The following is a 72089-nucleotide window of genomic DNA, read 5'->3' as shown; positions in this document are numbered from 1 at the left end:
ACCCTAACACTATCCTAGGGCTGATGCTAACCCTAACCCTAACCCTAACACTATCCTAGAGCTGATGCTAACGCTAACCCTAACCCTAACCCTAACCCTAATACTATCCTAGGGCTGATACTAACCCTAACCCTAACCCTTACACTATCGTAGGGCTGATGCTAACCCTAACCCTAACCCTAACACTATCCTAGAGCTGATGCTAACCCTAAAGCTAACCCTAACCCTAACCCTAACACTATCCTAGGGCTGATGCTAACCCTAACCCTAACGCTAACACTATCCTAGGGCTGATGCTAACCGAAACACTAACCCTAACACTATCCTAGGGCTCATGACAACACTAACCCCAACTCTAACACTATCCTAAGGCTGAGGCTAACCCTAACCCTAACACTATCCTACGGCTGATGCTAACCCTAACCCTAACTCTAACACTATCCTATGGCTGATGCTAACCCTAACACTAACACTATCCTAGGCCTGGTGCTAACCCTAATCCTAACCCTAACACTATTCTAGGGCTGATGCTAACCCTAACCCTAATAATATCCTAGGGCTGATGCTAACCCTAACCCTAACCCTAACACTATCCTAGGGCTGATGCTAACCCTAACCCTAACCGTAACACTATCCTAGGGCTGATGCTAACCCTAACCCTAACCCTAACACTATCCTAGGGCTGATGCTAACCCTAACCCTAACCCTAACATTATCCTAGGGCTGATGCTAACCCTAACACTAACAATATCCTAGGCCTGATGATATCCATAACCCTAAACCTAACACTATCCTAGGGCTGATGCTAACCCTAACCCTAACCCTAACACTATCCTAGGGCTGATTCTAACCGTAACCCTAACGCTATCCGAGGCCTGATGCTAACCCTAACCCTTACACTAACACTATCCTAGGGCTGATGCTAAACCTAACCATAACCCTAACACTATCCTAGGGCTGATGCTAACCCTATCCCTAACCGTAACACTATCCTAGGGCGGATGCTAACCCTAACCCTAACACTATCCTAGGCCTGATGCTAACCCTAACCCTAACCCTAACACTATCCTAGGGCTGATGCTAACCCTAACCCTAACATTGCCCTAGGGCTGATGCTAACCCTAACACTAACCCTAACCCTAACACTATCCTAGGGCTGATGCTAACCCTAACCCTAACACTATCCTAGGGCTGATGCTAACCCTAACCCTAACACTATCCTAGGGCTGATGCTAACCCTAACCCTAACACTATCCTAGGGCTGATGCTAACCCTAACCCTAAACCTAACACTATCCTAGGGCTGATGCTAACCCTAACCCTAACACTATCCTAGGCCTGATGATAACCCTAACCCTAACCCTAACATTATCCTAGGGCTGATGCTAACCCTAACCCTAACACTATCCTAGGGCTGATGCTAACCCTAAACCTAACCCTAACACTATCCTAGGGCTGATGCTAACCCTAACGCTAACCCTAACACTTTCCTTGAACTGATGCTAACCCTAACCCTAACCCTAACACTATCCTAGGCCTGATGATAACCCTAACCCGAACCCTAACACTATCCTAGGGTTTATGTTAACCCTAACCGTAACACTATCCTAGGGCTGATGCTAACCCTAACAATAACAATATCCTAGGGCTGATGCTAACCCTAACCCTAACCCTAAAACTATCCTAGAGCTGATGCTAACCCTAACCCTAACACTATCCTAGGCCTGATGATAACCCTAACCCTAACCTTAACACTATCCTAGGGCTGATGCTAACCCTAACCCCAACCCTAACACTATCCTAGAGCTGATGCTAACCCTAAGCCAAAACTATCCTAAGGCTGATGATAACCCTAACCCTAACACTAACACTATCCTAGGGCTGGTGCTAACCCTAAACCTAACCCTAACACTATCCTAGGGCGGATGCTAACCCTAACCCTAACCCTAACACTATCCTAGGGCTGATGCTAACCCTAACACTAACACTATCCTAGGGCTGATGCTAACCCTAACCCTAACCCTAACACTATTATAGGGCTGATGCTAACCCTAACCCTAACCCTAACACTATCCTAGGTCTGATGCTAACCCTAAACCTAACACTATCCTAGGGCTGATGCTAACCCTAACCCTAACCCTAACACTATCCTAGGGGTGATGTTAACCCTAACCCTAACACTATCCTAGGGCCGATGCTAACCCTAACCCTAACCCTAACACTCTCCTAGGGCTGATGCTAACCCTAACCCTAACACTATCCTAGGCCAGATGCTAACCCTAACCCTAACACTATCCTAGGGCTGATTCTAACCCTAACCCTAACCCTAAAACTATCCTAGGCCTGATGCTAACCCTATCCCTAACCCTAACACTTTCCTAGGGCTCAGGCTAACCCTAACCCTAACACTATCCTAGGGCTGATGCTAACCCTAACCCTAACCCTAACACTATCCTAGGGTTGATGCTAACCTTAACCCTAACACTATCCTAGGGCTGATGCTAACCCTAACCCTAACCCTAACACTATCCTAGGGCTGATGCTAACCCTAATCATAACACTATCCTAGTGCTGATGCTAACCCTAACCCTAACCCTAACACTATCCTAGGGCTGATGCTAACCCTAACCCTAACACTATCCTAGGGCTGATGCTAACCCTAACCCTAACCCTAACACTATCCTAAGTCTGATGCTAACCCTAGCCCTCACACTATCCTAGGCCTGATGATAACCCTAACCCTAACCTTAACACTATCCTAGGGCTGATGCTAACCCTAACTCTAACCCTAACACTATCCTAGAGCTGATGCTAACCCTAACCCTAACACTATCCTAGGCCTGATGATAACCCTAACCCTAACCCTAACACTCTCCTAGGGCTGATGATAACCCTAACCCTAACACTATCCTAGGCCTGATGCTAACCCTAACCCTAACACTATCCTAGGGCTGATGCTAACCCTAACCCTAACCCTAACACTATCCTAGGCCTGATGCTAACCCTATCCCTAACCCTAACAATCTCCTAGGGCTGAGGCTAACCCTAACCCTAACACTATCCTAGGGCTGATGCTAACCCTAAGCCTAACCCTAACACTATCCTAGGGTTGATGCTAACCCTAACCCTAACACTATCCTAGGGCTGATGCTAACCCTAACCCTAACCCTAACACTATCCTAGGGCTGATGCTAACCTTAACCCTAACACTATCCTAGGGCTGATGCTAACCCTAACCCTAAACCTAACACTATCCTAGGGCTGATGCTAACCCTAACCCTAACCCTAACACTATCCTAGGGCTGATGCTAACCCTAACCAAACACTATCCTAGGGCTGATGCTAACCCTAACCCTAACCCTAACACTATCCTAGGGCTGATGCTAACCCTAACCCTAACACTATCCTAGGGCTGATGCTATCCCTAACCCTAACCCTAACACTATCCTAGGGCTGATGCTAACCCTAACCCTAACACTATCCTAGGGCTGATGCTAACCCTAACCCTAACACTATCCTAGGGCTGATGCTAACCCTAACACTAACCCTAACACTATCCTAGGGCTGATGCTAATCCTAACCCTAACACTATCCTAGGGCTGATGCTAACCCTAACCCTAACCCTAACACTATCCTAGGGCTGATGCTAACCCTAACCCTAACCCTAACACTATCCTAGAGCTGATGCTAACGCTAACCCTAACAATAACCCTAACCCTAATACTATCCTAGGGCTGATGCTAACCCTAACCCTAACCCTAACACTATCCTAGGGCTGATGCTAACCCTAACCCTGACACTATCCTAGGGCTGATGCTAACCCTAACCCTAACCCTAACACTATCCTGGGGCTGATGCTAACCCTAACCCTAACACTATCCTAGGCCTGATGCTAACCCTAACCCTAACCCTAACACTATCGTAGGGCTGATGCTAACCCTAACCCTAACCCTAACACTATCCTAGAGCTGATGCTAACCCTAACCCTAACCCTAACCCTAACCCTAACCCTAATACTATCCTAGGGCTGATGCTAACCCTAACCCTAACGCTAACACTATCCTAGGGCTGATGCTAACCCTAACACTAACACTATCCTAGGGCTGCTGCTAACCCTAACCCTAACACTAACACTATCCTAGGGCTGATGCTAACACTAACCCTAACACTATCCTAGGGCTGATGCTAACCCTAACCCTAACCCTAACACTATCCTAGGGCTGATGCTAACCCTAACCCTAACACTATCCTAGGGCTGATGCTATCCCTAACCCTAACCCTAACACTATCCTAGGGCTGATCCTAACCCTAACCCTAACACTATCCTAGGGCTGTTGCTAACCCTAACACTAACCCTAACACTATCCTAGGGCTGATGCTAATCCTAACCCTAACACTATCCTAGGGCTGATGCTAACCCTAACCCTAACCCTAACACTATCCTAGGGCTGATGCTAACCCTAACCCTAACCCTAACACTATCCTAGAGCTGATGCTAACGCTAACCCTAACCCTAACCCTAACCCTAATACTATCCTAGGGCTGATACTAACCCTAACCCTAACCCTAACACTATCGTAGGGCTGATGCTAACCCTAACCCTAACCCTAACACTATCCTAGAGCTGATGCTAACCCTAAAGCTAACCCTAACCCTAACCCTAACACTATCCTAGGGCTGATGCTAACCGAAACACTAACCCTAACACTATCCTAGGGCTCATGACAACACTAACCCCAACTCTAACACTATCCTAAGGCTGAGGCTAACCCTAACCCTAACACTATCCTACGGCTGATGCTAACCCTAACCCTAACTCTAACACTATCCTATGGCTGATGCTAACCCTAACACTAACACTATCCTAGGCCTGGTGCTAACCCTAATCCTAACCCTAACACTATTCTAGGGCTGATGCTAACCCTAACCCTAATAATATCCTAGGGCTGATGCTAACCCTAACCCTAACCCTAACACTATCCTAGGGCTGATGCTAACCCTAACCCTAACCCTAACACTATCCTAGGGCTGATGCTAACCCTAACCCTAACCCTAACATTATCCTAGGGCTGATGCTAACCCTAACACTAACAATATCCTAGGCCTGATGATATCCATAACCCTAAACTTAACACTATCCTAGGGCTGATGCTAACCCTAACCCTAACCCTAACACTATCCTAGGGCTGATTCTAACCGTAAACCTAACGCTATCCGAGGCCTGATGCTAACCCTAACCCTTACACTAACACTATCCTAGGGCTGATGCTAAACCTAACCATAACCCTAACACTATCCTAGGGCTGATGCTAACCCTATCCCTAACCGTAACACTATCCGAGGGCGGATGCTAACCGTAACCCTAACACTATCCTAGGCCTGATGCTAACCCTAACCCTAACCCTAACACTATCCTAGGGATGATGCTAACCCTAACCCTAACACTGCCCTAGGGCTGATGCTAACCCTAACCCTAACCCTAACACTATCCTAAGTCTGATGCTAACCCTAGCCCTCACACTATCCTAGGCCTGATGATAACCCTAACCCTAACCTTAACACTATCCTAGGGCTGATGCTAACCCTAACCCTAACCCTAACACTATCCTAGAGCTGATGCTAACCCTAACCCTAACACTATCCTAGGCCTGATGATAACCCTAACCCTAACCCTAACACTCTCCTAGGGCTGATGATAACCCTAACCCTAACACTATCCTAGGCCTGATGCTAACCCTAACCCTAACACTATCCTAGGGCTGATGCTAACCCTAACCCTAACCCTAACACTATCCTAGGCCTGATGCTAACCCTATCCCTAACCCTAACAATCTCCTAGGGCTGAGGCTAACCCTAACCCTAACACTATCCTAGGGCTGATGCTAACCCTAAGCCTAACCCTAACACTATCCTAGGGTTGATGCTAACCCTAACCCTAACACTATCCTAGGGCTGATGCTAACCCTAACCCTAACCCTAACACTATCCTAGGGCTGATGCTAACCCTAACCCTAACACTATCCTAGGGCTGATGCTAACCCTAACCCTAAACCTAACACTATCCTAGGGCTGATGCTAACCCTAACCCTAACCCTAACACTATCCTAGGGCTGATGCTAACCCTAACCAAACACTATCCTAGGGCTGATGCTAACCCTAACCCTAACCCTAACACTATCCTAGGGCTGATGCTAACCCTAACCCTAACACTATCCTAGGGCTGATGCTATCCCTAACCCTAACCCTAACACTATCCTAGGGCTGATGCTAACCCTAACCCTAACACTATCCTAGGGCTGATGCTAACCCTAACCCTAACACTATCCTAGGGCTGATGCTAACCCTAACACTAACCCTAACACTATCCTAGGGCTGATGCTAATCCTAACCCTAACACTATCCTAGGGCTGATGCTAACCCTAACCCTAACCCTAACACTATCCTAGGGCTGATGCTAACCCTAACCCTAACCCTAACACTATCCTAGAGCTGATGCTAACGCTAACCCTAACCCTAACCCTAACCCTAATACTATCCTAGGGCTGATGCTAACCCTAACCCTAACCCTAACACTATCCTAGGGCTGATGCTAACCCTAACCCTGACACTATCCTAGGGCTGATGCTAACCCTAACCCTAACCCTAACACTATCCTGGGGCTGATGCTAACCCTAACCCTAACACTATCCTAGGCCTGATGCTAACCCTAACCCTAACCCTAACACTATCGTAGGGCTGATGCTAACCCTAACCCTAACCCTAACACTATCCTAGAGCTGATGCTAACCCTAACCCTAACCCTAACCCTAACCCTAACCCTAATACTATCCTAGGGCTGATGCTAACCCTAACCCTAACCCTAACACTATCCTAGGGCTGATGCTAACCCTAACCCTAACACTATCCTAGGGCTGATGCTCTCCCTAACCCTAAGCCTAACACTACCCTAGGGCTGATCCTAACCCTAACCCTAACACTATCCTAGGGCTGTTGCTAACCCTAACACTAACCCTAACACTATCCTAGAGCTGATGCTAACGCTAACCCTAACCCTAACCCTAACCCTAATACTATCCTAGGGCTGATACTAACCCTAACCCTAACCCTAACACTATCGTAGGGCTGATGCTAACCCTAACCCTAACCCTAACACTATCCTAGAGCTGATGCTAACCCTAAAGCTAACCCTAACCCTAACCCTAACACTATCCTAGGGCTGATGCTAACCCTAACCCTAACGCTAACACTATCCTAGGGCTGATGCTAACCGAAACACTAACCCTAACACTATCCTAGGGCTCATGACAACACTAACCCCAACTCTAACACTATCCTAAGGCTGAGGCTAACCCTAACCCTAACACTATCCTACGGCTGATGCTAACCCTAACCCTAACTCTAACACTATCCTATGGCTGATGCTAACCCTAACACTAACACTATCCTAGGCCTGGTGCTAACCCTAATCCTAACCCTAACACTATTCTAGGGCTGATGCTAACCCTAACCCTAATAATATCCTAGGGCTGATGCTAACCCTAACCCTAACCCTAACACTATCCTAGGGCTGATGCTAACCCTAACCCTAACCCTAACACTATCCTAGGGCTGATGCTAACCCTAACCCTAACCCTAACATTATCCTAGGGCTGATGCTAACCCTAACACTAACAATATCCTAGGCCTGATGATATCCATAACCCTAAACTTAACACTATCCTAGGGCTGATGCTAACCCTAACCCTAACCCTAACACTATCCTAGGGCTGATTCTAACCGTAAACCTAACGCTATCCGAGGCCTGATGCTAACCCTAACCCTTACACTAACACTATCCTAGGGCTGATGCTAAACCTAACCATAACCCTAACACTATCCTAGGGCTGATGCTAACCCTATCCCTAACCGTAACACTATCCTAGGGCGGATGCTAACCCTAACCCTAACACTATCCTAGGCCTGATGCTAACCCTAACCCTAACCCTAACACTATCCTAGGGCTGATGCTAACCCTAACCCTAACACTGCCCTAGGGCTGATGCTAACCCTAACCCTAACCCTAACCCTAACACTATCCTAGGGCTGATGCTAACCCTAATCCTAACACTATCCTAGGCCTGATGCTAACCCTAACCCTAACACTATCCTAGGGCTGATGCTAACCCTAACCCTAACACTATCCTAGGGCTGATGCTAACCCTAACCCTAAACCTAACACTATCCTAGGGCTGATGCTAACCCTAACCCTAACACTATCCTAGGCCTGATGATAACCCTAACCCTAACCCTAACATTATCCTAGGGCTGATGCTAACCCTAACCCTAACCCTAACACTATCCTAGGGTTTATGTTAACACTAACCGTAACACTATCCTAGGGCTGATGCTAACCCTAACAATAACAATATCCTAGGGCTGATGCTAACCCTAACCCTAACCCTAAAACTATCCTAGAGCTGATGCTAACCCTAACCCTAACACTATCCTAGGCCTGATGATAACCCTAACCCTAACCTTAACACTATCCTAGGGCTGATGCTAACCCTAACCCCAACCCTAACACTATCCTAGAGCTGATGCTAACCCTAAGCCAAAACTATCCTAAGGCTGATGATAACCCTAACCCTAACACTAACACTATCCTAGGGCTGATGCTAACCCTAACCCTAACTCTATCCTAAGGCTGATGCTAACACTAACCCTAACCCTAACACTATCCTAGGGCTGATGGTAACCCTAACGCTAACCCTAACACTATCCTTGAACTGATGCTAACCCTAACCCTAACCCTAACACTATCCTAGGCCTGATGCTAACCCTAACCCTAACCCTAACACTATCCTAGGGTTTATGTTAACCCTAACCCTAACACTATCCTAGGGCTGATGCTAACCCTAAACCTAACCCTAACACTATCCTAGGGCGGATGCTAACCCTAACCCTAACCCTAACACTATCCTAGGGCTGATGCTAACCCTAACACTAACACTATCCTAGGGCTGATGCTAACCCTAACCCTAACCCTAACACTATTATAGGGCTGATGCTAACCCTAACCCTAACCCTAACACTAACCTAGGTCTGATGCTAACCCTAAACCTAACACTATCCTAGGGCTGATGCTAACCCTAACCCTAACCCTAACACTATCCTAGGGGTGATGTTAACCCTAACCCTAACACTATCCTAGGGCCGATGCTAACCCTAACCCTAACCCTAACACTCTCCTAGGGCTGATGCTAACCCTAACCCTAACACTATCCTAGGCCTGATGCTAACCCTAACCCTAACACTATCCTAGGGCTGATTCTAACCCTAACCCTAACCCTAACACTATCCTAGGCCTGATGCTAACCCTATCCCTAACCCTAACACTTTCCTAGGGCTCAGGCTAAACCTAACCCTAACACTATCCTAGGGCTGATGCTAACCCTAACCCTAACACTATCCTAGGGCTGATGCTAACCCTAACCCTAACCCTAACACTATCCTAGGGCTGATGCTAACCCTAACCCTAACCCTAACACTATCCTAGGGCTGATGCTAACCCTAACCCTAACACTATCCTAGGGCTGATGCTAACCCTAACCCTAAACCTAACACTATCCTAGGGCTGATGCTAACCCTAACCCTAACCCTAACACTATCCTAGGGCTGATGCTAACCCTAACCAAACACTATCCTAGGGCTGATGCTAACCCTAACCCTAACCCTAACACTATCCTAGGGCTGATGCTAACCCTAACCCTAACACTATCCTAGGGCTGATGCTAACCCTAACCCTAACCCTAACACTATCCTAGGGCTGATGCTAACCCTAACCCTGACACTATCCTAGGGCTGATGCTAACCCTAACCCTAACCCTAACACTATCCTAGGGCTCATGCTAACCCTAAACCTAACACTATCCTAGGCCTGATGCTAACCCTAACCCTAACCCTAACACTATCGTAGGGCTGATGCTAACCCTAACCCTAACCCTAACACTATCCTAGAGCTGATGCTAACCCTAACCCTAACCCTAACCCTAACCCTAATACTATCCTAGGGCTGATGCTAACCCTAACCCTAACGCTAACACTATCCTAGGGCTGATGCTAACCCTAACACTAACACTATCCTAGGGCTGCTGCTAACCCAAACCCTAACCCTAACACTATCCTAGGGCTGATGCTAACACTAACCCTAACTCTAACACTATCCTAGGGCTGAGGCTAACCCTAACCCTAACACTATCCTACGGCTGATGCTAAACCTAACCCTAACCGTAACACTATCCTAAGGCTGATGCTAACCCTAACACTAACACTATCCTAGGCCTGGTGCTAAACCTAACCCTAACCCTAACACTATTCTAAGGCTGATGCTAACCCTAACCCTAATAATATCCTAGGGCTGATGCTAACACTAACCCTAAAGCTAACACTATCCTAGGGCTGCTGCTAAACCTAACCCTAACCCTAACACTATCCTAGGGCTGAAGCTAACCCTAACCCTAACCCTAACACTATCCTGGGGCTGATGCTAACCCTAACACTAACAATATCCTAGGCCTGATGATATCCATAACCCTAAACCTAACACTATCCTAGGGCTGATGCTAACCCTAACCCTAACCCTAACACTATCCTAGGGCTGATTCTAACCGTAACCCTAACACTATCCTAGGAATGATGCTAACCATAACCCTTACCCTAACACTATCCGAGGCCTGATGCTAACCCTAACCCTTACACTAACACTATCCTAGGGCTGATGCTAAACCTAACCATAACCCTAACACTATCCTAGGGCTGATGCTAACCCTATCCCTAACCGTAACACTATCCGAGGGCGGATGCTAACCGTAACCCTAACACTATCCTAGGCCTGATGCTAACCCTAACCCTAACCCTAACACTATCCTAGGGATGATGCTAACCCTAACCCTAACACTGCCCTAGGGCTGATGCTAACCCTAACCCTAACCCTAACACTATCCTAAGTCTGATGCTAACCCTAGCCCTCACACTATCCTAGGCCTGATGATAACCCTAACCCTAACCTTAACACTATCCTAGGGCTGATGCTAACCCTAACCCTAACCCTAACACTATCCTAGAGCTGATGCTAACCCTAACCCTAACACTATCCTAGGCCTGATGATAACCCTAACCCTAACCCTAACACTCTCCTAGGGCTGATGATAACCCTAACCCTAACACTATCCTAGGCCTGATGCTAACCCTAACCCTAACACTATCCTAGGGCTGATGCTAACCCTAACCCTAACCCTAACACTATCCTAGGCCTGATGCTAACCCTATCCCTAACCCTAACAATCTCCTAGGGCTGAGGCTAACCCTAACCCTAACACTATCCTAGGGCTGATGCTAACCCTAAGCCTAACCCTAACACTATCCTAGGGTTGATGCTAACCCTAACCCTAACACTATCCTAGGGCTGATGCTAACCCTAACCCTAACCCTAACACTATCCTAGGGCTGATGCTAACCCTAACCCTAACACTATCCTAGGGCTGATGCTAACCCTAACCCTAAACCTAACACTATCCTAGGGCTGATGCTAACCCTAACCCTAACCCTAACACTATCCTAGGGCTGATGCTAACCCTAACCAAACACTATCCTAGGGCTGATGCTAACCCTAACCCTAACCCTAACACTATCCTAGGGCTGATGCTAACCCTAACCCTAACACTATCCTAGGGCTGATGCTATCCCTAACCCTAACCCTAACACTATCCTAGGGCTGATGCTAACCCTAACCCTAACACTATCCTAGGGCTGATGCTAACCCTAACCCTAACACTATCCTAGGGCTGATGCTAACCCTAACACTAACCCTAACACTATCCTAGGGCTGATGCTAATCCTAACCCTAACACTATCCTAGGGCTGATGCTAACCCTAACCCTAACCCTAACACTATCCTAGGGCTGATGCTAACCCTAACCCTAACCCTAACACTATCCTAGAGCTGATGCTAACGCTAACCCTAACCCTAACCCTAACCCTAATACTATCCTAGGGCTGATGCTAACCCTAACCCTAACCCTAACACTATCCTAGGGCTGATGCTAACCCTAACCCTGACACTATCCTAGGGCTGATGCTAACCCTAACCCTAACCCTAACACTATCCTGGGGCTGATGCTAACCCTAACCCTAACACTATCCTAGGCCTGATGCTAACCCTAACCCTAACCCTAACACTATCGTAGGGCTGATGCTAACCCTAACCCTAACCCTAACACTATCCTAGAGCTGATGCTAACCCTAACCCTAACCCTAACCCTAACCCTAACCCTAATACTATCCTAGGGCTGATGCTAACCCTAACCCTAACCCTAACACTATCCTAGGGCTGATGCTAACCCTAACCCTAACACTATCCTAGGGCTGATGCTCTCCCTAACCCTAAGCCTAACACTACCCTAGGGCTGATCCTAACCCTAACCCTAACACTATCCTAGGGCTGTTGCTAACCCTAACACTAACCCTAACACTATCCTAGAGCTGATGCTAACGCTAACCCTAACCCTAACCCTAACCCTAATACTATCCTAGGGCTGATACTAACCCTAACCCTAACCCTAACACTATCGTAGGGCTGATGCTAACCCTAACCCTAACCCTAACACTATCCTAGAGCTGATGCTAACCCTAAAGCTAACCCTAACCCTAACCCTAACACTATCCTAGGGCTGATGCTAACCCTAACCCTAACGCTAACACTATCCTAGGGCTGATGCTAACCGAAACACTAACCCTAACACTATCCTAGGGCTCATGACAACACTAACCCCAACTCTAACACTATCCTAAGGCTGAGGCTAACCCTAACCCTAACACTATCCTACGGCTGATGCTAACCCTAACCCTAACTCTAACACTATCCTATGGCTGATGCTAACCCTAACACTAACACTATCCTAGGCCTGGTGCTAACCCTAATCCTAACCCTAACACTATTCTAGGGCTGATGCTAACCCTAACCCTAATAATATCCTAGGGCTGATGCTAACCCTAACCCTAACCCTAACACTATCCTAGGGCTGATGCTAACCCTAACCCTAACCCTAACACTATCCTAGGGCTGATGCTAACCCTAACCCTAACCCTAACACTATCCTAGGGCTGATGCTAACCCTAACACTAACAATATCCTAGGCCTGATGATATCCATAACCCTAAACTTAACACTATCCTAGGGCTGATGCTAACCCTAACCCTAACCCTAACACTATCCTAGGGCTGATTCTAACCGTAAACCTAACGCTATCCGAGGCCTGATGCTAACCCTAACCCTTACACTAACACTATCCTAGGGCTGATGCTAAACCTAACCATAACCCTAACACTATCCTAGGGCTGATGCTAACCCTATCCCTAACCGTAACACTATCCTAGGGCGGATGCTAACCCTAACCCTAACACTATCCTAGGCCTGATGCTAACCCTAACCCTAACCCTAACACTATCCTAGGGCTGATGCTAACCCTAACCCTAACACTGCCCTAGGGCTGATGCTAACCCTAACCCTAACCCTAACCCTAACACTATCCTAGGGCTGATGCTAACCCTAATCCTAACACTATCCTAGGCCTGATGCTAACCCTAACCCTAACACTATCCTAGGGCTGATGCTAACCCTAACCCTAACACTATCCTAGGGCTGATGCTAACCCTAACCCTAAACCTAACACTATCCTAGGGCTGATGCTAACCCTAACCCTAACACTATCCTAGGCCTGATGATAACCCTAACCCTAACCCTAACATTATCCTAGGGCTGATGCTAACCCTAACCCTAACCCTAACACTATCCTAGGGTTTATGTTAACACTAACCGTAACACTATCCTAGGGCTGATGCTAACCCTAACCCTAACCCTAAAACTATCCTAGAGCTGATGCTAACCCTAACCCTAACACTATCCTAGGCCTGATGATAACCCTAACCCTAACATTAACACTATCCTAGGGCTGATGCTAACCCTAACCCCAACCCTAACACTATCCTAGAGCTGATGCTAACCCTAAGCCAAAACTATCCTAAGGCTGATGATAACCCTAACCCTAACACTAACACTATCCTAGGGCTGATGCTAACCCTAACCCTAACTCTATCCTAGGGCTGATGCTAACACTAACCCTAACCCTAACACTATCCTAGGGCTGATGGTAACCCTAACGCTAACCCTAACACTATCCTTGAACTGATGCTAACCCTAACCCTAACCCTAACACTATCCTAGGCCTGATGCTAACCCTAACCCTAACCCTAACACTATCCTAGGGTTTATGTTAACCCTAACCCTAACACTATCCTAGGGCTGATGCTAACCCTAAACCTAACCCTAACACTATCCTAGGGCGGATGCTAACCCTAACCCTAACCCTAACACTATCCTAGGGCTGATGCTAACCCTAACACTAACACTATCCTAGGGCTGATGCTAACCCTAACCCTAACCCTAACACTATTATAGGGCTGATGCTAACCCTAACCCTAACCCTAACACTAACCTAGGTCTGATGCTAACCCTAAACCTAACACTATCCTAGGGCTGATGCTAACCCTAACCCTAACCCTAACACTATCCTAGGGGTGATGTTAACCCTAACCCTAACACTATCCTAGGGCCGATGCTAACCCTAACCCTAACCCTAACACTCTCCTAGGGCTGATGCTAACCCTAACCCTAACACTATCCTAGGCCTGATGCTAACCCTAACCCTAACACTATCCTAGGGCTGATTCTAACCCTAACCCTAACCCTAACACTATCCTAGGCCTGATGCTAACCCTATCCCTAACCCTAACACTTTCCTAGGGCTCAGGCTAAACCTAACCCTAACACTATCCTAGGGCTGATGCTAACCCTAACCCTAACACTATCCTAGGGCTGATGCTAACCCTAACCCTAACCCTAACACTATCCTAGGGCTGATGCTAACCCTAACCCTAACCCTAACACTATCCTAGGGCTGATGCTAACCCTAACCCTAACACTATCCTAGGGCTGATGCTAACCCTAACCCTAAACCTAACACTATCCTAGGGCTGATGCTAACCCTAACCCTAACCCTAACACTATCCTAGGGCTGATGCTAACCCTAACCAAACACTATCCTAGGGCTGATGCTAACCCTAACCCTAACCCTAACACTATCCTAGGGCTGATGCTAACCCTAACCCTAACACTATCCTAGGGCTGATGCTAACCCTAACCCTAACCCTAACACTATCCTAGGGCTGATGCTAACCCTAACCCTGACACTATCCTAGGGCTGATGCTAACCCTAACCCTAACCCTAACACTATCCGAGGGCTCATGCTAACCCTAAACCTAACACTATCCTAGGCCTGATGCTAACCCTAACCCTAACCCTAACACTATCGTAGGGCTGATGCTAACCCTAACCCTAACCCTAACACTATCCTAGAGCTGATGCTAACCCTAACCCTAACCCTAACCCTAACCCTAATACTATCCTAGGGCTGATGCTAACCCTAACCCTAACGCTAACACTATCCTAGGGCTGATGCTAACCCTAACACTAACACTATCCTAGGGCTGCTGCTAACCCAAACCCTAACCCTAACACTATCCTAGGGCTGATGCTAACACTAACCCTAACTCTAACACTATCCTAGGGCTGAGGCTAACCCTAACCCTAACACTATCCTACGGCTGATGCTAAACCTAACCCTAACCGTAACACTATCCTAAGGCTGATGCTAACCCTAACACTAACACTATCCTAGGCCTGGTGCTAAACCTAACCCTAACCCTAACACTATTCTAAGGCTGATGCTAACCCTAACCCTAATAATATCCTAGGGCTGATGCTAACACTAACCCTAAAGCTAACACTATCCTAGGGCTGATGCTAAACCTAACCCTAACCCTAACACTATCCTAGGGCTGAAGCTAACCCTAACCCTAACCCTAACACTATCCTGGGGCTGATGCTAACCCTAACACTAACAATATCCTAGGCCTGATGATATCCATAACCCTAAACCTAACACTATCCTAGGGCTGATGCTAACCCTAACCCTAACCCTAACACTATCCTAGGGCTGATTCTAACCGTAACCCTAACACTATCCTAGGAATGATGCTAACCATAACCCTTACCCTAACACTATCCTAGGGCTGATGCTAACCCTATACCTAACCATAACCCTATCCTAGGGCTGATGCTAACCCTAACACTAACACTATCCTAGGGCTGATGCTAACCCTAACCCTAGCTCTAACACTATCCTAGGGCTGATGCTAACCCTAACCCTAACACTATCCTAGGCCTGATGATAACCCTAACCCTATCCCTAACACTATCCTAGGGCTGATGCTAACCCTAACCCTAACACGATCCTAGGGCTGATGCTAACCCTAATCCTAACCCTAACACTATTCTATGGCTGATGCTAACCCTATCGCTAACCCTAACACTATCCTTGAACTGATGCTAACCCTAACCCTAACCCTAACATTATCCTAGGCCTGATGATAACCCTAACCCTAACCCTAACACTATCCTAGGGTTTATGTTAACCCTAGCCCTAACACTATCCTAGGGCTGATGCTAACCCTAACCCTAACACTTACACTATCCTAGGGCTGATGCTAACCCTAACCCTAACCCTAACACTATCCTAGGTCTGATGCTAACCCTAAACCTAACACTATCCTAGGGCTGATGGTAACCCTAACCCTAACCCTAACACTATCCTAGGGCTGATGTTAACCCTAACCCTAACACTATCCTAGGGCTGATGCTAACCCTAACCCTAACCCTAACACTCTCCTAGGGCTGATGCTAACCCTAACCCAAACACTATCCTAGGCCTCATGCTAACCCTAACCCTAACACTATCCTAGGGCTCATGCTAACAGTAACCCTAACCCTAACACTATCCTAGGGCTGATGCTAACCCTAACCCTAACCCTAACACTATCCTAGGGTTGATGCTAACCCTAACCCTAACACTATCCTCGGGCTAATGCTAACCCTAACCCTAACCCTAACACTATCCTAGGGCTGATGCTAACCCTAACACTAACACTATCCTAGGGCTGATGCTACCCTAACCCTAACCCTAACACTATCCTAGGGCTGATGCTAACCCTAACCCAAATAATATCCTAGGGCTGATGCTAACCCTAAGCCTAACCCTAACACTATTCTAGGGCTGATGCTAACCCTAACCCTAACCCTAACACTATCCTAGGGCTGATTCTAACCTTAACCCTAACACTATTCTAGGCCTGATGCTAACCCTAACCCTAACCCTAACACTATCCTAGGCCTGATGCTAACCCTATCCCTAACCCTAACACTCTCCTAGGGCTGAGGCTAACCCTAACACTAACACTGTCCTAGGGCTGATGCTAACCCTAACCCTAACACTAACACTATCCTAGGGTTGATGCTAACCCTAACCCTGACACTATCCTAGGGCTCATGCTAACCCTAACCCTAACCCTAACACTATCCTAGGGCTGATGCTAACCCTAACCCTAACACTATCCTAGGCCTGATGCTAACCGTAACCCTAACCCTAACACTATCCTAGGGCTGATGCTAACCCTAACCCTAACCCTAACACTATCCTAAGTCTGATGCTAACCCTAGCCCTCACACTATCCTAGGCCTGATGATAACCCTAACCCTAACCTTAACACTATCCTAGGGCTGATGCTAACCCTAACCCTAACCCTAACACTATCCTAGAGCTGATGCTAACCCTAACCCTAACACTATCCTAGGCCTGATGATAACCCTAACCCTAACCCTAACACTCTCCTAGGGCTGATGATAACCCTAACCCTAACACTATCCTAGGCCTGATGCTAACCCTAACCCTAACACTATCCTAGGGCTGATGCTAACCTTAACCCTAACCCTAACACTATCCTAGGCCTGATGCTAACCCTATCCCTAACCCTAACAATCTCCTAGGGCTGAGGCTAACCCTAACCCTAACACTATCCTAGGGCTGATGCTAACCCTAAGCCTAACCCTAACACTATCCTAGGGTTGATGCTAACCCTAACCCTAACACTATCCTAGGGCTGATGCTAACCCTAACCCTAACCCTAACACTATCCTAGGGCTGATGCTAACCCTAACCCTAACACTATCCTAGGGCTGATGCTAACCCTAACCCTAAACCTAACACTATCCTAGGGCTGATGCTAACCCTAACCCTAACCCTAACACTATCCTAGGGCTGATGCTAACCCTAACCAAACACTATCCTAGGGCTGATGCTAACCCTAACCCTAACCCTAACACTATCCTAGGGCTGATGCTAACCCTAACCCTAACACTATCCTAGGGCTGATGCTAACCCTAACCCTAACACTAACACTATCCTAGGGCTGATGCTAACCCTAACCCTAACACTATCCTAGGGCTGATGCTATCCCTAACCCTAACCCTAACACTATCCTAGGGCTGATGCTAACCCTAAGCCTAACACTATCCTAGGGCTGATGCTAACCCTAACCCTAACACTATCCTAGGGCTGATGCTAACCCTAACACTAACCCTAACACTATCCTAGGGCTGATGCTAATCCTAACCCTAACACTATCCTAGGGCTGATGCTAACCCTAACCCTAACCCTAACACTATCCTAGGGCTGATGCTAACCCTAACCCTAACCCTAACACTATCCTAGAGCTGATGCTAACGCTAACCCTAACCCTAACCCTAACCCTAACACTATCCTAGGGCTGATGCTAACCCTAACCCTAACCCTAACACTATCCTAGGGCTGATGCTAACCCTAACCCTGACACTATCCTAGGGCTGATGCTAACCCTAACCCTAACCCTAACACTATCCTAGGGCTGATGCTAACCCTAAACCTAACACTATCCTAGGCCTGATGCTAACCCTAACCCTAACCCTAACACTATCGTAGGGCTGATGCTGACCCTAACCCTAACCCTAACACTATCCTAGAGCTGATGCTAACCCTAACCCTAACCCTAACCCTAAGCCTAATACTATCCTAGGGCTGATGCTAACCCTAACCCTAAAGCTAACACTATCCTAGGGCTGATGCTAAACCTAACCCTAACCCTAACACTATCCTAGGGCTGAAGCTAACCCTAACCCTAACCCTAACACTATCCTGGGGCTGATGCTAACCCTAACACTAACAATATCCTAGGCCTGATGATATCCATAACCCTAAACCTAACACTATCCTAGGGCTGATGCTAACCCTAACCCTAACCCTAACACTATCCTAGGGCTGATTCTAACCGTAACCCTAACACTATCCTAGGAATGATGCTAACCATAACCCTTACCCTAACACTATCCTAGGGCTGATGCTAACCCTATACCTAACCATAACCCTATCCTAGGGCTGATGCTAACCCTAACACTAACACTATCCTAGGGCTGATGCTAACCCTAACCCTAGCTCTAACACTATCCTAGGGCTGATGCTAACCCTAACCCTAACACTATCCTAGGCCTGATGATAACCCTAACCCTATCCCTAACACTATCCTAGGGCTGATGCTAACCCTAACCCTAACACGATCCTAGGGCTGATGCTAACCCTAATCCTAACCCTAACACTATCCTATGGCTGATGCTAACCCTAACGCTAACCCTAACACTATCCTTGAACTGATGCTAACCCTAACCCTAACCCTAACATTATCCTAGGCCTGATGATAACCCTAACCCTAACCCTAACACTATCCTAGGGTTTATGTTAACCCTAGCCCTAACACTATCCTAGGGCTGATGCTAACCCTAACCCTAACACTATCCTAGGGCTGACGCTAACCCTAACCCTAACCCTAACACTATCCTAAGTCTAATGCTAACCCTCGCCCTCACAGTATCCTAGGCCTGATGATAACCCTAACCCTAACCTTAACACTACCCTAGGGCTGATGCTAACAATAACCCTAACACTATCCTAGGGCTGATGCTAACCCTAACCCTAACAATAACACTGTCCTAGGGCTGATGCTAACCCTAACCCAAACACTATCCTAGGGCTGATGCTAACCCTAACCCTAACCCTAACACTATCCTAGGGCTGATGCTAACCCTAACGCTAACCCTAACACTATCCTTGAACTGATGCTAACCCTAACCCTAACCCTAACACTATCCTAGGCCTGATGATAACCGTAACCCTAATCCTAACACTATCCTAGGGTTTATGTTAACCCTAACCCTAACACTATCCTAGGGCTGATGCTAACCCTAACCCTAACCCTAACACTATCCTAGGGCGGATGCTAACCCTAACCCTAACCCTAACACTATCCTAGGGCTGATGCTAACCCTAACACTAACACTATCCTAGGGCTGATGCTAACCCTAACCCTAACCCTAACACTATCCTAGGGCTGATGCTAACCCTAACCCTAACTCTAACACTATCTTAGGGCTGAGGCTAACCCTAACACAAACACTATCCTACGGCTGATGCTAACCCTAACCCTAACACTTACACTATCCTAGGGCTGATGCTAACCCTAACCCTAACCCTAACACTATCCTAGGTCTGATGCTAACCCTAAACCTAACACTATCCTAGGGCTGATGCTAACCCTAACCCTAACCCTAACACTATCCTAGGGCTGATGTTAACCCTAACCCTAACACTATCCTAGGGCTGATGCTAACCCTAACCCTAACCCTAACACTCTCCTAGGGCTGATGCTAACCCTAACCCTAACACTATCCTAGGCCTGATGCTAACCCTAACCCTAACACTATCCTAGGGCTCATGCTAACCCTAACCCTAACCCTAACACTATCCTAGGGCTGATGCTAACCCTAACCCTAACCCTAACACTATCCTAGGGTTGATGCTAACCCTAACCCTAACACTATCCTCGGGCTAATGCTAACCAAAACCCTAACCCTAACACTATCCTAGGGCTGATGCTAACCCTAACCATAACACTATCCTAGGGCGGATGCTAACCCTAACCCTAACCCTAACACTATCCTAGGGCTGATGCTAACCCTAACCCTAACACTAACACTATCCTAGGGCTGATGCTAACCCTAACCCTAACCCTAACACTATCCTAGGGCTTATGCTAACCCTAACCCTAACTCTAACACTATCTTAGGGCTGAGGCTAACCCTAACCCAAACACTATCCTACGGCTGATGCTACCCCTAAACCTAACCCTAACACTATCCTAAGACTGATGCTAACCAAAACACTAACACTCTCCTAGGCCTGGTGCTAACCCTAACCCTAACCCTAACACTATCCTAGGGCTGATGCTTACCCTAACCCTAACCCTAACACTATCCTAGAGTTGATGCTAACCCTAACCCTAACACTATCCTAGGCCTGAGGATAACCCTAACCCTAACCCTAACACTATCCTAGGGCTGATGCTAACCCTAACCCTAACACTATCCTAGGGCTGATGCTAACCCTAACCCTAGCCCTAACACTATCCTAGGGCTGATGCTAACCCTAATGCTAAGCCTAACACTATCCTTGAGCTGATGCTAACCCTAACCCTAACCCTAACACTATCCTAGGCCTCATGATAACCCTAACCCTAACCCTAACACTATCCTAGGGTTTATGTTAACCCTAACCCTTACTCTATCCTAGGGCGGATGCTAACCCTAACCCTAACCCTAACACTATCCTAGGGCTGATGCTAACCCTAACACTAACACTATCCTAGGGCTGATGCTAACCATAACCCTAACCCTAAAACTATCCTACGGCTGATGCTAACCCTAACCCTAACTCTAACACTATCTTAGGGCTGAGGCTAACCCTAACCCAAACACTATCCTACGGCTGATGCTAACCCTAACCCTAACCCTAACACTATCCTAAGGCTGATGCTAACCCTAACACTAACACTGTACTGGGCCTGGTGCTAACCCTAACCCTAACCCTAACACTATCCTAGGGCTGATGCTAACCCTAACCCTAATACTATTCTAGGGCTGATGCTAACCCTAACCCTAACCTTAACACTATCCTAGGGCTGATGCTAACCCTAAGCCTAACCCTAACACTATCCTAGGGCTGATGCTAACCCTAACCCTAACACTATCCTAGGCCTGATGCTAACCCTAACCCTAACACTTACACTATCCTAGGGCTGATGCTAACCCTAACCCTAACCCTAACACTATCCTAGGTCTGATGCTAACCCTAAAACTAACACTATCCTAGGGCTGATGCTAACCCTAACCCTAACCCTAACACTATCATAGGGCTGATGTTAACCCTAACCCTAACACTCTCTTAGGGCTGATGCTAACCCTAACCCTAACACTGTCCTAGGCCTGATGCTAACCCTAACCCTAACACTATCCTAGGGCTGATGCTAACCCTAACCCTAACACTATCCTAGGCCTGATGCTAACCCTAACCCTAACACTTACACTATCCTAGGGCTGATGCTAACCCTAACCCTAACCTTAACACTATCCTAGGTCTGATGCTAACCCTAAACCTAACACTATCCTAGAGCTGATGCTGACCCTAACCCTAACACTATCCTAGGCCTGATGATAACCCTAACCCTAACCCTAACACTCTCCTAGGGCTGATGATAACCCTAACCCTAACACTATCCTAGGCCTGATGCTAACCCTAACCCTAACACTATCCTAGGGCTGATGCTAACCCTAACCCTAACCCTAACACTATCCTAGGCCTGATGCTAACCCTATCCCTAACCCTAACACTCTCCTAGGGCTGAGGCTAACCCTAACCCCAACACTATCCTAGGGCTGATGCTAACCCTAAGCCTAACACTAACACTATCCTATGGTTGATGCTAACCCTAACCCTAACCCTATCCTAGGGCTGATGCTAACCCTAACCCTAACCCTAACACTATCCTAGGGCTGATGCTAACCCTAACCCTAACACTATCCTAGGGCTGATGCTAACCCTAACCCTAACACTCTCCTAGGGCTGATGCTAACCCTAACCCTAACACTGTCCTAGGCCTGATGCTAACCCTAACCCTAACACTATCCTAGGGCTCATGCTAACCCTAACCCTAACCCTAACACTATCCTAGGGCTGATGCTAACCCTAACCCTAACCCTAACACTATCCTAGGGTTGATGCTAACCCTAACCCTAACACTATCCTCGGGCTAATGCTAACCAAAACCCTAACCCTAACACTATCCTAGGGCTGATGCTAACCCTAACCATAACACTATCCTAGGGCGGATGCTAACCCTAACCCTAACCCTAACACTATCCTAGGGCTGATGCTAACCCTAACCCTAACACTAACACTATCCTAGGGCTGATGCTAACCCTAACCCTAACCCTAACACTATCCTAGGGCTTATGCTAACCCTAACCCTAACTCTAACACTATCTTAGGGCTGAGGCTAACCCTAACCCAAACACTATCCTACGGCTGATGCTAACCCTAACCCTAACCCTAACACTATCCTAAGGCTGATGCTAACCCTAACACTAACACTGTACTGGGCCTGGTGCTAACCCTAACCCTAACCCTAACACTATCCTAGGGCTGATGCTAACCCTAACCCTAATACTATCCTAGGGCTGATGCTAACCCTAACCCTAACCCTAACACTATCCTAGGGCTGATGCTAACCCTAAGCCTAACCCTAACACTATCCTAGGGCTGATGCTAACCCTAACCCTAACACTATCCTAGGCCTGATGCTAACCCTAACCCTAACACTTACACTATCCTAGGGCTGATGCTAACCCTAACCCTAACCCTAACACTATCCTAGGTCTGATGCTAACCCTAAAACTAACACTATCCTAGGGCTGATGCTAACCCTAACCCTAACCCTAACACTATCATAGGGCTGTTGTTAACCCTAACCCTAACACTATCCTAGGGCTGATGCTAACCCTAACCCTAACCCTAACACTCTCCTAGGGCTGATGCTAACCCTAACCCTAACACTGTCCTAGGCCTGATGCTAACCCTAACCCTAACACTATCCTAGGGCTGATGCTAACCCTAACCCTAACACTATCCTAGGCCTGATGCTAACCCTAACCCTAACACTTACACTATCCTAGGGCTGATGCTAACCCTAACCCTAACCTTAACACTATCCTAGGTCTGATGCTAACCCTAAACCTAACACTATCCTAGAGCTGATGCTGACCCTAACCCTAACACTATCCTAGGCCTGATGATAACCCTAACCCTAACCCTAACACTCTCCTAGGGCTGATGATAACCCTAACCCTAACACTATCCTAGGCCTGATGCTAACCCTAACCCTAACACTATCCTAGGGCTGATGCTAACCCTAACCCTAACCCTAACACTATCCTAGGCCTGATGCTAACCCTATCCCTAACCCTAACACTCTCCTAGGGCTGAGGCTAACCCTAACCCCAACACTATCCTAGGGCTGATGCTAACCCTAAGCCTAACCCTAACACTATCCTATGGTTGATGCTAACCCTAACCCTAACCCTATCCTAGGGCTGATGCTAACCCTAACCCTAACCCTAACACTATCCTAGGGCTGATGCTAACCCTAACCCTAACACTATCCTAGGGCTGATGCTAATCCTAACCCTAACACTATCCTAGGGCTGATGCTAACCCTAACCCTAAACCTAACACTATCCTAGGGCTGATGCTAACCCTAACCCTAACACTATCCTAGGGCTGATGCTAACCCTAACCCTAACCCTAACACTATCCTAGGGCTGATGCTAACACTAACCCTAAGACTATCCTAGGGCTGATGCTAACCCTAACCCTAAACCTAACACTATCCTAGGGCTGATGCTAACCCGAACCCTAACACTATCCTAGGGCTGATGCTAACCCTAACCCTAACTCTAACACTATCCTAGGGCTGATGCTAACCCTAACCCTAACACTATCCTAGGGCTGATGTTAACCCTAACCCTAACCCTAACACTATCCTAGGGCTGATCCTAACCCTAACCCTAACCCTAACACTATCCTAGGGCTGATGCTAACCCTAACACTAACACTATCCTAGGGCTGATGCTAACCCTAACCCTAACCCTAACACTATCCTAGGGCTGATGCTAACCCTAACCCTAACTCTAACACTATCCTAGGGCTGAGACTAACCCTAACCCTAACACTATCCTACGGCTGATGCTAAACCTAACCCTAACTCTAACACTATCCTAGGCCTGGTGCTAACCCTAACCCTAACCCTAACACTATCCTAGGGCTGATGCTAACCCTAACCCTAACTCTAACACTATCCTAGGGCTGATGCTAACCCTAACCCTAACACTATCCTAGGGCTGATGTTAACCCTAACCCTAACCCTAACACTATCCTAGGGCTGATCCTAACCCTAACCCTAACCCTAACACTATCCTAGGGCTGATGCTAACCCTAACACTAACACTATCCTAGGGCTGATGCTAACCCTAACCCTAACCCTAACACTATCCTAGGGCTGATGCTAACCCTAACCCTAACTCTAACACTATCCTAGGGCTGAGGCTAACCCTAACCCTAACACTATCCTACGGCTGATGCTAAACCTAACCCTAACTCTAACACTATCCTAGGCCTGGTGCTAACCCTAACCCTAACCCTAACACTATCCTAGGGCTGATGCTAACCCTAACCCAAATAATATTCTAGGGCTGATGCTAACCCTAACCCTAACAATAACACTATTATAGGGCTGATGCTAACCCTAACCCTAACCCTAACACTATCCTAGAGCTGATGCTAACCCTAACCCTAACTCTAACAGTACCCTAGGCCTGATGCTAACCCTAACCCTAACAATATCGTAGGCCTGATGATATCCCTAACCCTAAACCTAACACTATCCTAGGGCTGATGCTAACCCTAACCCTAACCCTAACACTATCCTAGGGCTGATTCTAACCGTAACCCTAACACTATCCTAGGCCTGATGCTAACCCTAACCCTAACCATAACACTATCCTAGGTCTGATGCTAACCCTATCCCTAACCCTAACACTCTCCTAGGGCTGAGGCTAACCCTAACCCTAACACTATCCTAGGGCTGATGCTAACCCTAACCCTAACCCAAACACTATCCTAGGGTTGATGCTAACCCTAACCCTGACACTACCCTAGGGCTGATGCTAACCCTAACCCTAACCCTAACACTATCCTAGGGCTGATGCTAACCCTAACCCTAACACTATCCTAGGCCTGAAGCTAACTCTAACCCTAACCCTAACACTATCGTAGGGCTCATGCTAACCCAAACCCTAACCGTAACACTATCCTAGAGCTGATGCTAACCCTAACCCTAACCCTAACCCTAACCCTAATACTATCCTAGGGCTGATGGTAACCCTAACCCTAACGCTAACACTATCCCAGGGCTGATGCTAACCCTAACACTAACACTATCCTAGGGCTGATGCTAACCCAATACCTAACCCTAACACTATCCTAGGGCTGATGCTAACACTAACCCTAACTCTAACACTATCCTAGGGCTGAGGCTAACCCTAACCCTAACACTATCCTACGGCTGATGCTAACCCTAACCCTAACCCTAACACTATCCTAAGGCTGATGCTAACCCTAACACTAACACTATCCTAGGCCTGGTGCTAACCCTAACCCTAACCCTAACACTATCCTAGGCCTGATGATAACTCTAACCCTATTCCTAACACTATCCTAGGGATGATGCTAACCCTAACCCTAAGACTATCCTAGGGCTGATGCTAACCCTAACCCTAACCCTAACACTATCCTAGGGCTGATGCTCACCCTAACCCTAACACTATCCTAGGGCTGATGCTAACCCTAACCCTAACCCTAACACTATCCTAGGGCTGATGCCAACCCTAACCAAACACTATCCTAGGGCTGATGCTAACCCTAACCCTAACCCTAACACTATCCTAGGGCTGATGCTAACCCTAACCCTAACACTATCCTAGGGCTGATGCTAACCCTAACCCTAACCCTAACACTATCCTAGGGCTGATGCTAACCCTAACCCTAACACTATCCTAGGGCTGATGCTATCCCTAACCCTAACCCTAACACTATCCTAGGGCTGATGCTAACCCTAACACTAACCCTAACACTATCCTAGGGCTGATGCTAATCCTAACCCTAACAATATCCTAGGGCTGATGCTAATCCTAACCCTAACCCTAACCCTAACACTATCCTACGGCTGATGCTAACCCTAACCCTAACCCTAACACTATCCCAGAGCTGATGCTAACGCTAACCCTAACCCTAACCCTAACCCTAATACTATCCTAGGGCTGATGCTAACCCTAACCCTAACCCTAACACTATCCTAGGGCTGATGCTAACCCTAAGACTAACACTATCCTAGGGCTGATGCTAACCCTAACCCTAACCCTAACACTATCCTAGGGCTGATGCTAACCCTAACCCTAACTCTAACACTATCCTAGGGCTGAGGCTAACCCTAACCCTAACACTATCCTACAGCTGATGCTAAACCTAACCCTAACCCTAAAACTATCCTAAGGCTGATGCAAACCCTAACACTAACACTACCCTAGTCCTGGTGCTAACCCTAACTCTAACCCTAACACTATCCTAGGGCTGATGCTAACCCTAACCCAAATAATATCCTAGGGCTGATGCTAACCCTAAGCCTAACCCTAACACTATTCTAGGGCTGATGCTAACCCTAACCCTAACCCTAAAACTATCCTAGGGCTGATGCTAATCCTAACCCTAACTCTAACAGTATAATAGGGCTGATGCTAACCCTAACCCTAACAATATCGTAGGCCTGATGATATCCCTAACCCTAAACCTAACACTATCCTAGGGCTGATGCTATCCCTAACCCTAACCCTAACACTATCCTAGGGCTGATTCTAACCGTAATCCTAACACTATTCTAGGCCTGATGCTAACCCTAACCCTAACCCTAACACTATCCTAGGGCTGATGCTAACCCTATCCCTAACCCTAACACTCTCCTAGGGCTGAGGCTAACCCTAACCCTAACACTATCCTAGGGCTGATGCTAACACTAACCCTAACCCAAACACTATCCTAGGGTTGATGCTAACCCTAACCCTGACACTATCCTAGGGCTGATGCTAACCCTAACCCTAACCCTAACACTATCCTAGGGCTGATGCTAACCCTAACGCTAACACTATCCTAGGCCTGATGCTAACCCTAACCCTAACCCTAACACAATCGTAGGGCTGATGCTAACCCTAACCCTAACCCTAACACTATCCTAGAGCTGATGCTAACCCTAACCCTAACCCTAACCCTAACCGTCATACTATCCTAGGGCTGATGCTAACCCGAACCCTAACGCTAACACTATCCTAGGGCTGATGCTAACCCTAACACTAACACTATTCTAGGGCTGATGCTAATCCAAACCCTAAACCTAACACTATCCTAGGGCTGATGCTAACACTAACCCTAACTCTAACACTATCCTAGGGCTGAGGCTAACCCTAACCCTAACACTATCCTACGGCTGATGCTAAACCTAACCCTAACCCTAACACTATCCTAAGGCTGATGCTAACCCTAACACTAACACTATCCTAGGCCTGGTGCTAACCCTAACCCTAACCCTAACACTATTCTAGGGCTGGTGCTAACCCTAACCCTAAAGCTAACACTATCCTAGGGCTGATGCTAAACCTAACCCTAACCCTAACACTATCCTAGGGCTGATGCTAACCCTACCCCTAACGCTAACACTATCCTAGTGCTGATGCTAACCCTAACACTAACAATATCCTAGGCCTGATGATATCCATAACCCTAAACCTAACACTATCCTAGGGCTGATGCTAACCCTAACCCTAACCCTAACACTATCCTAGGGCTGATTCTAACCGTAACCCTAACACTATCCTAGGAATGATGCTAACCCTAACCCTTACCCTAACACTATCCTAGGGCTGATGCTAAACCTAACCATAACCCTAACACTATCCTAGGGCTGATGCTAACCCTATACCTAACCCTAACCCTATCCTAGGACTGATGCTAACCCTAACAGTAACACTATCCTAGGGCTGATGCTAACCCTAACCCTAGCTCTAACACTATCCTAGGGCTGATGCTAACCCTAACCCTAACACTATCCTAGGCCTGATGATAACCCTAACCCTAACCCTAACACTATCCTACGGCTGATGCTAACTCTAACCCTAACCCTAACACTATCCTAAGGCTGATGCTAACCCTAACACTAACACTATTCTAGGCCTGGTGCTAACCCTAACCCTAACCCTAACACTATCCTAGGCCTGATGATAACCCTAACCCTAACCCTAACACTATCCTAGGGCTGATGCTAACCCTAACCCTAACACTATCCTAGGGCTGATGCTAACCCTAACGATAACCCTAACACTATCCTAGGGCTGATGCTCACCCTAACCCTAACACTATCCTAGGGCTGATGCTAACCCTACCCCTAACCCTAACACTATCCTAGGGCTGATGCTAACCCTAACCAAACACTATCCTAGGGCTGATGCTAACCCTAACCCTAACCCTAACACTATCCTAGGGCTGATGCTAACCCTAACACTAACACTATCCTAGGGCTGATGCTAACCCTAACCCTAACCCTAACACTATCCTAGGGCTGATGCTAACCCTAACCCTAACACTATCCTAGGGCTGATGCTATCCCTAACCCTAAACCTAACACTATCCTAGGGCTGATGCTAACCCTAACCCTAACACTATCCTAGGGCTGATGCTAACCCTAACCCTAACACTATCCTAGGGCTGATGCTAACCCTAACACTAACCCTAACACTATCTTAGGGCTGATGCTAATCGTAACCCTAACACTATCCTAAGGCTGATGCTAACCCTAACCCTAACCCTAACACTATCCTAGGGCTGATGCTAACCCTAACCCTAACCCTAACACTATCCTAGAGCTGATGCTAACGCTAACCCTAACCCTAACCCTAACCCTAATACTATCCTAGGGCTGATGCTAACCCTAACCCTAACCCTAACACTATCCTAGGGCTGATGCTAACCCTAACACTAACACTATCCTAGGGCTGATGCTAACCCTAACCCTAACCCTAACACTATCCTAGGGCTGATGCTAACCCTAACCCTAACTCTAACACTATCCTAGGGCTGAGGCTAACCCTAACCCTAACACTATCCTACGGCTGATGCTAAACCTAACCCTAACCCTAACACTATCCTAAGGCTGATGCTAACCCTAACACTAACACTATCCTAGTCCTGGTGCTAACCCTAACTCTAACCCTAACACTATCCTAGGGCTGATGCTAACCCTAACCCAAATAATATCCTAGGGCTGATGCTAACCCTAAGCCTAACCCTAACACTATTCTAGGGCTGATGCTAACCCTAACCCTAACCCTAACACTATCCTAGGGCTGATGCTAATCCTAACCCTAACTCTAACAGTATAATAGGGCTGATGCTAACCCTAACCCTAACAATATCGTAGGCCTGATGATATCCCTAACCCTAAACCTAACACTATCCTAGGGCTGATGCTAACCCTAACCCTAACCCTAACACTATCCCAGGGCTGATTCTAACCATAACCCTAACACTATTCTAGGCCTGATGCTAACCCTAACCCTAACCCTAACACTATCCTAGGCCTGATGCTAACCCTATCCCTAACCCTAACACTCTCCTAGGGCTGAGGCTAACCCTAACCCTAACACTATCCTAGGGCTGATGCTAACCCTAACCCTAACCCAAACACTATCCTAGGGTTGATGCTAACCCTAACCCTGACACTATCCTAGGGCTGATGCTAACCCTAACCCTAACCCTAACACTATCCTAGGGCTGATGATAACCCTAACCCTAACCCTAACACTATCCTAGAGCTGATGCTAACCCTAACCCTAACCCTAACCCTAACCGTAATACTATCCTAGGGCTGATGCTAACCCTAACCCTAACGCTAACACTATCCTAGGGCTGATGCTAACCCTAACACTAACACTATCCTAGGGCTGATGCTAACACTAACCCTAACTCTAACACTATCCTAGGGCTGAGGCTAACCCTAATCCTAACACTATCCTACGGCTGATGCTAAACCTAACCCTAACCCTAACACTATCCTAAGGCTGATGCTAACCCTAACACTAACACTATCCTAGGCCTGGTGCTAACCCTAACCCTAACCCTAACACTATTCTAGGGCTGATGCTAACCCTAACCCTAATAATATCCTAGGGCTGATGCTAACCCTAACCCTAAAGCTAACACTATCCTAGGGCTGATGCTAAACCTAACCCTAACCCTAACACTATCCTAGGGCGGATGCTAACCCTAACCCTAATACTATCCTAGGGCTCATGCTAACCCTAACCCTAACACTTACACTATCCTAGGGCTGATGATAACCCTAACCCTAACCTTAACACTATCCTAGGTCTGATGCTAACCCTAAACCTAACACTATCCTAGGGTTGATGCTAACCCTAAACCTAACACTATCCTAGGGCTAATGCTAACCCTAACCCTAACCCTAACACTATCCTAGGGCTGATGCTAACCCTAACCCTAACCCTAACACTATCCTAGGGCTTATGCTAACCCTAACCCTAACTCTAACACTATCTTAGGGCTGAGGCTAACCCTAACCCAAACACTATCCTACGGCTGATGCTACCCCTATACCTAACCCTAACACTATCCTAAGGCTGATGCTAACCAAAACACTAACACTATCCTAGGCCTGGTGGTAACCCTAACCCTAACCCTAACACTATCCTAGGGCTGATGCTAACCCTAACCCTAACCCAAACACTATCCTGGAGCTGATGCTAACCCTAACCCTAACACTATCCTAGGCCTGATGATAACCCTAACCCTAACCCTAAAACTATCCTAGGGCTGATGCTAACCCTAACCCTAACACTATCCTAGGGCTGATGCTAACCCTAACCCTAACCCTAACACTATCCTAGGGCTGATGCTAACCCTAACGCTAAGCCTAACACTATCCTTGAACTGATGCTAACCCTAACCCTAACCCTAACACTATCCTAGGCCTCATGATAACCCTAACCCTAACCCTAACACTATCCTAGGGTTTATGTTAACCCTAACCCTAACACTATCCTAGGGCGGATGCTAACCCTAACCCTAACCCTAACACTATCCTAGGGCTGATGCTAACCCTAACACTAACAATATCCTAGGGCTGATGCTAACCCTAACCCTAAACCTAAAACTATCCTAGGGCTGATGCTAACCCTAACCCTAACTCTAACACTATCTTAGGGCTGAGGCTAACCCTAACCCAAACACTATCCTACGGCTGATGCTAACCCTAACCCTAACCCTAACACTATCCTAAGGCTGATGCTAACCCTAACACTAACACTGTCCTGGGCCTGGTGCTAACCCTAACACTAACCCTAACACTATCCTAGGGCTGATTCTAACCCTAACCCTAATACTATCCTAGGGCTGATGCTAACCCTAACCCTAACCCTAACACTATCCTAGGGCTGATGCTAACCCTAACCCTAACCCTAACCCTAACACTATCCTAGGGCTGATGCTAACCCTAACCCTAACACTATCCTAGGCCTGATGCAGACCCTAACCCTAACACTTACACTATCCTAGGGCTGATGCTAACACTAACCCTAACCCTAACACTATCATAGGGCTGATGTTAACCCTAACCCTAACACTATCCTAGGGCTGATGCTAACCCTAAACCTAACCCTAACACTCTCCTAGGGCTGATGCTAACCCTAACCCTAACACTATCCTAGGCCTGATGCTAACCCTAACCCTAACACTATCCTAGGGCTGATGCTAACCCTAACCCTAACACTATCCTAGGGCTGATGCTAACCCTAACCCTAACCTTAACACTATCCTAGGTCTGATGCTAACCCTAAACCTAGCACTATCCTAGGGCTGATGCTAACCCTAACCCTAACCCTAACACTATCATAGGGCTGATGTTAACCCTAACCCTAACACTATCCTAGGGCTGATGCTAACCCTAACACTAACCCTAACACTCTCCTAGGGCTGATGCTAACCCTAACCCTAACACTATCCTAGTTCTGATGCTAACCCTAACCATAACACTATCCTAGCGCTGATGCTAACCCTAACCCTAACCCTAACACTATCCTAGGCCTGATGCTAACCCTAACCCTAACCCTAACACTATCCTAGGGCTGATGCTAACCCTAACCCTAACTCTAACACTATCCTAGGGCTGAGGCTAACCCTAACCCTAACACTATCCTAAGGCTGATGCTAACCCTAACACTAACACTATCCTAGTCCTGGTGCTAACCCTAACTCTAACCCTAACACTATCCTAGGGCTGATGCTAACCCTAACCCAAATAATATTCTAGGGCTGATGCTAACCCTAAGCCTAACCCTAACACTATTCTAGGGCTGATGCTAACCCTAACCCTAACCCTAACACTATCCTAGGGCTGATGCTAATCCTAACCCTAACTCTAACAGTATAATAGGGCTGATGCTAACCCTAACCCTAACAATATCGTAGGCCTGATGATATCCCTAACCCTAAACCTAACACTATCCTAGGGCTGATGCTAACCCTAACCCTAACCCTAACACTATCCCAGGGCTGATTCTAACCGTAACCCTAACACTATTCTAGGCCTGATGCTAACCCTAACCCTAACCCTAACACTATCCTAGGCCTGATGCTAACCCTATCCCTAACCCTAACACTCTCCTAGGGCTGAGGCTAACCCTAACCCTAACACTATCCTAGGGCTGATGCTAACCCTAACCCTAACCCAAACACTATCCTAGGGTTGATGCTAACCCTAACCCTGACACTATCCTAGGGCTGATGCTAACCCTAACCCTAACCCTAACACTATCCTAGGGCTGATGATAACCCTAACCCTAACCCTAACACTATCCTAGAGCTGATGCTAACCCTAACCCTAACCCTAACCCTAACCGTAATACTATCCTAGGGCTGATGCTAACCCTAACCCTAACGCTAACACTATCCTAGGGCTGATGCTAACCCTAACACTAACACTATCCTAGGGCTGATGCTAACACTAACCCTAACTCTAACACTATCCTAGGGCTGAGGCTAACCCTAATCCTAACACTATCCTACGGCTGATGCTAAACCTAACCCTAACCCTAACACTATCCTAAGGCTGATGCTAACCCTAACACTAACACTATCCTAGGCCTGGTGCTAACCCTAACCCTAACCCTAACACTATTCTAGGGCTGATGCTAACCCTAACCCTAATAATATCCTAGGGCTGATGCTAACCCTAACCCTAAAGCTAACACTATCCTAGGGCTGATGCTAAACCTAACCCTAACCCTAACACTATCCTAGGGCGGATGCTAACCCTAACCCTAACACTATCCTAGGGCTCATGCTAACCCTAACCCTAACACTTACACTATCCTAGGGCTGATGCTAACCCTAACCCTAACCTTAACACTATCCTAGGTCTGATGCTAACCCTAAACCTAACACTATCCTAGGGTTGATGCTAACCCTAAACCTAACACTATCCTAGGGCTAATGCTAACCCTAACCCTAACCCTAACACTATCCTAGGGCTGATGCTAACCCTAACCCTAACCCTAACACTATCCTAGGGCTTATGCTAACCCTAACCCTAACTCTAACACTATCTTAGGGCTGAGGCTAACCCTAACCCAAACACTATCCTACGGCTGATGCTACCCCTATACCTAACCCTAACACTATCCTAAGGCTGATGCTAACCAAAACACTAACACTATCCTAGGCCTGGTGCTAACCCTAACCCTAACCCTAACACTATCCTAGGGCTGATGCTAACCCTAACCCTAACCCAAACACTATCCTGGAGCTGATGCTAACCCTAACCCTAACACTATCCTAGGCCTGATGATAACCCTAACCCTAACCCTAAAACTATCCTAGGGCTGATGCTAACCCTAACCCTAACACTATCCTAGGGCTGATGCTAACCCTAACCCTAACCCTAACACTATCCTAGGGCTGATGCTAACCCTAACGCTAAGCCTAACACTATCCTTGAACTGATGCTAACCCTAACCCTAACCCTAACACTATCCTAGGCCTCATGATAACCCTAACCCTAACCCTAACACTATCCTAGGGTTTATGTTAACCCTAACCCTAACACTATCCTAGGGCGGATGCTAACCCTAACCCTAACCCTAACACTATCCTAGGGCTGATGCTAACCCTAACACTAACAATATCCTAGGGCTGATGCTAACCCTAACCCTAAACCTAAAACTATCCTAGGGCTGATGCTAACCCTAACCCTAACTCTAACACTATCTTAGGGCTGAGGCTAACCCTAACCCAAACACTATCCTACGGCTGATGCTAACCCTAACCCTAACCCTAACACTATCCTAAGGCTGATGCTAACCCTAACACTAACACTGTCCTGGGCCTGGTGCTAACCCTAACCCTAACCCTAACACTATCCTAGGGCTGATTCTAACCCTAACCCTAATACTATCCTAGGGCTGATGCTAACCCTAACCCTAACCCTAACACTATCCTAGGGCTGATGCTAACCCTAACCCTAACCCTAACCCTAACACTATCCTAGGGCTGATGCTAACCCTAACCCTAACACTATCCTAGGCCTGATGCAGACCCTAACCCTAACACTTACACTATCCTAGGGCTGATGCTAACACTAACCCTAACCCTAACACTATCATAGGGCTGATGTTAACCCTAACCCTAACACTATCCTAGGGCTGATGCTAACCCTAAACCTAACCCTAACACTCTCCTAGGGCTGATGCTAACCCTAACACTAACACTATCCTAGGCCTGATGCTAACCCTAACCCTAACACTATCCTAGGGCTGATGCTAACCCTAACCCTAACACTATCCTAGGGCTGATGCTAACCCTAACCCTAACCTTAACACTATCCTAGGGCTGATGCTAACCCTAACCCTAACCCTAACACTATCATAGGGCTGATGTTAACCCTAACCCTAACACTATCCTAGGGCTGATGCTAACCCTAACACTAACCCTAACACTCTCCTAGGGCTGATGCTAACCCTAACCCTAACACTATCCTAGTTCTGATGCTAACCCTAACCATAACACTATCCTAGCGCTGATGCTAACCCTAACCCTAACCCTAACACTATCCTAGGCCTGATGCTAACCCTAACCCTAACCCTAACACTATCCTAGGGCTGATGCTAACCCTAACCCTAACTCTAACACTATCCTAGGGCTGAGGCTAACCCTAACCCTAACACTATCCTACGGCTGATGCTAAACCTAACCCTAACCCTAACACTATCCTAAGGCTGATGCTAACCCTAACACTAACACTATCCTAGTCCTGGTGCTAACCCTAACTCTAACCCTAACACTATCCTAGGGCTGATGCTAACCCTAACCCAAATAATATTCTAGGGCTGATGCTAACCCTAAGCCTAACCCTAACACTATTCTAGGGCTGATGCTAACCCTAACCCTAACCCTAACACTATCCTAGGGCTGATGCTAATCCTAACCCTAACTCTAACAGTATAATAGGGCTGATGCTAACCCTAACCCTAACAATATCGTAGGCCTGATGATATCCCTAACCCTAAACCTAACACTATCCTAGGGCTGATGCTAACCCTAACCCTAACCCTAACACTATCCCAGGGCTGATTCTAACCGTAACCCTAACACTATTCTAGGCCTGATGCTAACCCTAACCCTAACCCTAACACTATCCTAGGCCTGATGCTAACCCTATCCCTAACCCTAACACTCTCCTAGGGCTGAGGCTAACCCTAACCCTAACACTATCCTAGGGCTGATGCTAACCCTAACCCTAACCCAAACACTATCCTAGGGTTGATGCTAACCCTAACCCTGACACTATCCTAGGGCTGATGCTAACCCTAACCCTAACCCTAACACTATCCTAGGGCTGATGATAACCCTAACCCTAACCCTAACACTATCCTAGAGCTGATGCTAACCCTAACCCTAACCCTAACCCTAACCGTAATACTATCCTAGGGCTGATGCTAACCCTAACCCTAACGCTAACACTATCCTAGGGCTGATGCTAACCCTAACACTAACACTATCCTAGGGCTGATGCTAACACTAACCCTAACTCTAACACTATCCTAGGGCTGAGGCTAACCCTAATCCTAACACTATCCTACGGCTGATGCTAAACCTAACCCTAACCCTAACACTATCCTAAGGCTGATGCTAACCCTAACACTAACACTATCCTAGGCCTGGTGCTAACCCTAACCCTAACCCTAACACTATTCTAGGGCTGATGCTAACCCTAACCCTAATAATATCCTAGGGCTGATGCTAACCCTAACCCTAAAGCTAACACTATCCTAGGGCTGATGCTAAACCTAACCCTAACCCTAACACTATCCTAGGGCGGATGCTAACCCTAACCCTAACACTATCCTAGGGCTCATGCTAACCCTAACCCTAACACTTACACTATCCTAGGGCTGATGCTAACCCTAACCCTAACCTTAACACTATCCTAGGTCTGATGCTAACCCTAAACCTAACACTATCCTAGGGTTGATGCTAACCCTAAACCTAACACTATCCTAGGGCTAATGCTAACCCTAACCCTAACCCTAACACTATCCTAGGGCTGATGCTAACCCTAACCCTAACCCTAACACTATCCTAGGGCTTATGCTAACCCTAACCCTAACTCTAACACTATCTTAGGGCTGAGGCTAACCCTAACCCAAACACTATCCTACGGCTGATGCTACCCCTATACCTAACCCTAACACTATCCTAAGGCTGATGCTAACCAAAACACTAACACTATCCTAGGCCTGGTGCTAACCCTAACCCTAACCCTAACACTATCCTAGGGCTGATGCTAACCCTAACCCTAACCCAAACACTATCCTAGAGCTGATGCTAACCCTAACCCTAACACTATCCTAGGCCTGATGATAACCCTAACCCTAACCCTAAAACTATCCTAGGGCTGATGCTAACCCTAACCCTAACACTATCCTAGGGCTGATGCTAACCCTAACGCTAAGCCTAACACTATCCTTGAACTGATGCTAACCCTAACCCTAACCCTAACACTATCCTAGGCCTCATGATAACCCTAACCCTAACCCTAACACTATCCTAGGGTTTATGTTAACCCTAACCCTAACACTATCCTAGGGCGGATGCTAACCCTAACCCTAACCCTAACACTATCCTAGGGCTGATGCTAACCCTAACACTAACAATATCCTAGGGCTGATGCTAACCCTAACCCTAACCCTAAAACTATCCTAGGGCTGATGCTAACCCTAACCCTAACTCTAACACTATCTTAGGGCTGAGGCTAACCCTAACCCAAACACTATCCTACGGCTGATGCTAACCCTAACCCTAACCCTAACACTATCCTAAGGCTGATGCTAACCCTAACACTAACACTGTCCTGGGCCTGGTGCTAACCCTAACCCTAACCCTAACACTATCCTAGGGCTGATTCTAACCCTAACCCTAATACTATCCTAGGGCTGATGCTAACCCTAACCCTAACCCTAACACTATCCTAGGGCTGATGCTAACCCTAACCCTAACCCTAACCCTAACACTATCCTAGGGCTGATGCTAACCCTAACCCTAACACTATCCTAGGCCTGATGCAGACCCTAACCCTAACACTTACACTATCCTAGGGCTGATGCTAACACTAACCCTAACCCTAACACTATCATAGGGCTGATGTTAACCCTAACCCTAACACTATCCTAGGGCTGATGCTAACCCTAAACCTAACCCTAACACTCTCCTAGGGCTGATGCTAACCCTAACCCTAACACTATCCTAGGCCTGATGCTAACCCTAACCCTAACACTATCCTAGGGCTGATGCTAACCCTAACCCTAACACTATCCTAGGGCTGATGCTAACCCTAACCCTAACCTTAACACTATCCTAGGTCTGATGCTAACCCTAAACCTAGCACTATCCTAGGGCTGATGCTAACCCTAACCCTAACCCTAACACTATCATAGGGCTGATGTTAACCCTAACCCTAACACTATCCTAGGGCTGATGCTAACCCTAACACTAACCCTAACACTCTCCTAGGGCTGATGCTAACCCTAACCCTAACACTATCCTAGTTCTGATGCTAACCCTAACCATAACACTATCCTAGCGCTGATGCTAACCCTAACCCTAACCCTAACACTATCCTAGGCCTGATGCTAACCCTAACCCTAACCCTAACACTATCCTAGGGCTGATGCTAACCCTAACCCTAACTCTAACACTATCCTAGGGCTGAGGCTAACCCTAACCCTAACACTATCATACGGCTGATGCTAAACCTAACCCTAACCCTAACACTATCCTAAGGCTGATGCTAACCCTAACACTAACACTATCCTAGTCCTGGTGCTAACCCTAACTCTAACCCTAACACTATCCTAGGGCTGATGCTAACCCTAACCCAAATAATATCCTAGGGCTGATGCTAACCCTAAGCCTAACCCTAACACTATTCTAGGGCTGATGCTAACCCTAACCCTAACCCTAACACTATCCTAGGGCTGATGCTAATCCTAACCCTAACTCTAACAGTATAATAGGGCTGATGCTAACCCTAACCCTAACAATATCGTAGGCCTGATGATATCCCTAACCCTAAACCTAACACTATCCTAGGGCTGATGCTAACCCTAACCCTAACCCTAACACTATCCCAGGGCTGATTCTAACCGTAACCCTAACACTATTCTAGGCCTGATGCTAACCCTAACCCTAACCCTAACACTATCCTAGGCCTGATGCTAACCCTATCCCTAACCCTAACACTCTCCTAGGGCTGAGGCTAACCCTAACCCTAACACTATCCTAGGGCTGATGCTAACCCTAACCCTAACCCAAACACTATCCTAGGGTTGATGCTAACCCTAACCCTGACACTATCCTAGGGCTGATGCTAACCCTAACCCTAACCCTAACACTATCCTAGGGCTGATGATAACCCTAACCCTAACCCTAACACTATCCTAGAGCTGATGCTAACCCTAACCCTAACCCTAACCCTAACCGTAATACTATCTTAGGGCTGATGCTAACCCTAACCCTAACGCTAACACTATCCTAGGGCTGATGCTAACCCTAACACTAACACTATCCTAGGGCTGATGCTAACACTAACCCTAACTCTAACACTATCCTAGGGCTGAGGCTAACCCTAATCCTAACACTATCCTACGGCTGATGCTAAACCTAACCCTAACCCTAACACTATCCTAAGGCTGATGCTAACCCTAACACTAACACTATCCTAGGCCTGGTGCTAACCCTAACCCTAACCCTAACACTATTCTAGGGCTGATGCTAACCCTAACCCTAATAATATCCTAGGGCTGATGCTAACCCTAACCCTAAAGCTAACACTATCCTAGGGCTGATGCTAAACCTAACCCTAACCCTAACACTATCCTAGGGCGGATGCTAACCCTAACCCTAACACTATCCTAGGGCTCATGCTAACCCTAACCCTAACACTTACACTATCCTAGGGCTGATGCTAACCCTAACCCTAACCTTAACACTATCCTAGGTCTGATGCTAACCCTAAACCTAACACTATCCTAGGGTTGATGCTAACCCTAAACCTAACACTATCCTAGGGCTAATGCTAACCCTAACCCTAACCCTAACACTATCCTAGGGCTGATGCTAACCCTAACCCTAACCCTAACACTATCCTAGGGCTTATGCTAACCCTAACCCTAACTCTAACACTATCTTAGGGCTGAGGCTAACCCTAACCCAAACACTATCCTACGGCTGATGCTACCCCTATACCTAACCCTAACACTATCCTAAGGCTGATGCTAACCAAAACACTAACACTATCCTAGGCCTGGTGCTAACCCTAACCCTAACCCTAACACTATCCTAGGGCTGATGCTAACCCTAACCCTAACCCAAACACTATCCTAGAGCTGATGCTAACCCTAACCCTAACACTATCCTAGGCCTGATGATAACCCTAACCCTAACCCTAAAACTATCCTAGGGCTGATGCTAACCCTAACCCTAACACTATCCTAGGGCTGATGCTAACCCTAACCCTAACCCTAACACTATCCTAGGGCTGATGCTAACCCTAACGCTAAGCCTAACACTATCCTTGAACTGATGCTAACCCTAACCCTAACCCTAACACTATCCTAGGCCTCATGATAACCCTAACCCTAACCCTAACACTATCCTAGGGTTTATGTTAACCCTAACCCTAAACTATCCTAGGGCGGATGCTAACCCTAACCCTAACCCTAACACTATCCTAGGGCTGATGCTAACCCTAACACTAACAATATCCTAGGGCTGATGCTAACCCTAACCCTAACCCTAAAACTATCCTAGGGCTGATGCTAACCCTAACCCTAACTCTAACACTATCTTAGGGCTGAGGCTAACCCTAACCCAAACACTATCCTACGGCTGATGCTAACCCTAACCCTAACCCTAACACTATCCTAAGGCTGATGCTAACCCTAACACTAACACTGTCCTGGGCCTGGTGCTAACCCTAACCCTAACCCTAACACTATCCTAGGGCTGATTCTAACCCTAACCCTAATACTATCCTAGGGCTGATGCTAACCCTAACCCTAACCCTAACACTATCCTAGGGCTGATGCTAACCCTAACCCTAACCCTAACCCTAACACTATCCTAGGGCTGATGCTAACCCTAACCCTAACACTATCCTAGGCCTGATGCAGACCCTAACCCTAACACTTACACTATCCTAGGGCTGATGCTAACACTAACCCTAACCCTAACACTATCATAGGGCTGATGTTAACCCTAACCCTAACACTATCCTAGGGCTGATGCTAACCCTAAACCTAACCCTAACACTCTCCTAGGGCTGATGCTAACCCTAACCCTAACACTATCCTAGGCCTGATGCTAACCCTAACCCTAACACTATCCTAGGGCTGATGCTAACCCTAACCCTAACACTATCCTAGGGCTGATGCTAACCCTAACCCTAACCTTAACACTATCCTAGGTCTGATGCTAACCCTAAACCTAGCACTATCCTAGGGCTGATGCTAACCCTAACCCTAACCCTAACACTATCATAGGGCTGATGTTAACCCTAACCCTAACACTATCCTAGGGCTGATGCTAACCCTAACACTAACCCTAACACTCTCCTAGGGCTGATGCTAACCCTAACCCTAACACTATCCTAGTTCTGATGCTAACCCTAACCATAACACTATCCTAGCGCTGATGCTAACCCTAACCCTAACCCTAACACTATCCTAGGCCTGATGCTAACCCTAACCCTAACCCTAACACTATCCTAGGGCTGATGCTAACCCTAACCCTAACTCTAACACTATCCTAGGGCTGAGGCTAACCCTAACCCTAACACTATCCTACGGCTGATGCTAAACCTAACCCTAACCCTAACACTATCCTAAGGCTGATGCTAACCCTAACACTAACACTATCCTAGTCCTGGTGCTAACCCTAACTCTAACCCTAACACTATCCTAGGGCTGATGCTAACCCTAACCCAAATAATATCCTAGGGCTGATGCTAACCCTAAGCCTAACCCTAACACTATTCTAGGGCTGATGCTAACCCTAACCCTAACCCTAACACTATCCTAGGGCTGATGCTAACCCTAACCCTAACCCTAACACTATCCCAGGGCTGATTCTAACCGTAACCCTAACACTATTCTAGGCCTGATGCTAACCCTAACCCTAACCCTAACACTATCCTAGGCCTGATGCTAACCCTATCCCTAACCCTAACACTCTCCTAGGGCTGAGGCTAACCCTAACCCTAACACTATCCTAGGGCTGATGCTAACCCTAACCCTAACCCAAACACTATCCTAGGGTTGATGCTAACCCTAACCCTGACACTATCCTAGGGCTGATGCTAACCCTAACCCTAACCCTAACACTATCCTAGGGCTGATGATAACCCTAACCCTAACCCTAACACTATCCTAGAGCTGATGCTAACCCTAACACTAACACTATCCTAGGGCTGATGCTAACACTAACCCTAACTCTAACACTATCCTAGGGCTGAGGCTAACCCTAATCCTAACACTATCCTACGGCTGATGCTAAACCTAACCCTAACCCTAACACTATCCTAAGGCTGATGCTAACCCTAACACTAACACTATCCTAGGCCTGGTGCTAACCCTAACCCTAACCCTAACACTATTCTAGGGCTGATGCTAACCCTAACCCTAATAATATCCTAGGGCTGATGCTAACCCTAACCCTAAAGCTAACACTATCCTAGGGCTGATGCTAAACCTAACCCTAACCCTAACACTATCCTAGGGCGGATGCTAACCCTAACCCTAACACTATCCTAGGGCTCATGCTAACCCTAACCCTAACACTTACACTATCCTAGGGCTGATGCTAACCCTAACCCTAACCTTAACACTATCCTAGGTCTGATGCTAACCCTAAACCTAACACTATCCTAGGGTTGATGCTAACCCTAAACCTAACACTATCCTAGGGCTAATGCTAACCCTAACCCTAACCCTAACACTATCCTAGGGCTGATGCTAACCCTAACCCTAACCCTAACACTATCCTAGGGCTTATGCTAACCCTAACCCTAACTCTAACACTATCTTAGGGCTGAGGCTAACCCTAACCCAAACACTATCCTACGGCTGATGCTACCCCTATACCTAACCCTAACACTATCCTAAGGCTGATGCTAACCAAAACACTAACACTATCCTAGGCCTGGTGCTAACCCTAACCCTAACCCTAACACTATCCTAGGGCTGATGCTAACCCTAACCCTAACCCAAACACTATCCTAGAGCTGATGCTAACCCTAACCCTAACACTATCCTAGGCCTGATGATAACCCTAACCCTAACCTTAAAACTATCCTAGGGCTGATGCTAACCCTAACCCTAACACTATCCTAGGGCTGATGCTAACCCTAAGCCTAACCCTAACACTATTCTAGGGCTGATGCTAACCCTAACCCTAACCCTAACACTATCCTAGGGCTGATGCTAATCCTAACCCTAACTCTAACAGTATAATAGGGCTGATGCTAACCCTAACCCTAACAATATCGTAGGCCTGATGATATCCCTAACCCTAAACCTAACACTATCCTAGGGCTGATGCTAACCCTAACCCTAACCCTAACACTATCCCAGGGCTGATTCTAACCGTAACCCTAACACTATTCTAGGCCTGATGCTAACCCTAACCCTAACCCTAACACTATCCTAGGCCTGATGCTAACCCTATCCCTAACCCTAACACTCTCCTAGGGCTGAGGCTAACCCTAACCCTAACACTATCCTAGGGCTGATGCTAACCCTAACCCTAACCCAAACACTATCCTAGGGTTGATGCTAACCCTAACCCTGACACTATCCTAGGGCTGATGCTAACCCTAACCCTAACCCTAACACTATCCTAGGGCTGATGATAACCCTAACCCTAACCCTAACACTATCCTAGAGCTGATGCTAACCCTAACCCTAACCCTAACCCTAACCGTAATACTATCCTAGGGCTGATGCTAACCCTAACCCTAACGCTAACACTATCCTAGGGCTGATGCTAACCCTAACACTAACACTATCCTAGGGCTGATGCTAACACTAACCCTAACTCTAACACTATCCTAGGGCTGAGGCTAACCCTAATCCTAACACTATCCTACGGCTGATGCTAAACCTAACCCTAACCCTAACACTATCCTAAGGCTGATGCTAACCCTAACACTAACACTATCCTAGGCCTGGTGCTAACCCTAACCCTAACCCTAACACTATTCTAGGGCTGATGCTAACCCTAACCCTAATAATATCCTAGGGCTGATGCTAACCCTAACCCTAAAGCTAACACTATCCTAGGGCTGATGCTAAACCTAACCCTAACCCTAACACTATCCTAGGGCGGATGCTAACCCTAACCCTAACACTATCCTAGGGCTCATGCTAACCCTAACCCTAACACTTACACTATCCTAGGGCTGATGCTAACCCTAACCCTAACCTTAACACTATCCTAGGTCTGATGCTAACCCTAAACCTAACACTATCCTAGGGTTGATGATAACCCTAAACCTAACACTATCCTAGGGCTAATGCTAACCCTAACCCTAACCCTAACACTATCCTAGGGCTGATGCTAACCCTAACCCTAACCCTAACACTATCCTAGGGCTTATGCTAACCCTAACCCTAACTCTAACACTATCTTAGGGCTGAGGCTAACCCTAACCCAAACACTATCCTACGGCTGATGCTACCCCTATACCTAACCCTAACACTATCCTAAGGCTGATGCTAACCAAAACACTAACACTATCCTAGGCCTGGTGCTAACCCTAACCCTAACCCTAACACTATCCTAGGGCTGATGCTAACCCTAACCCTAACCCAAACACTATCCTAGAGCTGATGCTAACCCTAACCCTAACACTATCCTAGGCCTGATGATAACCCTAACCCTAACCCTAAAACTATCCTAGGGCTGATGCTAACCCTAACCCTAACACTATCCTAGGGCTGATGCTAACCCTAACCCTAACCCTAACACTATCCTAGGGCTGATGCTAACCCTAACGCTAAGCCTAACACTATCCTTGAACTGATGCTAACCCTAACCCTAACCCTAACACTATCCTAGGCCTCATGATAACCCTAACCCTAACCCTAACACTATCCTAGGGTTTATGTTAACCCTAACCCTAACACTATCCTAGGGCGGATGCTAACCCTAACCCTAACCCTAACACTATCCTAGGGCTGATGCTAACCCTAACACTAACAATATCCTAGGGCTGATGCTAACCCTAACCCTAACCCTAAAACTATCCTAGGGCTGATGCTAACCCTAACCCTAACTCTAACACTATCTTAGGGCTGAGGCTAACCCTAACCCAAACACTATCCTACGGCTGATGCTAACCCTAACCCTAACCCTAACACTATCCTAAGGCTGATGCTAACCCTAACACTAACACTGTCCTGGGCCTGGTGCTAACCCTAACCCTAACCCTAACACTATCCTAGGGCTGATTCTAACCCTAACCCTAATACTATCCTAGGGCTGATGCTAACCCTAACCCTAACCCTAACACTATCCTAGGGCTGATGCTAACCCTAACCCTAACCCTAACCCTAACACTATCCTAGGGCTGATGCTAACCCTAACCCTAACACTATCCTAGGCCTGATGCAGACCCTAACCCCAACACTTACACTATCCTAGGGCTGATGCTAACACTAACCCTAACCCTAACACTATCATAGGGCTGATGTTAACCCTAACCCTAACACTATCCTAGGGCTGATGCTAACCCTAAACCTAACCCTAACACTCTCCTAGGGCTGATGCTAACCCTAACCCTAACACTATCCTAGGCCTGATGCTAACCCTAACCCTAACACTATCCTAGGGCTTATGCTAACCCTAACCCTAACACTATCCTAGGGCTGATGCTAACCCTAACCCTAACCTTAACACTATCCTAGGTCTGATGCTAACCCTAAACCTAGCACTATCCTAGGGCTGATGCTAACCCTAACCCTAACCCTAACACTATCATAGGGCTGATGTTAACCCTAACCCTAACACTATCCTAGGGCTGATGCTAACCCTAACACTAACCCTAACACTCTCCTAGGGCTGATGCTAACCCTAACCCTAACACTATCCTAGTTCTGATGCTAACCCTAACCATAACACTATCCTAGCGCTGATGCTAACCCTAACCCTAACCCTAACACTATCCTAGGCCTGATGCTAACCCTATCCCTAACACTAACACTCTCCTAGGGCTGAGGCTATCCCTAACCCTAACACTATCCTAGGGCTGATGCTAACCCTAACCCTAACCCTAACACTATCCTAGGGTTGATGCTAACCCTAACCCTAACACTATCCTAGGGCTGATGCTAACCCTAACCCTAACCCTAACACTATCCTAGGGCTGATGCTAACCATAACCCTAACACTATCCTAGGGCTGATGCTAACCCTAACCCTAACCCTAACACTATCCTAGGGCTGATGCTAACCCTAACACTAACACTATCCTAGGGCTGATGCTAACCCTAACCCTAACCCTAACACTATCCTAGGGCTGATGCTAACCCTAACCCTAACACTATCCTAGGGCTGATGCTAACCCTAACCCTAACCCTTACACTATCCTAGGGCTGATGCTAACCCTAACCCTAACCCTAACACTATCCTAGGGCTGATGCTAACCCTAACCCTAACACTAACACTATCCTAGGGCTGATGATAACCCTAACCCTAACCCTAACACTATCCTAGAGCTGATGCTAACCCTAACCCTAACCCTAACCCTAACCGTAATACTATCCTAGGGCTGATGCTAACCCTAACCCTAACGCTAACACTATCCTAGGGCAGATGCTAACCCTAACACTAACACTATCCTAGGGCTGATGCTAACACTAACCCTAACTCTAACACTATCCTAGGGCTGAGGCTAACCCTAATCCTAACACTATCCTACGGCTGATGCTAAACCTAACCCTAACCCTAACACTATCCTAAGGCTGATGCTAACCCTAACACTAACACTATCCTAGGCCTGGTGCTAACCCTAACCCTAACCCTAACACTATTCTAGGGCTGATGCTAACCCTAACCCTAATAATATCCTAGGGCTGATGCTAACCCTAACCCTAAAGCTAACACTATCCTAGGGCTGATGCTAAACCTAACCTTAACCCTAACACTATCCTAGGCCTGATGCTAACCCTAACCCTAACACTATCCTAGGGCTCATGCTAACCCTAACCCTAACCCTAACACTATCCTAGGGCTGATGCTAACCCTAACCCTAACACTATCCTAGGGCGGATGCTAACCCTAACCCTAACACTATCCTAGGGCTCATGCTAACCCTAACCCTAACACTTACACTATCCTAGGGCTGATGCTAACCCTAACCCTAACCTTAACACTATCCTAGGTCTGATGCTAACCCTAAACCTAACACTATCCTAGGGTTGATGCTAACCCTAACCCTAACACTATCCTAGGGCTAATGCTAACCCTAACCCTAACCCTAACACTATCCTAGGGCTGATGCTAACCCTAACCCTAACCCTAACACTATCCTAGGTCTTATGCTAACCCTAACCCTAACTCTAACACTATCTTAGGGCTGAGGCTAACCCTAACCCAAACACTATCCTACGGCTGATGCTACCCCTAAACCTAACCCTAACACTATCCTAAGGCTGATGCTAACCAAAACACTAACACTATCCTAGGCCTGGTGCTAACCCTAACCCTAACCCTAACACTATCCTAGGGCTGATGCTAACCCTAACCCTAACCCAAACACTATCCTAGAGCTGATGCTAACCCTAACCCTAACACTATCCTAGGCCTGATGATAACCCTAACCCTAACCCTAACACTATCCTAGGGCTGATGCTAACCCTAACCCTAACACTATCCTAGGGCTGATGCTAACCCTAACCCTAACCCTAACACTATCCTAGGGCTGATGCTAACCCTAACGCTAAGCCTAACACTATCCTTGAACTGATGCTAACCCTAACCCTAACCCTAACACTATCCTAGACCTCATGATAACCCTAACCCTAACCCTAACACTATCCCAGGGTTTATGTTAACCCTAACCCTAACACTATCCTAGGGGGGATGCTAAACCTAACCCTAACCCTAACACTATCCTAGGGCTGATGCTAACCCTAACACTAACACTATCCTAGGGCTGATGCTAACCCTAACCCTAACCCTAAAACTATCCTAGGGCTGATGCTAACCCTAACCCTAACTCTAACACTATCTTAGGGCTGAGGCTAACCCTAACCCAAACACTATCCTACGGCTGATGCTAACCCTAACCCTAACCCTAACACTATCCTAAGGCTGATGCTAACCCTAACACTAACACTGTCCTGGGCCTGGTGCTAACCCTAACCCTAACCCTAACACTATCCTAGGGCTGATTCTAACCCTAACCCTAATACTATCCTAGGGCTGATGCTAACCCTAACCCTAACCCTAACACTATCCTAGGGCTGATGCTAACCCTAACCCTAACCCTAACACTATCCTAGGGCTGATGCTAACCCTAACCCTAACACTATCCTAGGCCTGATGCAGACCCTAACCCTAACACTTACACTATCCTAGGGCTGATGCTAACCCTAACCCTAACCCTAACACTATCCTAGGTCTGATGCTAACCCTAAAATTAACACTATCCTAGGGCTGATGCTAACACTAACCCTAACCCTAACACTATCATAGGGCTGATGTTAACCCTAACCCTAACACTATCCTAGGGCTGATGCTAACCCTAAACCTAACCCTAACACTCTCCTAGGGCTGATGCTAACCCTAACCCTAACACTATCCTAGGCCTGATGCTAACCCTAACCCTAACACTTACACTATCCTAGGGCTGATGCTAACCCTAACCCTAACCTTAACACTATCCTAGGTCTGATGCTAACCCTAAACCTAGCACTATCCTAGGGCTGATGCTAACCCTAACCCTAACCCTAACACTATCATAGGGCTGATGTTAACCCTAACCCTAACACTATCCTAGGGCTGATGCTAACCCTAACACTAACCCTAACACTCTCCTAGGGCTGATGCTAACCCTAACCCTAACACTATCCTAGTTCTGATGCTAACCCTAACCATAACACTATCCTAGCGCTGATGCTAACCCTAACCCTAACCCTAACACTATCCTAGGCCTGATGCTAACCCTATCCCTAACACTAACACTCTCCTAGGGCTGAGGCTATCCCTAACCCTAACACTATCCTAGGGCTGATGCTAACCCTAACCCTAACCCTAACACTATCCTAGGGTTGATGCTAACCCTAACCCTAACACTATCCTAGGGCTGATGCTAACCCTAACCCTAACCCTAACACTATCCTAGGGCTGATGCTAACCATAACCCTAACACTATCCTAGGGCTGATGCTAACCCTAACCCTAACCCTAACACTAACCTAGGGCTGATGCTAACCCTAACACTAACACTATCCTAGGGCTGATGCTAACCCTAACCCTAACCCTAACACTATCCTAGGGCTGATGCTAACCCTAACCCTAACACTATCCTAGGGCTGATGCTAACCCTAACCCTAACCTTAACACTATCCTAGGGCTGATGCTAACCCTAACCCTAACCCTAACACTATCCTAGAGCTGATGCTAACGCTAACCCTAACCCTAACCCTAACCCTAATACTATCCTAGGGCTGATGCTAACCCTAACCCTAACCCTAACACTATCCTAGGGCGCATGCTAACCCTAACCCTAACTCTAACACTATCTTAGGGCTGAGGCTAACCTTAACCCAAACACTATCCTACGGCTGATGCTAACCCTAACCCTAACCCTAACACTATCCTAAGGCTGATGCTAACCGTAACACTAACACTATCCTAGGCCTGGTGCTAACCCTAAGCCTAACCCTAACACTATCCTGGGGCTGATGCTAACCCTAACCCTAACCCTAACACTATCCTAGGGCTGATGCTAACCCTATCCCTAACCCTAAAACTATCCTAGGGCTGATGCTAACCCTAACCCTAACACTATCCTAGGCCTGATGCTAACCGTAACCCTAACCCTTACACTATCCTAGGGCTGATGCTAACCCTAACCCTAACCCTAACACTATCCTAGGGCTGATGTTAAGCCTAACCCTAACACTATCCTAGGGCTGATGCTAACCCTAACCCTAACCCTAACACTCTCCTTGGGCTGATGGTAACCGTAACCCTAACACTATCCTAGGCCTGATGCTAACCCTAACCCTAACACTATCCTAGGGCTGATGCTAACCCTAACCCTAACCCTAACACTATCCTAGGGCTGATGCTAACCCTAACCCTAACCCTAACACTATCCTAGGGTTGATGCTAACCCTAACCCTAACACTATCCTAGGGCTGATGCTAACCCTAACCCTAACCCTAACACTATCCTAGGGCTGATGCTAACCATAACCCTAACACTATCCTAGGGCTGATGCTAACCCTAACCCTAACCCTAACACTATCCTAGGGCTGATGCTAACCCTAACACTAACACTATCCTAGGGCTGATGCTAACCCTAACCCTAACCCTAACACTATCCTAGGGCTGATGCTAACCCTAACCCTAACACTATCCTAGGGCTGATGCTAACCCTAACCCTAACCCTTACACTATCCTAGGGCTGATGCTAACCCTAACCCTAACCCTAACACTATCCTAGGGCTGATGCTAACCCTAACCCTAACACTAACACTATCCTAGGGCTGATGATAACCCTAACCCTAACCCTAACACTATCCTAGAGCTGATGCTAACCCTAACCCTAACCCTAACCCTAACCGTAATACTATCCTAGGGCTGATGCTAACCCTAACCCTAACGCTAACACTATCCTAGGGCAGATGCTAACCCTAACACTAACACTATCCTAGGGCTGATGCTAACACTAACCCTAACTCTAACACTATCCTAGGGCTGAGGCTAACCCTAATCCTAACACTATCCTACGGCTGATGCTAAACCTAACCCTAACCCTAACACTATCCTAAGGCTGATGCTAACCCTAACACTAACACTATCCTAGGCCTGGTGCTAACCCTAACCCTAACCCTAACACTATTCTAGGGCTGATGCTAACCCTAACCCTAATAATATCCTAGGGCTGATGCTAACCCTAACCCTAAAGCTAACACTATCCTAGGGCTGATGCTAAACCTAACCTTAACCCTAACACTATCCTAGGCCTGATGCTAACCCTAACCCTAACACTATCCTAGGGCTCATGCTAACCCTAACCCTAACCCTAACACTATCCTAGGGCTGATGCTAACCCTAACCCTAACACTATCCTAGGGCGGATGCTAACCCTAACCCTAACACTATCCTAGGGCTCATGCTAACCCTAACCCTAACACTTACACTATCCTAGGGCTGATGCTAACCCTAACCCTAACCTTAACACTATCCTAGGTCTGATGCTAACCCTAAACCTAACACTATCCTAGGGTTGATGCTAACCCTAACCCTAACACTATCCTAGGGCTAATGCTAACCCTAACCCTAACCCTAACACTATCCTAGGGCTGATGCTAACCCTAACCCTAACCCTAACACTATCCTAGGTCTTATGCTAACCCTAACCCTAACTCTAACACTATCTTAGGGCTGAGGCTAACCCTAACCCAAACACTATCCTACGGCTGATGCTACCCCTAAACCTAACCCTAACACTATCCTAAGGCTGATGCTAACCAAAACACTAACACTATCCTAGGCCTGGTGCTAACCCTAACCCTAACCCTAACACTATCCTAGGGCTGATGCTAACCCTAACCCTAACCCAAACACTATCCTAGAGCTGATGCTAACCCTAACCCTAACACTATCCTAGGCCTGATGATAACCCTAACCCTAACCCTAACACTATCCTAGGGCTGATGCTAACCCTAACCCTAACACTATCCTAGGGCTGATGCTAACCCTAACCCTAACCCTAACACTATCCTAGGGCTGATGCTAACCCTAACGCTAAGCCTAACACTATCCTTGAACTGATGCTAACCCTAACCCTAACCCTAACACTATCCTAGACCTCATGATAACCCTAACCCTAACCCTAACACTATCCCAGGGTTTATGTTAACCCTAACCCTAACACTATCCTAGGGGGGATGCTAAACCTAACCCTAACCCTAACACTATCCTAGGGCTGATGCTAACCCTAACACTAACACTATCCTAGGGCTGATGCTAACCCTAACCCTAACCCTAAAACTATCCTAGGGCTGATGCTAACCCTAACCCTAACTCTAACACTATCTTAGGGCTGAGGCTAACCCTAACCCAAACACTATCCTACGGCTGATGCTAACCCTAACCCTAACCCTAACACTATCCTAAGGCTGATGCTAACCCTAACACTAACACTGTCCTGGGCCTGGTGCTAACCCTAACCCTAACCCTAACACTATCCTAGGGCTGATTCTAACCCTAACCCTAATACTATCCTAGGGCTGATGCTAACCCTAACCCTAACCCTAACACTATCCTAGGGCTGATGCTAACCCTAACCCTAACCCTAACACTATCCTAGGGCTGATGCTAACCCTAACCCTAACACTATCCTAGGCCTGATGCAGACCCTAACCCTAACACTTACACTATCCTAGGGCTGATGCTAACCCTAACCCTAACCCTAACACTATCCTAGGTCTGATGCTAACCCTAAAATTAACACTATCCTAGGGCTGATGCTAACACTAACCCTAACCCTAACACTATCATAGGGCTGATGTTAACCCTAACAAAACACTATCCTAGGGCTGATGCTAACCCTAAACCTAACCCTAACACTCTCCTAGGGCTGATGCTAACCCTAACCCTAACACTATCCTAGGCCTGATGCTAACCCTAACCCTAACACTTACACTATCCTAGGGCTGATGCTAACCCTAACCCTAACCTTAACACTATCCTAGGTCTGATGCTAACCCTAAACCTAGCACTATCCTAGGGCTGATGCTAACCCTAACCCTAACCCTAACACTATCATAGGGCTGATGTTAACCCTAACCCTAACACTATCCTAGGGCTGATGCTAACCCTAACACTAACCCTAACACTCTCCTAGGGCTGATGCTAACCCTAACCCTAACACTATCCTAGTTCTGATGCTAACCCTAACCATAACACTATCCTAGCGCTGATGCTAACCCTAACCCTAACCCTAACACTATCCTAGGCCTGATGCTAACCCTATCCCTAACACTAACACTCTCCTAGGGCTGAGGCTATCCCTAACCCTAACACTATCCTAGGGCTGATGCTAACCCTAACCCTAACCCTAACACTATCCTAGGGTTGATGCTAACCCTAACCCTAACACTATCCTAGGGCTGATGCTAACCCTAACCCTAACCCTAACACTATCCTAGGGCTGATGCTAACCATAACCCTAACACTATCCTAGGGCTGATGCTAACCCTAACCCTAACCCTAACACTAACCTAGGGCTGATGCTAACCCTAACACTAACACTATCCTAGGGCTGATGCTAACCCTAACCCTAACCCTAACACTATCCTAGGGCTGATGCTAACCCTAACCCTAACACTATCCTAGGGCTGATGCTAACCCTAACCCTAACCTTAACACTATCCTAGGGCTGATGCTAACCCTAACCCTAACCCTAACACTATCCTAGAGCTGATGCTAACGCTAACCCTAACCCTAACCCTAACCCTAATACTATCCTAGGGCTGATGCTAACCCTAACCCTAACCCTAACACTATCCTAGGGCGCATGCTAACCCTAACCCTAACTCTAACACTATCTTAGGGCTGAGGCTAACCTTAACCCAAACACTATCCTACGGCTGATGCTAACCCTAACCCTAACCCTAACACTATCCTAAGGCTGATGCTAACCGTAACACTAACACTATCCTAGGCCTGGTGCTAACCCTAAGCCTAACCCTAACACTATCCTGGGGCTGATGCTAACCCTAACCCTAACCCTAACACTATCCTAGGGCTGATGCTAACCCTATCCCTAACCCTAAAACTATCCTAGGGCTGATGCTAACCCTAACCCTAACACTATCCTAGGCCTGATGCTAACCGTAACCCTAACCCTTACACTATCCTAGGGCTGATGCTAACGCTAACCCTAACCCTAACACTATCCTAGGTCTGATGCTAACCCTAAACCTAACACTATCCTAGGGCTGACGCTAACCCTAACCCTAACCCTAACACTATCCTAGGGCTGATGTTAAGCCTAACCCTAACACTATCCTAGGGCTGATGCTAACCCTAACCCTAACCCTAACACTCTCCTTGGGCTGATGGTAACCGTAACCCTAACACTATCCTAGGCCTGATGCTAACCCTAACCCTAACACTATCCTAGGGCTGATGCTAACCCTAACCCTAACCCTAACACTATCCTAGGCCTGATGCTAACCCTAACACTAACCCTAACACTATCCTAGGGCTGATGCTAATCCTAACCCTAACACTATCCTAGGGCTGATGCTAACCCTAACCCTAACCCTAACACTTTCCTAGGGCTGATGCTAACCCTAACCCTAACACTATCCTAGGGCTGATGCTAACCCAAACCCTAACCCTAACGCTATCCTAAGTCTGATGCTAACCTTAGCCCTCACACTATCCTAGGCCTGATGATAACCCTAACCCTAACCTTAACACTATCCTAGGGCTGATGCTAACCCTAACCCTAACCCTAACACTATCCTAGAGCTGATGCTAACCCTAACCCTAACACTATCCTAGGCCTGATGATAACCCTAACCCTAACCCTAACACTATCCTTGGGCTGATGCTAACCCTAACCCTAACACTATCCTAGGGCTGATGCTAACCCTAACCCTAACCTTAACACTATCCTAGGTCTGATGCTAACCCTAAACCTAGCACTATCCTAGGGCTGATGCTAACCCTAACCCTAACCCTAACACTATCATAGGGCTGATGTTAACCCTAACCCTAACACTATCCTAGGGCTGATGCTAACCCTAACCCTAACCCTAACACTCTCCTAGGGCTGATGCTAACCTTAACCCTAACACTATCGTAGTTCTGATGCTAACCCTAACCATAACACTATCCTAGCGCTGATGCTAACCCTAACCCTAACCCTAACACTATCCTAGGCCTGATGCTAACCCTATCCCTAACACTAACACTCTCCTAGGGCTGAGGCTATCCCTAACCCTAACACTATCCTAGGGCTGATGCTAACCCTAACCCTAACCCTAACACTATCCTAGGGTTGATGCTAACCCTAACCCTAACACTATCATAGGGCTGATGCTAACCCTAACCCTAACCCTAACACTATCCTAGGGCTGATGCTAACCATAACCCTAACACTACCCTAGGGCTGATGCTAACCCTAACCCTAACCCTAACACTATCCTAGGGCTGATGCTAACCCTAACACTAACACTATCCTAGGGCTGATGCTAACCCTATCCCTAACCCTAACACTATCCTAAGGCTGATGCTAACCGTAACACTAACACTATCCTAGGCCTGGTGCTAACCCTAAGCCTAACCCTAACACTATCCTGGGGCTGATGCTAACCCTAACCCTAACCCTAACACTATCCTAAGTCTGATGCTAACCTTAGCCCTCACACTATCCTAGGCCTGATGATAACCCTAACCCTAACCTTAACACTATCCTAGGGCTGATGCTAACCCTAACCCTAAGCCTAAACTATCCTAGAGCTGATGCTAACCCTAACCCTAACACTATCCTAGGCCTGATGATAACCCTAACCCTAACCCTAACACTATCCTAGGGCTGATGCTAACCCTAACCCTAACACTATCCTAGGGCTGATGCTAACCCTAACCCTAACCTTAACACTATCCTAGGTCTGATGCTAACCCTAAACCTAGCACTATCCTAGGGCTGATGCTAACCCTAACCCTAACCCTAACACTATCCTAGGGCTGATGCTAACCCTAACCCTAACCCTAACACTTTCCTAGGGCTGATGCTAACCCTAACCCTAACACTATCCTACTTCTGATGCTAACCCTAACCATAACACTATCCTAGCGCTGATGCTAACCCTAACCCTAACCCTAACACTAACCTAGGGCTGATGCTAACCCTAACACTAACACTATCCTAGGGCTGATGCTAACCCTAACCCTAACCCTAACACTATCCTAGGGCTGATGCTAACCCTAACCCTAACACTATCCTAGGGCTGATGCTAACCCTAACCCTAACCCTAACACTATCCTAGGGCTGATGCTAACCCTAACCCTAACACTATCCTAGGGCTGATGCTAACCCTAACCCTAACCCTAACACTATCCTAGGGCTGATGCTAACCCTAACCCTAACCCTAACACTATCCTAGAGCTGATGCTAACGCTAACCCTAACCCTAACCCTAACCCTAATACTATCCTAGGGCTGATGCTAACCCTAACCCTAACCCTAACACTATCCTAGGGCTCATGCTAACCCTAACCCTAACTCTAACACTATCTTAGGGCTGAGGCTAAGCTTAACCCAAACACTATCCTACGGCTGATGCTAACCCTAACCCTAACCCTAACACTATCCTAAGGCTGATGCTAACCGTAACACTAACACTATCCTAGGCCTGGTGCTAACCGTAAGCCTAACCCTAACACTATCCTGGGGCTGATGCTAACCCTAACCCTAACCCTAACACTATCCTAGGGCTGATGCTAACCCTAACCCTAACACTATCCTAGGCCTGATGCTAACCGTAACCCTAACCCTTACACTATCCTAGGGCTGATGCTAACCCTAACCCTAACCCTAACACTATCCTAGGTCTGATGCTAACCCTAAACCTAACACTATCCTAGGGCTGACGCTAACCCTAACCCTAACCCTAACACTATCCTAGGGCTGATGTTAACCCTAACCCTAACACTATCCTAGGGCTGATGCTAACCCTAACCCTAACCCTAACACTCTCCTTGGGCTGATGGTAACCGTAACCCTAACACTATCCTAGGCCTGATGCTAACCCTAACCCTAACACTATCCTAGGGCTGATGCTAACCCTAACCCTAACCCTAACACTATCCTAGGCCTGATGCTAACCCTAACACTAACATTATCCTAGGGCGGATGCTAACCCTAACCCTAACACTATCCTAGGGCTCATGCTAACCCTAACCCTAACACTTACACTATCCTAGGGCTGATGCTAACCCTAACCCTAACCTTAACACTATCCTAGGTCTGATGCTAACCCTAAACCTAACACTATCCTAGGGTTGATGCTAACCCTAACCCTAACACTATCCTAGGGCTAATGCTAACCCTAACCCTAACCCTAACACTATCCTAGGGCTGATGCTAACCCTAACCCTAACCCTAACACTATCCTAGGTCTTATGCTAACCCTAACCCTAACTCTAACACTATCTTAGGGCTGAGGCTAACCCTAACCCAAACACTATCCTACGGCTGATGCTACCCCTAAACCTAACCCTAACACTATCCTAAGGCTGATGCTAACCAAAACACTAACACTATCCTAGGCCTGGTGCTAACCCTAACCCTAACCCTAACACTATCCTAGGGCTGATGCTAACCCTAACCCTAACCCAAACACTATCCTAGAGCTGATGCTAACCCTAACCCTAACACTATCCTAGGCCTGATGATAACCCTAACCCTAACCCTAACACTATCCTAGGGCTGATGCTAACCCTAACCCTAACACTATCCTAGGGCTGATGCTAACCCTAACCCTAACCCTAACACTATCCTAGGGCTGATGCTAACCCTAACGCTAAGCCTAACACTATCCTTGAACTGATGCTAACCCTAACCCTAACCCTAACACTATCCTAGACCTCATGATAACCCTAACCCTAACCCTAACACTATCCCAGGGTTTATGTTAACCCTAACCCTAACACTATCCTAGGGGGGATGCTAAACCTAACCCTAACCCTAACACTATCCTAGGGCTGATGCTAACCCTAACACTAACACTATCCTAGGGCTGATGCTAACCCTAACCCTAACCCTAAAACTATCCTAGGGCTGATGCTAACCCTAACCCTAACTCTAACACTATCTTAGGGCTGAGGCTAACCCTAACCCAAACACTATCCTACGGCTGATGCTAACCCTAACCCTAACCCTAACACTATCCTAAGGCTGATGCTAACCCTAACACTAACACTGTCCTGGGCCTGGTGCTAACCCTAACCCTAACCCTAACACTATCCTAGGGCTGATTCTAACCCTAACCCTAATACTATCCTAGGGCTGATGCTAACCCTAACCCTAACCCTAACACTATCCTAGGGCTGATGCTAACCCTAACCCTAACCCTAACACTATCCTAGGGCTGATGCTAACCCTAACCCTAACACTATCCTAGGCCTGATGCAGACCCTAACCCTAACACTTACACTATCCTAGGGCTGATGCTAACCCTAACCCTAACCCTAACACTATCCTAGGTCTGATGCTAACCCTAAAATTAACACTATCCTAGGGCTGATGCTAACACTAACCCTAACCCTAACACTATCATAGGGCTGATGTTAACCCTAACCCTAACACTATCCTAGGGCTGATGCTAACCCTAAACCTAACCCTAACACTCTCCTAGGGCTGATGCTAACCCTAACCCTAACACTATCCTAGGCCTGATGCTAACCCTAACCCTAACACTTACACTATCCTAGGGCTGATGCTAACCCTAACCCTAACCTTAACACTATCCTAGGTCTGATGCTAACCCTAAACCTAGCACTATCCTAGGGCTGATGCTAACCCTAACCCTAACCCTAACACTATCATAGGGCTGATGTTAACCCTAACCCTAACACTATCCTAGGGCTGATGCTAACCCTAACACTAACCCTAACACTCTCCTAGGGCTGATGCTAACCCTAACCCTAACACTATCCTAGTTCTGATGCTAACCCTAACCATAACACTATCCTAGCGCTGATGCTAACCCTAACCCTAACCCTAACACTATCCTAAGGCTGATGCTAACCGTAACACTAACACTATCCTAGGCCTGGTGCTAACCGTAAGCCTAACCCTAACACTATCCTGGGGCTGATGCTAACCCTAACCCTAACCCTAACACTATCCTAGGGCTGATGCTAACCCTAACCCTAACACTATCCTAGGCCTGATGCTAACCGTAACCCTAACCCTTACACTATCCTAGGGCTGATGCTAACCCTAACCCTAACCCTAACACTATCCTAGGTCTGATGCTAACCCTAAACCTAACACTATCCTAGGGCTGACGCTAACCCTAACCCTAACCCTAACACTATCCTAGGGCTGATGTTAACCCTAACCCTAACACTATCCTAGGGCTGATGCTAACCCTAACCCTAACCCTAACACTCTCCTTGGGCTGATGGTAACCGTAACCCTAACACTATCCTAGGCCTGATGCTAACCCTAACCCTAACACTATCCTAGGGCTGATGCTAACCCTAACCCTAACCCTAACACTATCCTAGGCCTGATGCTAACCCTAACACTAACATTATCCTAGGGCGGATGCTAACCCTAACCCTAACACTATCCTAGGGCTCATGCTAACCCTAACCCTAACACTTACACTATCCTAGGGCTGATGCTAACCCTAACCCTAACCTTAACACTATCCTAGGTCTGATGCTAACCCTAAACCTAACACTATCCTAGGGTTGATGCTAACCCTAACCCTAACACTATCCTAGGGCTAATGCTAACCCTAACCCTAACCCTAACACTATCCTAGGGCTGATGCTAACCCTAACCCTAACCCTAACACTATCCTAGGTCTTATGCTAACCCTAACCCTAACTCTAACACTATCTTAGGGCTGAGGCTAACCCTAACCCAAACACTATCCTACGGCTGATGCTACCCCTAAACCTAACCCTAACACTATCCTAAGGCTGATGCTAACCAAAACACTAACACTATCCTAGGCCTGGTGCTAACCCTAACCCTAACCCTAACACTATCCTAGGGCTGATGCTAACCCTAACCCTAACCCAAACACTATCCTAGAGCTGATGCTAACCCTAACCCTAACACTATCCTAGGCCTGATGATAACCCTAACCCTAACCCTAACACTATCCTAGGGCTGATGCTAACCCTAACCCTAACACTATCCTAGGGCTGATGCTAACCCTAACCCTAACCCTAACACTATCCTAGGGCTGATGCTAACCCTAACGCTAAGCCTAACACTATCCTTGAACTGATGCTAACCCTAACCCTAACCCTAACACTATCCTAGACCTCATGATAACCCTAACCCTAACCCTAACACTATCCCAGGGTTTATGTTAACCCTAACCCTAACACTATCCTAGGGGGGATGCTAAACCTAACCCTAACCCTAACACTATCCTAGGGCTGATGCTAACCCTAACACTAACACTATCCTAGGGCTGATGCTAACCCTAACCCTAACCCTAAAACTATCCTAGGGCTGATGCTAACCCTAACCCTAACTCTAACACTATCTTAGGGCTGAGGCTAACCCTAACCCAAACACTATCCTACGGCTGATGCTAACCCTAACCCTAACCCTAACACTATCCTAAGGCTGATGCTAACCCTAACACTAACACTGTCCTGGGCCTGGTGCTAACCCTAACCCTAACCCTAACACTATCCTAGGGCTGATTCTAACCCTAACCCTAATACTATCCTAGGGCTGATGCTAACCCTAACCCTAACCCTAACACTATCCTAGGGCTGATGCTAACCCTAACCCTAACCCTAACACTATCCTAGGGCTGATGCTAACCCTAACCCTAACACTATCCTAGGCCTGATGCAGACCCTAACCCTAACACTTACACTATCCTAGGGCTGATGCTAACCCTAACCCTAACCCTAACACTATCCTAGGTCTGATGCTAACCCTAAAATTAACACTATCCTAGGGCTGATGCTAACACTAACCCTAACCCTAACACTATCATAGGGCTGATGTTAACCCTAACCCTAACACTATCCTAGGGCTGATGCTAACCCTAAACCTAACCCTAACACTCTCCTAGGGCTGATGCTAACCCTAACCCTAACACTATCCTAGGCCTGATGCTAACCCTAACCCTAACACTTACACTATCCTAGGGCTGATGCTAACCCTAACCCTAACCTTAACACTATCCTAGGTCTGATGCTAACCCTAAACCTAGCACTATCCTAGGGCTGATGCTAACCCTAACCCTAACCCTAACACTATCATAGGGCTGATGTTAACCCTAACCCTAACACTATCCTAGGGCTGATGCTAACCCTAACACTAACCCTAACACTCTCCTAGGGCTGATGCTAACCCTAACCCTAACACTATCCTAGTTCTGATGCTAACCCTAACCATAACACTATCCTAGCGCTGATGCTAACCCTAACCCTAACCCTAACACTATCCTAGGCCTGATGCTAACCCTATCCCTAACACTAACACTCTCCTAGGGCTGAGGCTATCCCTAACCCTAACACTATCCTAGGGCTGATGCTAACCCTAACCCTAACCCTAACACTATCCTAGGGTTGATGCTAACCCTAACCCTAACACTATCCTAGGGCTGATGCTAACCCTAACCCTAACCCTAACACTATCCTAGGGCTGATGCTAACCATAACCCTAACACTATCCTAGGGCTGATGCTAACCCTAACCCTAACCCTAACACTAACCTAGGGCTGATGCTAACCCTAACACTAACACTATCCTAGGGCTGATGCTAACCCTAACCCTAACCCTAACACTATCCTAGGGCTGATGCTAACCCTAACCCTAACACTATCCTAGGGCTGATGCTAACCCTAACCCTAACCTTAACACTATCCTAGGGCTGATGCTAACCCTAACCCTAACCCTAACACTATCCTAGAGCTGATGCTAACGCTAACCCTAACCCTAACCCTAACCCTAATACTATCCTAGGGCTGATGCTAACCCTAACCCTAACCCTAACACTATCCTAGGGCGCATGCTAACCCTAACCTTAACTCTAACACTATCTTAGGGCTGAGGCTAACCTTAACCCAAACACTATCCTACGGCTGATGCTAACCCTAACCCTAACCCTAACACTATCCTAAGGCTGATGCTAACCGTAACACTAACACTATCCTAGGCCTGGTGCTAACCCTAAGCCTAACCCTAACACTATCCTGGGGCTGATGCTAACCCTAACCCTAACCCTAACACTATCCTAGGGCTGATGCTAACCCTATCCCTAACCCTAAAACTATCCTAGGGCTGATGCTAACCCTAACCCTAACACTATCCTAGGCCTGATGCTAACCGTAACCCTAACCCTTACACTATCCTAGGGCTGATGCTAACCCTAACCCTAACCCTAACACTATCCTAGGGCTGATGTTAAGCCTAACCCTAACACTATCCTAGGGCTGATGCTAACCCTAACCCTAACCCTAACACTCTCCTTGGGCTGATGGTAACCGTAACCCTAACACTATCCTAGGCCTGATGCTAACCCTAACCCTAACACTATCCTAGGGCTGATGCTAACCCTAACCCTAACCCTAACACTATCCTAGGGCTGATGCTAACCCTAACCCTAACCCTAACACTATCCTAGGGTTGATGCTAACCCTAACCCTAACACTATCCTAGGGCTGATGCTAACCCTAACCCTAACCCTAACACTATCCTAGGGCTGATGCTAACCATAACCCTAACACTATCCTAGGGCTGATGCTAACCCTAACCCTAACCCTAACACTATCCTAGGGCTGATGCTAACCCTAACACTAACACTATCCTAGGGCTGATGCTAACCCTAACCCTAACCCTAACACTATCCTAGGGCTGATGCTAACCCTAACCCTAACACTATCCTAGGGCTGATGCTAACCCTAACCCTAACCCTTACACTATCCTAGGGCTGATGCTAACCCTAACCCTAACCCTAACACTATCCTAGGGCTGATGCTAACCCTAACCCTAACACTAACACTATCCTAGGGCTGATGATAACCCTAACCCTAACCCTAACACTATCCTAGAGCTGATGCTAACCCTAACCCTAACCCTAACCCTAACCGTAATACTATCCTAGGGCTGATGCTAACCCTAACCCTAACGCTAACACTATCCTAGGGCAGATGCTAACCCTAACACTAACACTATCCTAGGGCTGATGCTAACACTAACCCTAACTCTAACACTATCCTAGGGCTGAGGCTAACCCTAATCCTAACACTATCCTACGGCTGATGCTAAACCTAACCCTAACCCTAACACTATCCTAAGGCTGATGCTAACCCTAACACTAACACTATCCTAGGCCTGGTGCTAACCCTAACCCTAACCCTAACACTATTCTAGGGCTGATGCTAACCCTAACCCTAATAATATCCTAGGGCTGATGCTAACCCTAACCCTAAAGCTAACACTATCCTAGGGCTGATGCTAAACCTAACCTTAACCCTAACACTATCCTAGGCCTGATGCTAACCCTAACCCTAACACTATCCTAGGGCTCATGCTAACCCTAACCCTAACCCTAACACTATCCTAGGGCTGATGCTAACCCTAACCCTAACACTATCCTAGGGCGGATGCTAACCCTAACCCTAACACTATCCTAGGGCTCATGCTAACCCTAACCCTAACACTTACACTATCCTAGGGCTGATGCTAACCCTAACCCTAACCTTAACACTATCCTAGGTCTGATGCTAACCCTAAACCTAACACTATCCTAGGGTTGATGCTAACCCTAACCCTAACACTATCCTAGGGCTAATGCTAACCCTAACCCTAACCCTAACACTATCCTAGGGCTGATGCTAACCCTAACCCTAACCCTAACACTATCCTAGGTCTTATGCTAACCCTAACCCTAACTCTAACACTATCTTAGGGCTGAGGCTAACCCTAACCCAAACACTATCCTACGGCTGATGCTACCCCTAAACCTAACCCTAACACTATCCTAAGGCTGATGCTAACCAAAACACTAACACTATCCTAGGCCTGGTGCTAACCCTAACCCTAACCCTAACACTATCCTAGGGCTGATGCTAACCCTAACCCTAACCCAAACACTATCCTAGAGCTGATGCTAACCCTAACCCTAACACTATCCTAGGCCTGATGATAACCCTAACCCTAACCCTAACACTATCCTAGGGCTGATGCTAACCCTAACCCTAACACTATCCTAGGGCTGATGCTAACCCTAACCCTAACCCTAACACTATCCTAGGGCTGATGCTAACCCTAACGCTAAGCCTAACACTATCCTTGAACTGATGCTAACCCTAACCCTAACCCTAACACTATCCTAGACCTCATGATAACCCTAACCCTAACCCTAACACTATCCCAGGGTTTATGTTAACCCTAACCCTAACACTATCCTAGGGGGGATGCTAAACCTAACCCTAACCCTAACACTATCCTAGGGCTGATGCTAACCCTAACACTAACACTATCCTAGGGCTGATGCTAACCCTAACCCTAACCCTAAAACTATCCTAGGGCTGATGCTAACCCTAACCCTAACTCTAACACTATCTTAGGGCTGAGGCTAACCCTAACCCAAACACTATCCTACGGCTGATGCTAACCCTAACCCTAACCCTAACACTATCCTAAGGCTGATGCTAACCCTAACACTAACACTGTCCTGGGCCTGGTGCTAACCCTAACCCTAACCCTAACACTATCCTAGGGCTGATTCTAACCCTAACCCTAATACTATCCTAGGGCTGATGCTAACCCTAACCCTAACCCTAACACTATCCTAGGGCTGATGCTAACCCTAACCCTAACCATAACACTATCCTAGGGCTGATGCTAACCCTAACCCTAACACTATCCTAGGCCTGATGCAGACCCTAACCCTAACACTTACACTATCCTAGGGCTGATGCTAACCCTAACCCTAACCCTAACACTATCCTAGGTCTGATGCTAACCCTAAAATTAACACTATCCTAGGGCTGATGCTAACACTAACCCTAACCCTAACACTATCATAGGGCTGATGTTAACCCTAACCCTAACACTATCCTAGGGCTGATGCTAACCCTAAACCTAACCCTAACACTCTCCTAGGGCTGATGCTAACCCTAACCCTAACACTATCCTAGGCCTGATGCTAACCCTAACCCTAACACTTACACTATCCTAGGGCTGATGCTAACCCTAACCCTAACCTTAACACTATCCTAGGTCTGATGCTAACCCTAAACCTAGCACTATCCTAGGGCTGATGCTAACCCTAACCCTAACCCTAACACTATCATAGGGCTGATGTTAACCCTAACCCTAACACTATCCTAGGGCTGATGCTAACCCTAACACTAACCCTAACACTCTCCTAGGGCTGATGCTAACCCTAACCCTAACACTATCCTAGTTCTGATGCTAACCCTAACCATAACACTATCCTAGCGCTGATGCTAACCCTAACCCTAACCCTAACACTATCCTAGGCCTGATGCTAACCCTATCCCTAACACTAACACTCTCCTAGGGCTGAGGCTATCCCTAACCCTAACACTATCCTAGGGCTGATGCTAACCCTAACCCTAACCCTAACACTATCCTAGGGTTGATGCTAACCCTAACCCTAACACTATCCTAGGGCTGATGCTAACCCTAACCCTAACCCTAACACTATCCTAGGGCTGATGCTAACCATAACCCTAACACTATCCTAGGGCTGATGCTAACCCTAACCCTAACCCTAACACTAACCTAGGGCTGATGCTAACCCTAACACTAACACTATCCTAGGGCTGATGCTAACCCTAACCCTAACCCTAACACTATCCTAGGGCTGATGCTAACCCTAACCCTAACACTATCCTAGGGCTGATGCTAACCCTAACCCTAACCTTAACACTATCCTAGGGCTGATGCTAACCCTAACCCTAACCCTAACACTATCCTAGAGCTGATGCTAACGCTAACCCTAACCCTAACCCTAACCCTAATACTATCCTAGGGCTGATGCTAACCCTAACCCTAACCCTAACACTATCCTAGGGCGCATGCTAACCCTAACCCTAACTCTAACACTATCTTAGGGCTGAGGCTAACCTTAACCCAAACACTATCCTACGGCTGATGCTAACCCTAACCCTAACCCTTACACTATCCTAGGGCTGATGCTAACGCTAACCCTAACCCTAACACTATCCTAGGTCTGATGCTAACCCTAAACCTAACACTATCCTAGGGCTGACGCTAACCCTAACCCTAACCCTAACACTATCCTAGGGCTGATGTTAAGCCTAACCCTAACACTATCCTAGGGCTGATGCTAACCCTAACCCTAACCCTAACACTCTCCTTGGGCTGATGGTAACCGTAACCCTAACACTATCCTAGGCCTGATGCTAACCCTAACCCTAACACTATCCTAGGGCTGATGCTAACCCTAACCCTAACCCTAACACTATCCTAGGCCTGATGCTAACCCTAACACTAACCCTAACACTATCCTAGGGCTGATGCTAATCCTAACCCTAACACTATCCTAGGGCTGATGCTAACCCTAACCCTAACCCTAACACTTTCCTAGGGCTGATGCTAACCCTAACCCTAACACTATCCTAGGGCTGATGCTAACCCAAACCCTAACCCTAACGCTATCCTAAGTCTGATGCTAACCTTAGCCCTCACACTATCCTAGGCCTGATGATAACCCTAACCCTAACCTTAACACTATCCTAGGGCTGATGCTAACCCTAACCCTAACCCTAACACTATCCTAGAGCTGATGCTAACCCTAACCCTAACACTATCCTAGGCCTGATGATAACCCTAACCCTAACCCTAACACTATCCTTGGGCTGATGCTAACCCTAACCCTAACACTATCCTAGGGCTGATGCTAACCCTAACCCTAACCTTAACACTATCCTAGGTCTGATGCTAACCCTAAACCTAGCACTATCCTAGGGCTGATGCTAACCCTAACCCTAACCCTAACACTATCATAGGGCTGATGTTAACCCTAACCCTAACACTATCCTAGGGCTGATGCTAACCCTAACCCTAACCCTAACACTCTCCTAGGGCTGATGCTAACCTTAACCCTAACACTATCGTAGTTCTGATGCTAACCCTAACCATAACACTATCCTAGCGCTGATGCTAACCCTAACCCTAACCCTAACACTATCCTAGGCCTGATGCTAACCCTATCCCTAACACTAACACTCTCCTAGGGCTGAGGCTATCCCTAACCCTAACACTATCCTAGGGCTGATGCTAACCCTAACCCTAACCCTAACACTATCCTAGGGTTGATGCTAACCCTAACCCTAACACTATCATAGGGCTGATGCTAACCCTAACCCTAACCCTAACACTATCCTAGGGCTGATGCTAACCATAACCCTAACACTACCCTAGGGCTGATGCTAACCCTAACCCTAACCCTAACACTATCCTAGGGCTGATGCTAACCCTAACACTAACACTATCCTAGGGCTGATGCTAACCCTATCCCTAACCCTAACACTATCCTAAGGCTGATGCTAACCGTAACACTAACACTATCCTAGGCCTGGTGCTAACCCTAAGCCTAACCCTAACACTATCCTGGGGCTGATGCTAACCCTAACCCTAACCCTAACACTATCCTAAGTCTGATGCTAACCTTAGCCCTCACACTATCCTAGGCCTGATGATAACCCTAACCCTAACCTTAACACTATCCTAGGGCTGATGCTAACCCTAACCCTAAGCCTAAACTATCCTAGAGCTGATGCTAACCCTAACCCTAACACTATCCTAGGCCTGATGATAACCCTAACCCTAACCCTAACACTATCCTAGGGCTGATGCTAACCCTAACCCTAACACTATCCTAGGGCTGATGCTAACCCTAACCCTAACCTTAACACTATCCTAGGTCTGATGCTAACCCTAAACCTAGCACTATCCTAGGGCTGATGCTAACCCTAACCCTAACCCTAACACTATCCTAGGGCTGATGCTAACCCTAACCCTAACCCTAACACTTTCCTAGGGCTGATGCTAACCCTAACCCTAACACTATCCTACTTCTGATGCTAACCCTAACCATAACACTATCCTAGCGCTGATGCTAACCCTAACCCTAACCCTAACACTAACCTAGGGCTGATGCTAACCCTAACACTAACACTATCCTAGGGCTGATGCTAACCCTAACCCTAACCCTAACACTATCCTAGGGCTGATGCTAACCCTAACCCTAACACTATCCTAGGGCTGATGCTAACCCTAACCCTAACCCTAACACTATCCTAGGGCTGATGCTAACCCTAACCCTAACACTATCCTAGGGCTGATGCTAACCCTAACCCTAACCCTAACACTATCCTAGGGCTGATGCTAACCCTAACCCTAACCCTAACACTATCCTAGAGCTGATGCTAACGCTAACCCTAACCCTAACCCTAACCCTAATACTATCCTAGGGCTGATGCTAACCCTAACCCTAACCCTAACACTATCCTAGGGCTCATGCTAACCCTAACCCTAACTCTAACACTATCTTAGGGCTGAGGCTAAGCTTAACCCAAACACTATCCTACGGCTGATGCTAACCCTAACCCTAACCCTAACACTATCCTAAGGCTGATGCTAACCGTAACACTAACACTATCCTAGGCCTGGTGCTAACCGTAAGCCTAACCCTAACACTATCCTGGGGCTGATGCTAACCCTAACCCTAACCCTAACACTATCCTAGGGCTGATGCTAACCCTAACCCTAACACTATCCTAGGCCTGATGCTAACCGTAACCCTAACCCTTACACTATCCTAGGGCTGATGCTAACCCTAACCCTAACCCTAACACTATCCTAGGTCTGATGCTAACCCTAAACCTAACACTATCCTAGGGCTGACGCTAACCCTAACCCTAACCCTAACACTATCCTAGGGCTGATGTTAACCCTAACCCTAACACTATCCTAGGGCTGATGCTAACCCTAACCCTAACCCTAACACTCTCCTTGGGCTGATGGTAACCGTAACCCTAACACTATCCTAGGCCTGATGCTAACCCTAACCCTAACACTATCCTAGGGCTGATGCTAACCCTAACCCTAACCCTAACACTATCCTAGGCCTGATGCTAACCCTAACACTAACCCTAACACTATCCTAGGGCTTATGCTAACCCTAACCCTAACTCTAACACTATCTTAGGGCTGAGGCTAACCCTAACCCAAACACTATCCTACGGCTGATGCTACCCCTATACCTAACCCTAACACTATCCTAAGGCTGATGCTAACCAAAACACTAACACTATCCTAGGCCTGGTGCTAACCCTAACCCTAACCCTAACACTATCCTAGGGCTGATGCTAACCCTAACCCTAACCCAAACACTATCCTAGAGCTGATGCTAACCCTAACCCTAACACTATCCTAGGCCTGATGATAACCCTAACCCTAACCCTAAAACTATCCTAGGGCTGATGCTAACCCTAACCCTAACACTATCCTAGGGCTGATGCTAACCCTAACCCTAACCCTAACACTATCCTAGGGCTGATGCTAACCCTAACGCTAAGCCTAACACTATCCTTGAACTGATGCTAACCCTAACCCTAACCCTAACACTATCCTAGGCCTCATGATAACCCTAACCCTAACCCTAACACTATCCTAGGGTTTATGTTAACCCTAACCCTAACACTATCCTAGGGCGGATGCTAACCCTAACCCTAACCCTAACACTATCCTAGGGCTGATGCTAACCCTAACACTAACAATATCCTAGGGCTGATGCTAACCCTAACCCTAACCCTAAAACTATCCTAGGGCTGATGCTAACCCTAACCCTAACTCTAACACTATCTTAGGGCTGAGGCTAACCCTAACCCAAACACTATCCTACGGCTGATGCTAACCCTAACCCTAACCCTAACACTATCCTAAGGCTGATGCTAACCCTAACACTAACACTGTCCTGGGCCTGGTGCTAACCCTAACCCTAACCCTAACACTATCCTAGGGCTGATTCTAACCCTAACCCTAATACTATCCTAGGGCTGATGCTAACCCTAACCCTAACCCTAACACTATCCTAGGGCTGATGCTAACCCTAACCCTAACCCTAACCCTAACACTATCCTAGGGCTGATGCTAACCCTAACCCTAACACTATCCTAGGCCTGATGCAGACCCTAACCCCAACACTTACACTATCCTAGGGCTGATGCTAACACTAACCCTAACCCTAACACTATCATAGGGCTGATGTTAACCCTAACCCTAACACTATCCTAGGGCTGATGCTAACCCTAAACCTAACCCTAACACTCTCCTAGGGCTGATGCTAACCCTAACCCTAACACTATCCTAGGCCTGATGCTAACCCTAACCCTAACACTATCCTAGGGCTTATGCTAACCCTAACCCTAACACTATCCTAGGGCTGATGCTAACCCTAACCCTAACCTTAACACTATCCTAGGTCTGATGCTAACCCTAAACCTAGCACTATCCTAGGGCTGATGCTAACCCTAACCCTAACCCTAACACTATCATAGGGCTGATGTTAACCCTAACCCTAACACTATCCTAGGGCTGATGCTAACCCTAACACTAACCCTAACACTCTCCTAGGGCTGATGCTAACCCTAACCCTAACACTATCCTAGTTCTGATGCTAACCCTAACCATAACACTATCCTAGCGCTGATGCTAACCCTAACCCTAACCCTAACACTATCCTAGGCCTGATGCTAACCCTATCCCTAACACTAACACTCTCCTATGGCTGAGGCTATCCCTAACCCTAACACTATCCTAGGGCTGATGCTAACCCTAACCCTAACCCTAACACTATCCTAGGGTTGATGCTAACCCTAACCCTAACACTATCCTAGGGCTGATGCTAACCCTAACCCTAACCCTAACACTATCCTAGGGCTGATGCTAACCATAACCATAACACTATCCTAGGGCTGATGCTAACCCTAACCCTAACCCTAACACTATCCTAGGGCTGATGCTAACCCTAACACTAACACTATCCTAGGGCTGATGCTAACCCTAACCCTAACCCTAACACTATCCTAGGGCTGATGCTAACCCTAACCCTAACCCTAACACTATCCTAGGGTTGATGCTAACCCTAACCCTAACACTATCCTAGGGCTGATGCTAACCCTAACCCTAACCCTAACACTATCCTAGGGCTGATGCTAACCATAACCCTAACAATATCCTAGGGCTGATGCTAACCCTAACCCTAACCCTAACACTAACCTAGGGCTGATGCTAACCCTAACACTAACACTATCCTAGGGCTGATGATAACCCTAACCCTAACCCTAACACTATCCTAGGGCTGATGCTAACCCTAACCCTAACACTATCCTAGGGCTGATGCTAACCCTAACCCTAACCCTAACACTATCC

This window comes from Lemur catta, chromosome 12 (genome assembly GCF_020740605.2).
Source record: "Lemur catta isolate mLemCat1 chromosome 12, mLemCat1.pri, whole genome shotgun sequence".
Lineage (NCBI taxonomy): Eukaryota > Metazoa > Chordata > Mammalia > Primates > Lemuridae > Lemur > Lemur catta.
Note: the sequence above shows the minus strand (reverse complement) of the source record.